Source organism: Oncorhynchus clarkii, chromosome 26, assembly GCF_045791955.1.
Source record: "Oncorhynchus clarkii lewisi isolate Uvic-CL-2024 chromosome 26, UVic_Ocla_1.0, whole genome shotgun sequence".
Taxonomy (NCBI): domain Eukaryota; kingdom Metazoa; phylum Chordata; class Actinopteri; order Salmoniformes; family Salmonidae; genus Oncorhynchus; species Oncorhynchus clarkii.
The window spans coordinates 15280555-15341720 of NC_092172.1; the positions used below are offsets into that span (position 1 = coordinate 15280555).

Genomic DNA, 61166 nt, shown 5'->3' on the forward strand with positions numbered 1-61166 from the left:
GGGTATCCTAATAGTCCTTTAGTTATTGGGGATATCCTAATAGTCCTATAGTTATTAGGGATATCCTACTAGTCCTTTAGTTATTGGGGATATCCTAATAGTCCTTTAGTTATTGGGGATATCCTACTAGTCCTTTGTTATTGGGGATATCCTACTAGTCCTTTGTTATTGGGGATATCCTACTAGTCCTTTAGTTATTGGGGATATCCTAATAGTGCTTTAGTTATTGGGGATATCCTACTAGTGCTTTAGTTATTGGGGATATCCTACTAGTGCTTTAGTTATTGGGGATATCCTACTAGTCCTTTAGTTATTGGGGATATCCTACTAGTCCGTTTACCTATTGGGGATATCCTACTAGTCCTTAGGTTATTGGGGATATCCTACTAGTCCTTTAGTTATTGGGGATATCCTACTAGTCCGTTTACCTATTGGGGATATCCTACTAGTCCTTAGGTTATTGGGGATATCCTACTAGTCCTTTAGTTATTGGGGATATCCTACTAGTCCGTTTACCTATTGGGGGTATCCTACTAGTCCTTTAGTTATTGGGGATATCCTACTAGTCCTTTGTTATTGGGGATATCCTACTAGTCCTTTAGTTATTGGGGAAATCCTACTAGTCCTTTGTTATTGGGGATATCCTACTAGTCTTTTACCTATTGGGGATATCCTACCAGTCCTTTACCTATTGGGGATATCCTACTAGTCCTTTAGTTATTGGGGATATCCTAATAGTGCTTTAGTTATTGGGGATATCCTACTAGTGCTTTAGTTATTGGGGATATCCTACTAGTGCTTTAGTTATTGGGGATATCCTACTAGTGCTTTAGTTATTGGGGATATCCTACTAGTGCTTTAGTTATTGGGGATATCCTACTAGTGCTTTAGTTATTGGGGGTATCCTACTGGTCGTTTACCTATTGGGGATATCCTACTAGTCCTTTAGTTATTGGGGGTATCCTAATAGTCCTTTAGTTATTGGGGATATCCTAATAGTCCTTTAGTTATTGGGGATATCCTAATAGTCCTTTAGTTATTGGGGATATCCTAATAGTCCTTTAGTTATTGGGGATATCCTACTAGTGCTTTAGACAATGGGGATATCCTACTAGTCCTTTAGACATTGGGGATATCCTACTAGTCCTTTAGACATTGGGGATATCCTACTAGTCCTTTAGACATTGGGGATATCCTACTAGTCCTTTGTTATTGGGGATATCCTACTAGTCCTTTAGTTATTGGGGATATCCTACTAGTCCTTTGTTATTGGGGATATCCTACTAGTCTTTTACCTATTGGGGATATCCTACCAGTCCTTTACCTATTGGGGATATCCTACTAGTCCTTTAGTTATTGGGGATATCCTAATAGTGCTTTAGTTATTGGGGATATCCTACTAGTGCTTTAGTTATTGGGGATATCCTACTAGTGCTTTAGTTATTGGGGATATCCTACTAGTGCTTTAGTTATTGGGGATATCCTAATAGTCCTTTAGTTATTGGGGATATCCTACTAGTGCTTTAGTTATTGGGGATATACTACTAGTCCTTTAGTTATTGGGGATATCCTACTAGTCCTTTAGTTATTGGGGATATCCTACTAGTGCTTTAGTTATTGGGGATATCCTACTAGTCCTTTAGTTATTGGGGATATCCTAATAGTCCTTTAGTTATTGGGGATATCCTACTAGTCCTTTAGTTATTGGGGATATCCTACTAGTCCTTAGGTTATTGGGGATATCCTACTAGTCCTTTAGTTATTGGGGATATCCTACTAGTCCTTTAGTTATTGGGGATATCCTACTAGTCCTTTAGTTATTGGGGATATCCTACTAGTCTTTTACCTATTGGGGATATCCTACCAGTCCTTTACCTATTGGGGATATCCTACTAGTCCTTTGTTATTGGGGATATCCTACTAGTCCTTTGTTATTGGGTATATCCTACTAGTCCTTTAGTTATTGGGGATATCCTACTAGTCCTTTGTTATTGGGGATATCCTACTAGTCTTTTACCTATTGGGGATATCCTACCAGTCCTTTACCTATTGGGGATATCCTACTAGTCCTTTGTTATTGGGGATATCCTACTAGTGCTTTAGTTATTGGGGATATCCTAATAGTGCTTTAGTTATTGGGGATATCCTACTAGTGCTTTAGTTATTGGGGATATCCTACTAGTGCTTTAGTTATTGGGGATATCCTACTAGTGCTTTAGTTATTGGGGATATCCTACTAGTGCTTTAGTTATTGGGGATATCCTACTAGTCGTTTACCTATTGGGGATATCCTACTAGTCCTTAGGTTATTGGGGATATCCTACTAGTCCTTTAGTTATTGGGGATATCCTACTAGTGCTTTAGTTATTGGGGATATCCTACTAGTCCTTTAGTTATTGGGGATATCCTACTAGTGCTTTAGTTATTGGGGATATCCTACTAGTCCTTTAGTTATTGGGGATATCCTACTAGTCCTTTAGTTATTGGGGATATCCTACTAGTCCTTTAGTTATTGGGGATATCCTACTAGTCCTTTAGTTATTGGGGATATCCTACTAGTGCTTTAGTTATTGGGGATATCCTACTAGTCCTTTAGTTATTGGGGATATCCTACTAGTCCTTTAGTTATTGGGGATATCCTACTAGTGCTTTAGTTATTGGGGATATCCTACTAGTCCTTTAGTTATTGGGGATATCCTACTAGTCCTTTAGTTATTGGGGATATCCTACTAGTGCTTTAGTTATTGGGGATATCCTACTAGTGCTTTAGTTATTGGGGATATCCTAATAGTGCTTTAGTTATTGGGGATATCCTACTAGTCCTTTAGTTATTGGGGATATCCTACTAGTGCTTTAGTTATTGGGGATATCCTACTAGTGCTTTAGTTATTGGGGATATCCTACTAGTGCTTTAGTTATTGGGGATATCCTACTAGTCCTTTAGTTATTGGGGGTATCCTAATAGTCCTTTAGTTATTGGGGATATCCTAATAGTCCTATAGTTATTAGGGATATCCTACTAGTCCTTTAGTTATTGGGGATATCCTAATAGTCCTTTAGTTATTGGGGATATCCTACTAGTCCTTTGTTATTGGGGATATCCTACTAGTCCTTTGTTATTGGGGATATCCTACTAGTCCTTTAGTTATTGGGGATATCCTAATAGTGCTTTAGTTATTGGGGATATCCTACTAGTGCTTTAGTTATTGGGGATATCCTACTAGTGCTTTAGTTATTGGGGATATCCTACTAGTGCTTTAGTTATTGGGGATATCCTACTAGTCCGTTTACCTATTGGGGATATCCTACTAGTCCTTAGGTTATTGGGGATATCCTACTAGTCCTTTAGTTATTGGGGATATCCTACTAGTCCGTTTACCTATTGGGGATATCCTACTAGTCCTTAGGTTATTGGGGATATCCTACTAGTCCTTTAGTTATTGGGGATATCCTACTAGTCCGTTTACCTATTGGGGGTATCCTACTAGTCCTTTAGTTATTGGGGATATCCTACTAGTCCTTTGTTATTGGGGATATCCTACTAGTCCTTTAGTTATTGGGGATATCCTACTAGTCCTTTGTTATTGGGGATATCCTACTAGTCTTTTACCTATTGGGGATATCCTACCAGTCCTTTACCTATTGGGGATATCCTACTAGTCCTTTAGTTATTGGGGATATCCTAATAGTGCTTTAGTTATTGGGGATATCCTACTAGTGCTTTAGTTATTGGGGATATCCTACTAGTGCTTTAGTTATTGGGGATATCCTACTAGTGCTTTAGTTATTGGGGATATCCTACTAGTGCTTTAGTTATTGGGGATATCCTACTAGTCGTTTACCTATTGGGGATATCCTACTAGTCCTTAGGTTATTGGGGATATCCTACTAGTCCTTTAGTTATTGGGGATATCCTACTAGTGCTTTAGTTATTGGGGATATCCTACTAGTCCTTTAGTTATTGGGGATATCCTACTAGTGCTTTAGTTATTGGGGATATCCTACTAGTCCTTTAGTTATTGGGGATATCCTACTAGTCCTTTAGTTATTGGGGATATCCTACTAGTCCTTTAGTTATTGGGGATATCCTACTAGTGCTTTAGTTATTGGGGATATCCTACTAGTCCTTTAGTTATTGGGGATATCCTACTAGTCCTTTAGTTATTGGGGATATCCTACTAGTGCTTTAGTTATTGGGGATATCCTACTAGTCCTTTAGTTATTGGGGATATCCTACTAGTCCTTTAGTTATTGGGGATATCCTACTAGTGCTTTAGTTATTGGGGATATCCTACTAGTGCTTTAGTTATTGGGGATATCCTAATAGTGCTTTAGTTATTGGGGATATCCTACTAGTCCTTTAGTTATTGGGGATATCCTACTAGTGCTTTAGTTATTGGGGATATCCTACTAGTGCTTTAGTTATTGGGGATATCCTACTAGTGCTTTAGTTATTGGGGATATCCTACTAGTCCTTTAGTTATTGGGGGTATCCTAATAGTCCTTTAGTTATTGGGGATATCCTAATAGTCCTATAGTTATTAGGGATATCCTACTAGTCCTTTAGTTATTGGGGATATCCTAATAGTCCTTTAGTTATTGGGGATATCCTACTAGTCCTTTGTTATTGGGGATATCCTACTAGTCCTTTGTTATTGGGGATATCCTACTAGTCCTTTAGTTATTGGGGATATCCTAATAGTGCTTTAGTTATTGGGGATATCCTACTAGTGCTTTAGTTATTGGGGATATCCTACTAGTGCTTTAGTTATTGGGGATATCCTACTAGTGCTTTAGTTATTGGGGATATCCTACTAGTCCGTTTACCTATTGGGGATATCCTACTAGTCCTTAGGTTATTGGGGATATCCTACTAGTCCTTTAGGTATTGGGGATATCCTACTAGTCCGTTTACCTATTGGGGGTATCCTACTAGTCCTTTAGTTATTGGGGATATCCTACTAGTCCTTTGTTATTGGGGATATCCTACTAGTCCTTTAGTTATTGGGGATATCCTACTAGTCCTTTGTTATTGGGGATATCCTACTAGTCTTTTACCTATTGGGGATATCCTACCAGTCCTTTACCTATTGGGGATATCCTACTAGTCCTTTAGTTATTGGGGATATCCTAATAGTGCTTTAGTTATTGGGGATATCCTACTAGTGCTTTAGTTATTGGGGATATCCTACTAGTGCTTTAGTTATTGGGGATATCCTACTAGTGCTTTAGTTATTGGGGGTATCCTACTAGTGCTTTAGTTATTGGGGGTATCCTACTAGTCGTTTACCTATTGGGGATATCCTACTAGTCCTTTAGTTATTGGGGGTATCCTAATAGTCCTTTAGTTATTGGGGATATCCTAATAGTCCTTTAGTTATTGGGGATATCCTAATAGTCCTTTAGTTATTGGGGATATCCTAATAGTCCTTTAGTTATTGGGGATATCCTACTAGTGCTTTAGACATTGGGGATATCCTACTAGTCCTTTAGACATTGGGGATATCCTACTAGTCCTTTGTTATTGGGGATATCCTACTAGTCCTTTAGTTATTGGGGATATCCTACTAGTCCTTTGTTATTGGGGATATCCTACTAGTCTTTTACCTATTGGGGATATCCTACCAGTCCTTTACCTATTGGGGATATCCTACTAGTCCTTTAGTTATTGGGGATATCCTAATAGTGCTTTAGTTATTGGGGATATCCTACTAGTGCTTTAGTTATTGGGGATATCCTAATAGTGCTTTAGTTATTGGGGGTATCCTACTAGTGCTTTAGTTATTGGGGATATCCTACTAGTGCTTTAGTTATTGGGGATATCCTACTAGTGCTTTAGTTATTGGGGATATCCTAATAGTCCTTTAGTTATTGGGGATATCCTACTAGTGCTTTAGTTATTGGGGATATACTACTAGTCCTTTAGTTATTGGGGATATCCTACTAGTCCTTTAGTTATTGGGGATATCCTACTAGTCCTTTAGTTATTGGGGATATCCTACTAGTCCTTTAGTTATTGGGGATATCCTACTAGTCCTTTAGTTATTGGGGATATCCTAATAGTCCTATAGTTATTGGGGATATCCTACTAGTCCTTTAGTTATTGGGGATATCCTACTAGTCCTTAGGTTATTGGGGATATCCTACTAGTCCTTTAGTTATTGGGGATATCCTACTAGTCCTTTAGTTATTGGGGATATCCTACTAGTCCTTTAGTTATTGGGGATATCCTACTAGTCTTTTACCTATTGGGGATATCCTACCAGTCCTTTACCTATTGGGGATATCCTACTAGTCCTTTGTTATTGGGGATATCCTACTAGTCCTTTGTTATTGGGTATATCCTACTAGTCCTTTAGTTATTGGGGATATCCTACTAGTCCTTTGTTATTGGGGATATCCTACTAGTCTTTTACCTATTGGGGATATCCTACCAGTCCTTTACCTATTGGGGATATCCTACTAGTCCTTTGTTATTGGGGATATCCTACTAGTGCTTTAGTTATTGGGGATATCCTAATAGTGCTTTAGTTATTGGGGATATCCTACTAGTGCTTTAGTTATTGGGGATATCCTACTAGTGCTTTAGTTATTGGGGATATCCTACTAGTGCTTTAGTTATTGGGGATATCCTACTAGTGCTTTAGTTATTGGGGATATCCTACTAGTCGTTTACCTATTGGGGATATCCTACTAGTCCTTAGGTTATTGGGGATATCCTACTAGTCCTTTAGTTATTGGGGATATCCTACTAGTGCTTTAGTTATTGGGGATATCCTACTAGTCCTTTAGTTATTGGGGATATCCTACTAGTGCTTTAGTTATTGGGGATATCCTACTAGTCCTTTAGTTATTGGGGATATCCTACTAGTCCTTTAGTTATTGGGGATATCCTACTAGTCTTTTACCTATTGGGGATATCCTACCAGTCCTTTACCTATTGGGGATATCCTACTAGTCCTTTGTTATTGGGGATATCCTACTAGTCCTTTGTTATTGGGGATATCCTACTAGTCCTTTAGTTATTGGGGATATCCTACTAGTCCTTTGTTATTGGGGATATCCTACCAGTCCTTTACCTATTGGGGATATCCTACTAGTCCTTTGTTATTGGGGATATCCTACTAGTGCTTTAGTTATTGGGGATATCCTAATAGTGCTTTAGTTATTGGGGATATCCTACTAGTGCTTTAGTTATTGGGGATATCCTACTAGTGCTTTAGTTATTGGGGATATCCTACTAGTGCTTTAGTTATTGGGGATATCCTACTAGTGCTTTAGTTATTGGGGATATCCTACTAGTCGTTTACCTATTGGGGATATCCTACTAGTCCTTGGGTTATTGGGGATATCCTACTAGTCCTTTAGTTATTGGGGATATCCTACTAGTCCTTTAGTTATTGGGGATATCCTACTAGTCCTTTAGTTATTGGGGATATCCTACTAGTGCTTTAGTTCTTGGGGATATCCTACTAGTCCTTTAGTTATTGGGGATATCCTACTAGTGCTTTAGTTATTGGGGATATCCTACTAGTCCTTTAGTTATTGGGGGTATCCTAATAGTCCTTTAGTTATTGGGGATATCCTAATAGTCCTATAGTTATTAGGGATATCCTACTAGTCCTTTAGTTATTGGGGATATCCTAATAGTCCTTTAGTTATTGGGGATATCCTACTAGTCCTTTGTTATTGGGGATATCCTACTAGTCCTTTGTTATTGGGGATATCCTACTAGTCCTTTAGTTATTGGGGATATCCTAATAGTGCTTTAGTTATTGGGGATATCCTACTAGTGCTTAAGTTATTGGGGATATCCTACTAGTGCTTTAGTTATTGGGGATATCCTACTAGTGCTTTAGTTATTGGGGATATCCTACTAGTCCGTTTACCTATTGGGGATATCCTACTAGTCCTTAGGTTATTGGGGATATCCTACTAGTCCTTTAGTTATTGGGGATATCCTACTAGTCCGTTTACCTATTGGGGATATCCTACTAGTCCTTAGGTTATTGGGGATATCCTACTAGTCCTTTAGTTATTGGGGATATCCTACTAGTCCTTTGTTATTGGGGATATCCTACTAGTCCTTTGTTATTGGGGATATCCTACTAGTCCTTTAGTTATTGGGGATATCCTAATAGTGCTTTAGTTATTGGGGGTATCCTAATAGTCCTTTAGTTATTGGGGATATCCTAATAGTCCTATAGTTATTAGGGATATCCTACTAGTCCTTTAGTTATTGGGGATATCCTAATAGTCCTTTAGTTATTGGGGATATCCTACTAGTCCTTTGTTATTGGGGATATCCTACTAGTCCTTTGTTATTGGGGATATCCTACTAGTCCTTTAGTTATTGGGGATATCCTAATAGTGCTTTAGTTATTGGGGATATCCTACTAGTGCTTTAGTTATTGGGGATATCCTACTAGTCCTTTAGTTATTGGGGATATCCTACTAGTCCTTTAGTTATTGGGGATATCCTACTAGTCCTTTAGTTATTGGGGATATCCTAATAGTCCTATAGTTATTGGGGATATCCTACTAGTCCTTTAGTTATTGGGGATATCCTACTAGTCCTTAGGTTATTGGGGATATCCTACTAGTCCTTTAGTTATTGGGGATATCCTACTAGTCCTTTAGTTATTGGGGATATCCTACTAGTCCTTTAGTTATTGGGGATATCCTACTAGTCTTTTACCTATTGGGGATATCCTACCAGTCCTTTACCTATTGGGGATATCCTACTAGTCCTTTGTTATTGGGGATATCCTACTAGTCCTTTGTTATTGGGTATATCCTACTAGTCCTTTAGTTATTGGGGATATCCTACTAGTCCTTTGTTATTGGGGATATCCTACTAGTCTTTTACCTATTGGGGATATCCTACCAGTCCTTTACCTATTGGGGATATCCTACTAGTCCTTTGTTATTGGGGATATCCTACTAGTGCTTTAGTTATTGGGGATATCCTAATAGTGCTTTAGTTATTGGGGATATCCTACTAGTGCTTTAGTTATTGGGGATATCCTACTAGTGCTTTAGTTATTGGGGATATCCTACTAGTGCTTTAGTTATTGGGGATATCCTACTAGTGCTTTAGTTATTGGGGATATCCTACTAGTCGTTTACCTATTGGGGATATCCTACTAGTCCTTAGGTTATTGGGGATATCCTACTAGTCCTTTAGTTATTGGGGATATCCTACTAGTGCTTTAGTTATTGGGGATATCCTACTAGTCCTTTAGTTATTGGGGATATCCTACTAGTGCTTTAGTTATTGGGGATATCCTACTAGTCCTTTAGTTATTGGGGATATCCTACTAGTCCTTTAGTTATTGGGGATATCCTACTAGTCTTTTACCTATTGGGGATATCCTACCAGTCCTTTACCTATTGGGGATATCCTACTAGTCCTTTGTTATTGGGGATATCCTACTAGTCCTTTGTTATTGGGGATATCCTACTAGTCCTTTAGTTATTGGGGATATCCTACTAGTCCTTTGTTATTGGGGATATCCTACCAGTCCTTTACCTATTGGGGATATCCTACTAGTCCTTTGTTATTGGGGATATCCTACTAGTGCTTTAGTTATTGGGGATATCCTAATAGTGCTTTAGTTATTGGGGATATCCTACTAGTGCTTTAGTTATTGGGGATATCCTACTAGTGCTTTAGTTATTGGGGATATCCTACTAGTGCTTTAGTTATTGGGGATATCCTACTAGTGCTTTAGTTATTGGGGATATCCTACTAGTCGTTTACCTATTGGGGATATCCTACTAGTCCTTGGGTTATTGGGGATATCCTACTAGTCCTTTAGTTATTGGGGATATCCTACTAGTCCTTTAGTTATTGGGGATATCCTACTAGTCCTTTAGTTATTGGGGATATCCTACTAGTGCTTTAGTTCTTGGGGATATCCTACTAGTCCTTTAGTTATTGGGGATATCCTACTAGTGCTTTAGTTATTGGGGATATCCTACTAGTCCTTTAGTTATTGGGGGTATCCTAATAGTCCTTTAGTTATTGGGGATATCCTAATAGTCCTATAGTTATTAGGGATATCCTACTAGTCCTTTAGTTATTGGGGATATCCTACTAGTCCTTTAGTTATTGGGGATATCCTAATAGTGCTTTAGTTATTGGGGATATCCTACTAGTGCTTTAGTTATTGGGGATATCCTACTAGTGCTTTAGTTATTGGGGATATCCTACTAGTGCTTTAGTTATTGGGGATATCCTACTAGTCCGTTTACCTATTGGGGATATCCTACTAGTCCTTAGGTTATTGGGGATATCCTACTAGTCCTTTAGTTATTGGGGATATCCTACTAGTCCGTTTACCTATTGGGGATATCCTACTAGTCCTTAGGTTATTGGGGATATCCTACTAGTCCTTTAGTTATTGGGGATATCCTACTAGTCCTTTGTTATTGGGGATATCCTACTAGTCCTTTGTTATTGGGGATATCCTACTAGTCCTTTAGTTATTGGGGATATCCTAATAGTGCTTTAGTTATTGGGGGTATCCTAATAGTCCTTTAGTTATTGGGGATATCCTAATAGTCCTATAGTTATTAGGGATATCCTACTAGTCCTTTAGTTATTGGGGATATCCTAATAGTCCTTTAGTTATTGGGGATATCCTACTAGTCCTTTGTTATTGGGGATATCCTACTAGTCCTTTAGTTATTGGGGATATCCTAATAGTCCTTTAGTTATTGGGGGTATCCTAATAGTCCTTTAGTTATTGGGGATATCCTAATAGTCCTATAGTTATTAGGGATATCCTACTAGTCCTTTAGTTATTGGGGATATCCTAATAGTCCTTTAGTTATTGGGGATATCCTACTAGTCCTTTGTTATTGGGGATATCCTACTAGTCCTTTGTTATTGGGGATATCCTACTAGTCCTTTAGTTATTGGGGATATCCTAATAGTGCTTTAGTTATTGGGGATATCCTACTAGTGCTTTAGTTATTGGGGATATCCTACTAGTGCTTTAGTTATTGGGGATATCCTACTAGTCCGTTTACCTATTGGGGATATCCTACTAGTCCGTTTACCTATTGGGGATATCCTACTAGTCCTTAGGTTATTGGGGATATCCTACTAGTCCTTTAGTTATTGGGGATATCCTACTAGTCCTTTAGTTATTGGGGATATCCTACTAGTCCGTTTACCTATTGGGGATATCCTACTAGTCCTTAGGTTATTGGGGATATCCTACTAGTCCTTTAGTTATTGGGGGTATCCTACTAGTCCTTTAGTTATTGGGGATATCCTACTAGTCCTTTAGTTATTGGGGGTATCCTACTAGTCCTTTAGTTATTGGGGATATCCTACTAGTCCTTTGTTATTGGGGATATCCTACTAGTCCTTTAGTTATTGGGGATATCCTACTAGTCCTTTGTTATTGGGGATATCCTACTAGTCTTTTACCTATTGGGGATATCCTACCAGTCCTTTACCTATTGGGGATATCCTACTAGTCCTTTAGTTATTGGGGATATCCTAATAGTGCTTTAGTTATTGGGGATATCCTACTAGTGCTTTAGTTATTGGGGATATCCTACTAGTGCTTTAGTTATTGGGGATATCCTACTAGTGCTTTAGTTATTGGGGATATCCTACTAGTGCTTTAGTTATTGGGGGTATCCTACTAGTCGTTTACCTATTGGGGATATCCTACTAGTCCTTTAGTTATTGGGGGTATCCTAATAGTCCTTTAGTTATTGGGGATATCCTAATAGTCCTTTAGTTATTGGGGATATCCTAATAGTCCTTTAGTTATTGGGGATATCCTAATAGTCCTTTAGTTATTGGGGATATCCTACTAGTGCTTTAGACATTGGGGATATCCTACTAGTCCTTTAGTTATTGGGGGTATCCTACTAGTCCTTTAGTTATTGGGGATATCCTACTAGTCCTTTAGTTATTGGGGGTATCCTACTAGTCCTTTAGTTATTGGGGATATCCTACTAGTCCTTTGTTATTGGGGATATCCTACTAGTCCTTTAGTTATTGGGGATATCCTACTAGTCCTTTGTTATTGGGGATATCCTACTAGTCTTTTACCTATTGGGGATATCCTACCAGTCCTTTACCTATTGGGGATATCCTACTAGTCCTTTAGTTATTGGGGATATCCTAATAGTGCTTTAGTTATTGGGGATATCCTACTAGTGCTTTAGTTATTAGGGATATCCTAATAGTGCTTTAGTTATTGGGGGTATCCTACTAGTGCTTTAGTTATTGGGGATATCCTACTAGTGCTTTAGTTATTGAGGATATCCTACTAGTGCTTTAGTTATTGGGGATATCCTAATAGTCCTTTAGTTATTGGGGATATCCTACTAGTGCTTTAGTTATTGGGGATATACTACTAGTCCTTTAGTTATTGGGGATATCCTACTAGTCCTTTAGTTATTGGGGATATCCTACTAGTCCTTTAGTTATTGGGGATATCCTACTAGTCCTTTAGTTATTGGGGATATCCTACTAGTCCTTTAGTTATTGGGGATATCCTAATAGTCCTATAGTTATTGGGGATATCCTACTAGTCCTTTAGTTATTGGGGATATCCTACTAGTCCTTAGGTTATTGGGGATATCCTACTAGTCCTTTAGTTATTGGGGATATCCTACTAGTCCTTTAGTTATTGGGGATATCCTACTAGTCCTTTAGTTATTGGGGATATCCTACTAGTCTTTTACCTATTGGGGATATCCTACCAGTCCTTTACCTATTGGGGATATCCTACTAGTCCTTTGTTATTGGGGATATCCTACTAGTCCTTTGTTATTGGGTATATCCTACTAGTCCTTTAGTTATTGGGGATATCCTACTAGTCCTTTGTTATTGGGGATATCCTACTAGTCTTTTACCTATTGGGGATATCCTACCAGTCCTTTACCTATTGGGGATATCCTACTAGTCCTTTGTTATTGGGGATATCCTACTAGTGCTTTAGTTATTGGGGATATCCTAATAGTGCTTTAGTTATTGGGGATATCCTACTAGTGCTTTAGTTATTGGGGATATCCTACTAGTGCTTTAGTTATTGGGGATATCCTACTAGTGCTTTAGTTATTGGGGATATCCTACTAGTGCTTTAGTTATTGGGGATATCCTACTAGTCGTTTACCTATTGGGGATATCCTACTAGTCCTTAGGTTATTGGGGATATCCTACTAGTCCTTTAGTTATTGGGGATATCCTACTAGTGCTTTAGTTATTGGGGATATCCTACTAGTCCTTTAGTTATTGGGGATATCCTACTAGTGCTTTAGTTATTGGGGATATCCTACTAGTCCTTTAGTTATTGGGGATATCCTACTAGTCCTTTAGTTATTGGGGATATCCTACTAGTCTTTTACCTATTGGGGATATCCTACCAGTCCTTTACCTATTGGGGATATCCTACTAGTCCTTTGTTATTGGGGATATCCTACTAGTCCTTTGTTATTGGGGATATCCTACTAGTCCTTTAGTTATTGGGGATATCCTACTAGTCCTTTGTTATTGGGGATATCCTACCAGTCCTTTACCTATTGGGGATATCCTACTAGTCCTTTGTTATTGGGGATATCCTACTAGTGCTTTAGTTATTGGGGATATCCTAATAGTGCTTTAGTTATTGGGGATATCCTACTAGTGCTTTAGTTATTGGGGATATCCTACTAGTGCTTTAGTTATTGGGGATATCCTACTAGTGCTTTAGTTATTGGGGATATCCTACTAGTGCTTTAGTTATTGGGGATATCCTACTAGTCGTTTACCTATTGGGGATATCCTACTAGTCCTTGGGTTATTGGGGATATCCTACTAGTCCTTTAGTTATTGGGGATATCCTACTAGTCCTTTAGTTATTGGGGATATCCTACTAGTCCTTTAGTTATTGGGGATATCCTACTAGTGCTTTAGTTCTTGGGGATATCCTACTAGTCCTTTAGTTATTGGGGATATCCTAATAGTGCTTTAGTTATTGGGGATATCCTACTAGTCCTTTAGTTATTGGGGATATCCTACTAGTCCTTTAGTTATTGGGGATATCCTACTAGTCTTTTACATATTGGGGATATCCTACCAGTCCTTTACCTATTGGGGATATCCTACCAGTCCTTTACCTATTGGGGACATCCTACTAGTCCTTTGTTATTGGGGATATCCTACTAGTGCTTTAGTTATTGGGGATATCCTAAAAGTCCTTTGTTATTGGGGATATCCTACTAGTCCTTTAGTTATTGGGGATATCCTACTAGTCCTTTAGTTATTGGGGATATCCTACCAGTCCTTTACCTATTGGGAATATCCTACTAGTCCTTTGTTATTGGGGATATCCTACTAGTCCTTTGTTATTGGGGATATCCTACTAGTCCTTTAGTTATTGGGGATATCCTAATAGTGCTTTAGTTATTGTGGATATCCTACTAGTCCTTTAGTTATTGGGGATATCCTACTAGTCCTTTAGTTATTGGGGATATCCTACTAGTGCTTTAGTTATTGGGGATATCCTACTAGTGCTTTAGTTATTGGGGATATCCTACTAGTGCTTTAGTTATTGGGGATATCCTACTAGTCCTTTAGTTATTGGGGGTATCCTAATAGTCCTTTAGTTATTGGGGATATCCTAATAGTCCTATAGTTATTAGGGATATCCTACTAGTCCTTTAGTTATTGGGGATATCCTAATAGTCCTTTAGTTATTGGGGATATCCTACTAGTCCTTTGTTATTGGGGATATCCTACTAGTCCTTTGTTATTGGGGATATCCTACTAGTCCTTTAGTTATTGGGGATATCCTAATAGTGCTTTAGTTATTGGGGATATCCTACTAGTGCTTTAGTTATTGGGGATATCCTACTAGTCCTTTAGTTATTGGGGATATCCTAATAGTGCTTTAGTTATTGGGGATATCCTACTAGTCCTTTAGTTATTGGGGATATCCTACTAGTCCTTTAGTTATTGGGGATATCCTACTAGTCCTTTAGTTATTGGGGATATCCTAGTAGTCCTTTAGTTATTGGGGATATCCTACCAGTCCTTTACCTATTGGGAATATCCTACTAGTCCTTTGTTATTGGGGATATCCTACTAGTCCTTTGTTATTGGGGATATCCTACTAGTCCTTTAGTTATTGGGGATATCCTACTAGTCCTTTAGTTATTGGGGATATCCTACTAGTGCTTTAGTTATTGGGGATATCCTACTAGTGCTTTAGTTATTGGGGATATCCTACTAGTGCTTTAGTTATTGGGGATATCCTACTAGTCCTTTAGTTATTGGGGGTATCCTAATAGTCCTTTAGTTATTGGGGATATCCTAATAGTCCTATAGTTATTAGGGATATCCTACTAGTCCTTTAGTTATTGGGGATATCCTAATAGTCCTTTAGTTATTGGGGATATCCTACTAGTCCTTTGTTATTGGGGATATCCTACTAGTCCTTTGTTATTGGGGATATCCTACTAGTCCTTTAGTTATTGGGGATATCCTAATAGTGCTTTAGTTATTGGGGATATCCTACTAGTGCTTTAGTTATTGGGGATATCCTACTAGTGCTTTAGTTATTGGGGATATCCTACTAGTGCTTTAGTTATTGGGGATATCCTACTAGTCCGTTTACCTATTGGGGATATCCTACTAGTCCTTAGGTTATTGGGGATATCCTACTAGTCCTTTAGTTATTGGGGATATCCTACTAGTCCGTTTACCTATTGGGGATATCCTACTAGTCCTTAGGTTATTGGGGATATCCTACTAGTCCTTTAGTTATTGGGGATATCCTACTAGTCCGTTTACCTATTGGGGGTATCCTACTAGTCCTTTAGTTATTGGGGATATCCTACTAGTCCTTTGTTATTGGGGATATCCTACTAGTCTTTTACCTATTGGGGATATCCTACCAGTCCTTTACCTATTGGGGATATCCTACTAGTCCTTTAGTTATTGGGGATATCCTAATAGTGCTTTAGTTATTGGGGATATCCTAATAGTGCTTTAGTTATTGGGGATATCCTACTAGTGCTTTAGTTATTGGGGATATCCTACTAGTGCTTTAGTTATTGGGGGTATCCTACTAGTCGTTTACCTATTGGGGATATCCTACTAGTCATTTAGTTATTGGGGGTATCCTAATAGTCCTTTAGTTATTGGGGATATCCTAATAGTCCTTTAGTTATTGGGGATATCCTAATAGTCCTTTAGTTATTGGGGATATCCTAATAGTCCTTTAGTTATTGGGGATATCCTACTAGTGCTTTAGACATTGGGGATATCCTACTAGTCCTTTAGACATTGGGGATATCCTACTAGTCCTTTAGACATTGGAGATATCCTACTAGTCCTTTAGACATTGGGGATATCCTACTAGTCCTTTGTTATTGGGGATATCCTACTAGTCCTTTAGTTATTGGGGATATCCTACTAGTCCTTTAGTTATTGGGGATATCCTACTAGTGCTTTAGTTATTGGGGATATACTACTAGTCCTTTAGTTATTGGGGATATCCTACTAGTCCTTTAGTTATTGGGGATATCCTACTAGTCCTTTAGTTATTGGGGATATCCTACTAGTCCTTTAGTTATTGGGGATATCCTACTAGTCCTTTAGTTATTGGGGATATCCTACTAGTCCTTTAGTTATTGGGGATATCCTAATAGTCCTTTAGTTATTGGGGATATCCTAATAGTCCTTTAGTTATTGGGGATATCCTACTAGTGCTTTAGTTATTGGGGATATCCTACTAGTCCTTTAGACATTGGGGATATCCTACTAGTCCTTTAGACATTGGGGATATCCTACTAGTCCTTTAGTTATTGGGGATATCCTAATAGTCCTTTAGTTATTGGGGATATCCTAATAGTCCTTTAGTTATTGGGGATATCCTACTAGTGCTTTAGTTATTGGGGATATCCTACTAGTCCTTTAGACATTGGGGATATCCTACTAGTCCTTTAGACATTGGGGATATCCTACTAGTCCTTTAGTTATTCTATTGTTTTTCCTTGGTCAATTATTCCCCATGTATGTGTGCAACATGGATTGCCTTTCAACTTGTTCCCCGCCTCCCCTAAATGTTGAAGCAGTTACAGACTCATGTCTTGTAAATTTATACTGAGTAAACAAGGTGGCAGCAAACCATCTGAAATGCCCGTGGCATGTCTCTCTGACATCCAGCTTCCTCAAGACTTTGTAATGTTTCCCGAGACTACTCCACAGACAAAACAAATCACTGAAAAAGTCAACAATGGGCCTTTTCATGAAATAATACAAATATTGGTGTGGAGAGAGAATATTTGTGAGATGATTTGCACACCACCCCAACATATCCATAGATGGAGCAGTCTCTATTGCACTCCACACTGCCCTTCCCCACCTGGACAAAAGGAACACTTGTGAGAATGCTGTTCATTGACTACAGCTCAGAGTTCAACACCATAGTACCATCCAAACTCATCACTAAGGTAAGGAGCTTGGGACTATACACCTCCCTCTGCAACTGCATCCTGGACTTCCCCCAGGAGGGTAGGTAACAACACATCCGCCACACTGTCCCATCCTATGTTCCCTGTTCACCCACGACTGCATGGCCGCGCACAACCCCATCATTAAGTTTGCCGGTGGCAGGCCTAATCCCTGACAACGATGAGCAGTGTGGTGCCAGGTCAACAACCTTTCCCTCAACGTGGGCAAGACAAAGGAGCTTATCTTGGACTACAGGAAACGGTGGGCCGGACACACCCCCATTCACATTGATGGGGCTCTTGTGGAGTGGGATGAGAGCTTCAAGTTCCTGTGTCCAAACACACCAACAATTGTGAACATGACAACACCTCTTCACCCTCAGAAGGCTGAAAAGATTTGGCATGGGCCCTCAGATCCACCATTGAGAGCATCTTAACTGGCTGTATCACTGCTTGGTATGGGAACTGCTCAGCCTTCAACTAAGGTGCTACAGAGGATACTGCTCACAGCACATTTAAGTGGCCCTTTGTCCCCAGCACAAGTTGCATCTGTATAGATCATGCCGTTTAATCAGTTTCTTGATATGCCACACCTGTCAGGTGGATGGATTATCATGGCAAAGGAGGAATGCAAACATATGTGCATGAGAGAAATAAGCTTTGTGTGTATGGACATTTTTCTGGGGTTTTACTTAAGCTCATGAAACCAAAACATTGAGTATATTTTCATTTAACAAATATTTTTTACTTTACATTGCTCAATAAAGTCTATACCGGTTGTATTCAGTGCATGTGACATTTTATGTGAGTGTACCTCAGAGGACAGTTGTACCTATCGAGGCAGAGCTTACATCAGAAGACATCTGCACTGATGGCGCTTGACAAACTGTTAGAACGACGTAGTCGGTCAGACGCAACCTCTGGCGATTCTCTTGTATGTGGCCTGAAGGAGAGCTCCAGGATATCCCAGGCAGACTCTGCTCTTGGCTGAGGTGATGGATGAGACACGCAGGCAGGTGGGGGTGGTTTACAGCCAGGACTGCCAGTGACCGAACGCTTTCTTACCTCTGCTCAAAATTACCCACTGAAATTGGCTTCAAGTACACTCATTAACTTCCCCTAATTTCTTGATATAATAGATTCTATGGAGTCCTTGAAGTATTAAGACCACATTAAGCAAATGAACTGAGGCACGTGGAGTGTAAATTCTATGTACTGTAGTGTTAACAGTTCGTCAGTGGTGAGTAGCGCTAACACAGCAAAAGAGGCAAGCCGTTCTGAGATGGCATGTACACAACAAATGGTCTGTCTGACCTTAAGAGGATAGCTGGGTTTAAGACTGCCATAATAACATGACAGGAACAAGACAGGTGCTCGTCTCTTTTAATGATTGGAATCCAGTCAGTCACGAAGGACAACTCATTACACCAGTTAACATTGTTAGACCTTACACCCTACCATCACAATCAAAGAAGCAGTTGGACATTTAGACACACACTAGATCACCGACAGGAACAAGAGAGCAGGTGCAGGAGGAATGAAGAGGTTGTGGGGGGGGGGGGCATGTCCAACTCATCCCTTTATCCACCCCCCAGTGCCCTCTGAAAGACCCTCAAAGTACTGAATTCATACAGCACTAATTTGAGAGAACCATGTAGCAGCCTACATACAGTGGTTCATAAGTGCCAACTTAGTTATATGACCAAAATACAAATAAATGTGAGGGCTTTAAGAATACTTCAACACACAAAACAAAAACTGTGGTCAAACTAACATGGACACCCAATACATTATAGGATTTCTCTATGTTAGACAAAATATATGTGGTATTGGATGCCCAGAATTTAAATTCACCTTTCACAAAAGTATAACACAGAATGTAACATCATCTACAGTAGATTGAGAGTGTAAAGAAAGCAAGTATACAGTGCAATGTAAATACAGACAACACTGCAATGAGCTGTTTGGGAGAAGAGTTTAACTGACAGGGTCATAAAAAGCTGTTCGCTTCGGGTCGCCGCCATTTTGTTCGCGTTATAGGAATGGGAGTGTGTGTTTTGTTTACAGTACAGCAGGTGTGCCCCGCCTCTCCCTCAAAACAGAAGCGCCCGGGACGCACAGATCAATAGCTCTGCAACCTAGCCTTTCAGTCTGGTTTGAATGTAAGAGTGATACATGGTTTTGTTTGTGTGAATAAATACAGCCGTTTATGGTGGGCGCATACAGATACCCTGGAGATTGGGGTACAGGGGGAGCACAGAACACACCTACATGAGGGGAACCCTGGAGAGGAGTGGATTGTCGTGGGGAGGAGATTTCCTATTGGTCAAGCCACCACCAGGTGTTTGTTTCAGTGAGTTTAAACTGTTGTGGGATGTACAAGTCAGCTCTGGTGTTGGGACAGGGGGTGGTGAGCAGAGGGACAAGGGGAAGACAGTGGAGGGGTGAGAAGGGGAAAGGAGGGTAGTCATAATTCAAGGAACCACAACCACACGCATGGTGTTAGTGTAGCCAGAGCCTGGGCGCCAACCGGTCAGGACGATCACCACATCTCCCTCCTTGAAGAACCCTCGCTCCTTTCCTGGGAAACAAAGAGCACAGTTGTCAACACCATACCAGGTCCAGCATCGGCAATACCAAAGCAAGAAATAAGAGATTATCCAGAGTCAGAGAATGGCACTTGGAGACAGAAACCAGGCTACAACACTGACCTGACAAATCTTTGGGCAGATTGAGTTCAATATTACATTTGAAATGTTTAAAAATGAACATTTGAGACAGCCATTAATGAAGCAATTATACAATCAATTTGACTTGGGTAAAAACAATCCAACTACATCAAGGTAATCATTTATGTGAATAGTAAATCTATTGACACTAAATCAAGACGTAACCTAGGAAACTCACTGGATGCTTTGAGTTGAGCTTCTTTTGGCTGATTTCAGTTTGTCTCCTGGGGCTACAGGTGACAGCTTCCCTTCGGGACTTTATTGTACTGATCAACATTTGCAACGTAACAGCATTCTCCTTTTAAATGTGCAAGCTAATTTCTAAGACCGTCATTCATGAGGCACATGCAGTTACTTCGGCGGGGGAGACGTGAGGGAAAGATGATTAACCCAGTGAACGTTTGGTGACAGTCAGCTTTGAAAAAGGCATATTTTGCATATGATCACAAACAAAGTTCTAGGGTAGTGAATTGATTTTAACTGAAGCTGTAAGCTAGCAAGGAAAGTTAGTATCGGTGTGCATCGTTCCCTTTCAAGACAATTCGATACACATCTAGCTAGATACACGGGCTCCGATACGTTTCGTTTCAAACTACTTCTGTATGATTCGAGGAATGAATTGATGCGGTGTGATACGACACACTAACATTTGTTGCATTACACACACATTTTCCATTGTAAATTACAATATGCTGCTAATGGAGCTGGGCTTCTGAACTGGGTCTGTCAGAGTTGACTCAAATGCATGCAGTAAAAAACAAAATAATCTAAAACCAAGAAATTAAATATAAAACAGAATTTGGAGAAGAAACTAAAAATATTTTATAGGGGCCCCCTTAGTGGTTTATTAAACATTAAACTAGGTGGTTCAAGCCCTGAATGCTGATTGGCTGACAGCCGTATACCACGGGTATGACAAATTGTATTTACTGCTCTAATTACATTGGAAACCAGTTTATAATAGCAAGGCATCTCAAGGGTTTGTGATAAATGACCAATATACCACGGCTAAGGGCCGTGTCCAGGCACTCCGCGTGCATAAGAACAGCCCTTAGCCGTGGAGTCTTGGCCATATAACACACCTCCTCAGGCCTTATTGCTTAATTATTTTACCAGGTATATTGACAGAACAGCACAATATTTTCTCTTGTACACTAATGACACGGAAGAGTTGCAGGGGTGAGGATTAGTGTGCCCATTTGAAACTAGAATTCATTTACAAAAGGTTGGAGACCCGTGGTTTAGACTGTTTGGAAGCTGACGGACTGACCGAGCTTCTCTTCTTCTGGTGAACACTAAATACCATAGATGTCCAGTTGATCTTACATCTCATGAAGAGAGAGATTTAATGGCTGCAGACTCTCACCCATTTCCATGGCGAAGTTGACCCTGAGGTCGACGTCCTCGGCCCAGACGTCGTGGGCAGGCTTGTTGTAGAAGACGGGGAAGATCCCGCGATACAGGTGGGCCTGGCGGGCGGTCTGGCCGTTACGGGTCACAGCAATGATGGGGGCGCGGGGCCTGTACCTGGAGATCAGGTGGGCTGACCTGCACACAGACAACACAGCTCAGACTCCTTCAGCCAAGGACACACCCATTTCAGATATGGGAATGGCAGCAGATATGGCTTGAACAAAGCCTACACAAAATCTAGAAAGGGGGTCGATTTGAAACTTAAAATGCATTTCTGAAATATTAGGAAAATAATGATTTGATTAGTGGAGGACCTACTATAGTAAAATAAATATGCATTGATGTCAATGGGAGACATCAAGGCATATGGCTACACTAAGTCTAAGGAGGTCTCAATGTGAACATTAAAAACAAGCCACAGTCAAAATTAAACATTTCATCCTGTCGGTTGTGTTGGGGGTTACAAAGACAGTCACTCTAGACTGGTCAAACAAAGTCATCACAATGGGAGTTAAAAATAGTTAGGAAAATGTCACGGTTGAGCAGTCAAAAAGGGTCAGCGGATGTGAGAGTGAACACAACTCAATGACTGCAGAACCTTGTACCCTGACAAACTGTATGGCTCTACCAATGCAGGTGTTCCTAATAATGTTGAGGACTCTTCATGAATAGTGTTCTACTTGTATTTATCTACAGATCTGTCTACAGAGTGGCCTCTGTTAGAACAACCCATAACACTTCCCCACCCTTCTACAGCTCATATTACTGTCTCCACCCACCCTGGAACACTCCACCCACAGAGGGGGGGGATGTCTATCTGGGACCAATCTAATGTAGGGGAACAGGATGTTAATGGTCAGAGTTGCATGTTCTGTAAGTCCCTGATCTGTTGATGCCCGTCCCTCTCCACCCAGGAGGTTTCCTCCCACCTGCCCGTCCCTCTCCTCCCGGCAGTCTTCCTCCCACCTGCCCGTCCCTCTCCTCCCGGCAGTCTTCCTCCCACCTGCCCGTCCCTCTCCTCCCGGCAGTCTTCCTCCCACCTGCCCGTCCCTCTCCTCCCGGCAGTCTTCCTCCCACCTGCCCGTCCCTCTCCTCCCGGCAGTCTTCCTCCCACCTGCCCGTCCCTCTCCTCCCGGCAGTCTTCCTCCCACCTGCCCGTCCCTCTCCTCCCGGCCTTCCTCCTACCTGCCCGTCCCTCTCCTCCCAGTCTTCCTCTTACCTGCCTGTCTTTGTGAGTACGACGAGGGCGCTAGCACAGCACTTGAATGAGGACTCTACTGCGCCACAGGCTACGGCCTCAGAGGGGTCCCGGGTCAGGTGGGTGGTGCGTCGCAGCTCCTCAAACAGCTGTCTGTGAAAGGTAGCTGCCTCAGCCTCCCGAGCAATCTGAGTGCGAGGGTGGGCCCGGGGAACGAGGGTTACACTCAGTCACACCACCACGAGGCGTGCCTTGCACCTGAGAGGCATGGCAAACGCCCATCTAGTCCTGGTCCAGTTCATTTACGGAGTTGTGGATATAACGACTAAAACATTGGCTGTCGATCAGAGGCACTACCAGATATATAGACCATTCTTATAATGAGTCAACTTTCAGTGGTCTCCAGTTTGTTGTGACCGTAAGGACCTGTAAACACGTGCCATACCCTTTCATTCAGTCCCTGTCTCTCCCTACTCTGGCTTCTCACAAACCTCCTGAGTCCCCCTCCCAAACAGCCGTGCTACATCCACCTGCCTACCTTCCAGAGTTAGTGAGCACAATGAACGCAGAGGACAAGATCTTAAAGGAGGCCTCCACGGCGCCGATGGCGATAGCCTCGGCAGGGTCGGTGGAGTGTGGTGCGGCGCGCCGCAGGTCCTCGAACACCTGCCGATGGAACATGGCTGCTTCTGCCTCGCGAGCGATCTGGCACAGGCGAGGGCAAGATGTAGCAGACAGACAGGGAGAACACCAGACAGACAGATATAAGGAAAGAGTGATAGGAGACGAGATGAGGGTAGGAAGTTAAGGTGAAAAGAATAGGAGATGGAGAGAGGAGGTAGGCAGAGGGAAAGGAGAGATGTGGGTTTAGTCAGAGTGCAGTTTAGTGAGACAAGAACAAAACACGTTAAAAACACATCCAATGGGCCACCGCAGCCAGTCCATGTAGCTATGGCATCTAACACCGCTACACATCACTAAACTGCTTTTATGATTCTATGGTAATTCTATAGTTAGAATTACATTCTGATACTGCATACCACCCAAACTGACTGCTCATTCAAACTAGTTAGCTGGTTAGAGGTTATGAGATGGGCAGATGACTATAGTCAACTGGTGTTATAACATGCATGCTTTGTACAGTCACATGTGAAGAGATCGTAGAACAGGAAATTAAACGAAGAAGAAAGCTTCTGAAGTCCAATAAACTGAGGGAAAACATTCAAAGACCGTAAAAGAGAAGCTGTTAAGAGGCAGAGTTAGTCTGAGCCTAATGTCAGTCCTTGTGTAGGACAGTGCTTTCAGTTAACTCAATGCATTCTTAGAGGCGAAAACAGGTTTAACAGTGTGAAGGACATGGTGCTGCAGTGAACTCATAGGCAGCTGCTCAAGGACTGCTGAGTCACTCCTGCTTGCATCCAGAGAGGAGTGCAGCAGCTGAACTAGAGTCAGCTGTTAAAGGCCTGAGTAGAAGGAAATGAGGGCAGCGTCAGCCAGATTCTCCACCCATGTCCTACACTCTGTACTATTAAAACCTAGTGAGCAAACCATTATGGATCATTACAACATTATGACTCAATATAACACCGTCTGAATCCAGATTGCTTTGCTGACCCTGACAAACATCACATAAGACATAAAACATGATAAATGTGTAAGTGGAAATGAATGGGACGTCATCAGCAACAGGACTTCCAGTAGCCCTGAACCTGCTGTTGATAGGTCTATACGGTGTAGGTCAGGACCAGAGGTAGTCCGGGGCTGATGACACCCAGACTGAAGGACAGTACTGGAGGGTAACTGTAGGGGGCAATGTCTCACCATGTGCTGTGTGCGGACAGCCTCCAGTGGGTAGTCTCCCTTGGCGGTCTCTCCACTCAGCATGATGCAGTCAGCTCCATCCAGCACGGCATTGGCCACATCACTGCCCTCAGCGCGGGTGGGCCTTGGCTTCTTGATCATGCTCTCTAACATCTGTGGGAAGCACAGGGGTTCACAATGTCAGGCTACAAACAGTGAAATAACAGACAACCTTTCACATCAACAATCTGTAGCATGCCTGTGGAAATAGAAATGTCTCCTGTTTAAAAAATATTTAAAAAGTATCACAACTAAACTGACCTGTGTGGCGCAGGTGATTGGCTTGCCGGCTCTGTTGCAGCGGCCAATCATCATCTTCTGGGCCAGGAACACCTTCTCTGTGGGGATCTCAATTCCCAGGTCTCCACGGGCAACCATGATGCCATCACTGGCTTCCATGATTTCGTCAAACCTGCACAGGGGACGGGAAACCGGATTCAGACGTCGGATTTAACATTCCTATCGTGTTTACAAACTATGATAAGACTACTAGATACTGTGTGCCATTTATTCTAATGTCAATTGAGTGACGGAACGTAAGGATTTTGGGCACAGGCCAGTCGAGCACAATTTCTACTAGTCAAGGATCAAAAATCAGCTTGTATTTCTGTGCATTTAATGCCATCACACAGACCTGCGAACTCCCTCGTGGTTCTCCAGCTTGCTGATGATCTTGATGTGTTTGCCCTTCTCTCCCAGCACCTTCCTGACAGCGTGCACGTCGGCTGCTTTACGGATGAAAGAGGCAAACACCATGTCCACTCCTTGTTCCACGCCGAAGGTCAGGTCAGAGATGTCCTTGTCAGAGACGGCAGGCAGGTCCACAGCAGCACCAGGCAGGTTCACACCCTTCTTACTGCCCAGGGTCCCTCCATTCTCAATCTCACACATCAGGTAGTCCTCACCTGGACACACACATAGAAGAGGAGACAGCGTTAACATCTCCAGGCTATAAAGAATTAAACTCCATCTGGCCATCCTCTAACCACCCAAAAGTTCAGTAAGTGAGGGGATTCTAGGGCTCATAGATCCGCAAAGGAATATTCTTTAGTCTATTCAGCTCTTCTTAAGTGGGAGCCAAACATGAACTCACCGATCTCCTTGACCTGGAGGGACACGAGTCCATCGTCGATGTAGATCTTGCTGCCCAGCTCCACCACCCTGGTGATGTTCTTGTAGTCCAGCCACAGATTGTCTTCATCACAGTTCTCCTGATAGGCATCATCCAGGGTCAACTTGATCATGTTGCCCTTCTTCAGCTCCACCTCAGACGTGCCACTCTGACACACAGGACCATGGATGAGTCTCAATAGGAATCACGACTATGGGGGTTTAACCACTCAATGAAGAAAAAGGAGTTTGAAATTGGTCAAGAATCTTTAACCCTTTTTAACCATACCAATCTCAAGCTTGAAGTAGTCCAAAATATGCAGTAAAATGTAAACCTTGTTGTATATTTGAGGTTGAAGGTGACTTATGAAATTTGCAATTCCACTAAAATTTCAGGCTTGATTTTGCCTTAAGAAAAAAAGGAACACCTACAAAATGTCTATTAACTACAATCCTAATTTCCTGTTGCTGCAGTATTATTTTCCTGCTGTAGCAAACTGGCTCAAATTAAGATCCTACATCTGTACTCAATATTTTGTACAACAAAATATGTAGTAAACATTGGATAGGGCTTCCAGTGCTGGGAACATGGTAGTTGGTTGGTTCTACTCACTCCCTTGATAAGTCCAGTCCTGATCTCAGGTCCCTTGGTGTCCAGAGCGATGGCCACGGGGCGGTAGTGGATGCTGCCGGCCTCAAAGCTCTCACAGGCCTCACGCACATTCTTAAAGGTCTCACCGTGGTACTGTGGAAGAGAATAGAATTTAAAAAATAAATCTATAAAAAAGGAAATTATTTTTTGAACAGGCTTTTAACAAATACTAAAGCAACAACGCATCAGCCAGACATTGACATTTCAGTGACGTGAGATGGCCCAGGCATGGGGAAACTCAAGAGGGTGGACACCTAGTGTAGGTGTAATGAGTCACACAACTGAGCATAATCAGCTGACAACATACTGTATCAGGGCAGAAACGTGAGAAATATGACCACAATCAAGGACATGGTCTAGACAACTGTTACCAGTAGGTTCAAACATCTAGCTACCCTCTGTATAGTTTAAAATAATAATAAAAACCACTGCCCACAAAAGTTCACAAATCAAACAAGGAAAACCACTTAACACCAACCAAATCTGGTGAATTTAAGCTCGTTCTAATGCTGTTAACTGCATGTCTCCACTCCCAATGAGAAAGATGTACCCATGTCAGTAGCGCAAGTCACAGATCAAGTTGCACTTGCAGTCGGTGGAGTGCTTGCAGATCAAGTGGCGCTTGCATTTAGGAAATCACCTCACAATTCAAATGTTTCAGTTTAGACAGAATATTCATTTGACTTTGCTGCCTAGTGTGCTAGCTAGGAAGTGGGTCTACAGTTTCATTAAATTTGCCATGACAAAAAGGCTTGTGGAAAAAGCAACTCCCTCACGAGCCTCATCATTGAAGGGATAGTTTGCCAAAAAGAACACTATCCACATGACTACTATAGAAAGTTGATAATCTACATCATGAATACCTCTTCTCAGCAAGTTAGAGAAAAGCAAGTTGTAGTTCTGTGATTTAAAATATTTGTTTATATTCAGCAGAACTTTAATTCACCAGACACTATGGCTGGTTCACCAAAAAGTTGATTTCATACCCCCATGTTGGAGTGAAAGAATTAAATTTACGGCATGTGCAAGTAAAACCAAATACATTTTGGACAAGTACCCATAATCTTCAGGCATGTGAAAACTGCTCCCAACTTGCCAGATGGGCAAGTACCCATGAGAGCTTAATGTCAACCCCTGATTTATGCCTAGTCCCCATTCAGATTAGGCACCACAGTGCAATACCCTTCAATTGTAAACACGTGGGGTTAACATGAAACCTTATTCACAGACAGTATGACCTGGACATTTATGCAAGAGAACACGGTTTACAAAGAGTTAAATATGCTACTACAATCTGCCTGTCCACATGTACATTACAACTACACTAATGGTATTGAGTGGCAGTGCTAGCATTGCCCTTGGAGACAGCTGCCCCAGATGGCTCATGCCGTTTCTCCATCTGGGTAACGTAACTTGAGCTTTACCTAAGCACTTAATTGGTAGGTAATCACACAGGGCTTCATTTCCATTCGCTCCTTCCCAGTTATACTGCACTTCTGTTACTGTATCACCACAAACAGCCTTGGCATCAAAGGGAGCCAATAGTGCAGTGCCAAATTACACCAAGATAACTACAGTCCAGCATATACTTAAGAGCAGCTAGTCAGACAAAGCCAGGTCTAGTTTCAGCAAGAGGAAATGTAATTTCATGAAGCTATAAAGATGTGGAAGTGCCCTTCCTAACATTTTGATAAGCCTCCATGACACAGTACAGCCAGTAGAGGGCCAGGAGACAGACAAGATGACAAGGTGAGTGGTTCAGGCCCCCTGCCTGAGTGTAGCAGGTTAAGACAGAGGAAGCGTCTTTGGCCTTGTAAGTGACCTCTACTGAACAAGGATATGAAGCAGGTGACAGTGTGACGAGTGGGAGTGACGCAACCGGTTGCTCCAGGCCTGCAACCTGGGTGGGGTGATAAAGCTACAAGAGGAAGGCACAGATTAAGAATTTAGTGGCACAAGCTACCTCAGGTAAGGTTTCCACTGCTCCATCTCACAGTTTAGGGCCTACCTTTGGAGTTGTCTGGTCAGGATCACCCTTGAACTGCACACCCTGGTTGGCACCTAGAACATCTCATATTCAAACGAGATCTTCTGAAGGTAGCTGATACTTTGCAAAGAAGCATGTCTGACAGACTATGACGACATTGGAGCAGGTAGGCAGTCAAGGTGGCAGCTTGAACAGACGTTTCAGTGAGCTGCGCGGCAATCATGTCCATGCCGTGACAAAACGAGAAGCTAGCCGTTCTATTGCTAAACAAGAGAGGAACGTTCTTAGACAACTGCCATAACTGCTTGCCCTACGGATAATCTCACGCTTTCAAAGTCTGTTGAAGATGACGAGTTCCCCTCTTTAACCGGTTACTCCGTGCAAACCTTCACCCTCCAAAAAACCCAACAGGGACTGACAGCTTGGCTACCCTCTCCCTACTCATCAACTCCAGGTCTGACGCCATTGAGAAAATGGTAGGCGCAAACACCATGGTAATCGAAGGCTGGAAAAAGACTGGAGTTTGCGTGTGGTAAAATCAAGGATGTGAAAATTAGTGGCTACAGTTAGAGTGTGGAAAAGGTGGAACAGAATAACAATGTCTACCATAAACGTCACTGATCAGCAACAATACACAAGATGGATCCTGAGACTACTTCATGCCCGAGGTGGAGAATGAGGATGTGTGGCGCTATCCGTATCTGCCAAGAAGTTACCTCAGAGAAGAACAAAGTACCCATTACATTAGGAAAAAAACTGATGTAATGAACAAGAGTACAGGGGGCTAAATTCTGCACTTTACTTCAATTATACTTAAGATCAATTGGATAAATCCATTCCTAAGACCCACTTCTATGTGGAACTTAATTCCTCGGCATGTCTTCTCTACTTTTGGTGGCCTTCACTTCATGTTGGTTTGCAATTATAATATTGACAAACTTCCAGTGAAACTGCTTTGTCAGATTTTAGTCATAATTTATCCATACAGATATGGAATAATCCGGACACATTGTATAAAAATACAGCTTTGTTTTTAGAATATTGGTTCTGAAATAATATCCTATTGGTGAACCAACTGGTAAAAGAAGAGGGTATTTTCCTTATAACTAAGTAATTCGTATCACTATATAAGATCCCTGTAACACCTAAAGACCTTGAAATTGTTTTAGATGCCATTCCCTCAGGTGTTGCTTTATTATTCAGGAACGTGTCAAGACCTGACCCTCAGAACCTACCTTCCATTAACCCTGTTGACTCAGTAGGAAAAATGTATTTTTCCCCCTTTTGAACCATTCAACAAACCTTGTTGTTTCATCTATACCTTATGTCATACCTTTTGGGAACAGTTTTATTGATAATATCTGTTGTAAAAAAGTTTGAATCATGCCACACACATATACACCTACTTAGGAACTTTGGTTATTTTATCAATATTACCCTGCCAACCACTATATGAAGAAGTTGAAGAAAAACACCTTTAGAAAAAGTCACAATTTGAATTAACCACCCAAAACAGTGTTGCATCTTTTTGGCATTGTCTCCATGTAAGCAATCTGTTAAGATATCAATAGATTTATAATTGAACATTTCACACTATTATGGAGAGATGTATTGCATGGATTCTTTACCTACAATAAAAATAAGTTGAAACAATGTAATTCATTTCATTATTCTTTTGGCCAAATTTCATATTCAAAATGTAAATTTACACACATTCTTACAAATAGAAATTGAACTATATTTTAAGACAATTAAATACTCTACCAACAAAAAAGCTGTTACAATTATAATTCTATGCATGTCCCTTAAGGTCCTTGTGTAATGTGATATTGTACCCCCTAGCCCAATTGTCATGTGTGTGAGAGATAGATATATCACACACACACACACACCCCCCATGTACTGATGTATTGATTTGTTGTTAACTTGGTGCAGCTAAACTTGACATAAAGCTCATCAAAACAGTCCCTGGAGGGGGTGCGTCACCTGAGTGGGTTGAGTCACTGATGTGGTCATCCTGTCTGGGTTGGCGCCCCCCCCCCCCCCTTGGGTTGTGCCGTGGCGGAGGTCTTTGTGGGCTATACTCAGCCTTGTCTCAGGATGGTAAGTTGGTGGTTGAAGATATCCCTCTAGTGGTGTGGGGGCTGTGCTTTGGCAAAGTGGGTGGGGTTATATCCTTCCTGTTTGGCCCTGTCCGGGGGTGTCCTCGGATGGGGCCACAGTGTCTCCTGACCCCTCCTGTCTCAGCCTCCAGTATTTATGCTGCAGTAGTTTATGTGTCGGGGGGCTAGGGTCAGTTTGTTATATCTGGAGTACTTCTCCTGTCCTATTCGGTGTCCTGTGTGAATCTAAGTGTGCGTTCTCTAATTCTCTCTTTCTCTCGGAGGACCTGAGCCCTAGGACCATGCCCCAGGACTACCTGACATGATGACTCCTTGCTGTCACCAGTCCACCTGGCCGTGCTGCTGCTCCAGTTTCTTTCAACTGTTCTGCATCATTATTATTATTATTATTATTATTATTATTATTATTATTATTATTATTATTATTATTATTATTATTATTATTATTATTATTATTATTCTTCGACCATGCTGGTCATTTATGAACATTTGAACATCTTGGCCATGTTCTGTTATAATCTCCACCCGGCACAGCCAGAAGAGGACTGGCCATCCCACATAGCCTGGTTCCTCTCTAGGTTTCTTCCTAGGTTTTGGCCTTTCTAGGGAGTTTTTCCTAGCCACCGTGCTTCTACACCTGCATTGCTTGCTGTTTGGGGTTTTAGGCTGGGTTTCTGTACAGCACTTTGAGATATCAGCTGATGTACGAAGGGCTATATAAATACATTTGATTTAATTTGATCAAAACAGACTGGGTTTGTGCTAGTCAGTAGAACTGGGAATTGCCAGGGCATCGCGATATGATCACAATACTTTGGTGCCGATACGATGTGCATCACAATTCATTACTGTGATTTTATTGCAATTCAATGTTTCAAACATATTGCTCACCATAGGTCTGCTGCAGAGGGACAAGTGGGCGCAATGAGAAACCTGTTTTGATCAGTCATGGAAATAAATACTGAAAAGAAATTTGCTCCCCATTTAAAAAAAGCTATGGATTAAATTTTTTTAAGGCAAATAGTGCAAAAATAGAGATAGTCAAACCAATACATAGTGAAAATAATATCCTGATATGTAACTATTGACTTCCCCCCCTCTCACTACTATTCAGATATATACAGTTTAGGTCTGGATCCAGTCTGATCATACTCCACTGCAGCAGTCTAGGCGTCTAGACATGCTAGGGAACCCACCTCGTGAGATCCATGAGAGAAGTTCATGCGAGCGATGTTCATCCCAGACTTGATCATCTCCTTCAGCATGTCCACAGAGCGGGAGGCTGGCCCTGTTATGACAGATAAGGGTTAGAGGTCGGGTTTAAACATCAGTACGCACACACACACACTAGTGTGATGTCATACATTAGGTATTTGGAAATAGCCACGGGATGGTTTTTCAATACTGTTGAAACCATTAAATATTTGTAGCTACTTTAAGTAAATACATGCAGTCAATTTTCAATGAAGAATTTCACCTGTACCTTAATTTTTTCATTATGAAACTCAGAAGTCCCCAGTCACATGGTGTTTACAAGCACACAACAAGACCGTAGCTTTGTGAGTCAGTCACTGTTGTGCAGCACACGCCAGGTGATCTAGTTACAGTATGGAACTACTAAAAGTTTGCCATCTAGATATCTCCTAACTATTAAGTTAATGTGCTAAAAGCTATGCAGTTGTGCATTTGGTTTACTAATTCAGTAGCTAGTTATCCCATCTTCAGCTAGATGGCTGTCCTCCAAATAGTTTAGGTCAGACATTTGGCAATGCAGTTGTTAGCATTTTCTATGGGATTTTACATATACCTGTTAGCATTGCTAACCTTCAAATTACAGAAGCTCAGTTGAGTTTGAAAATAGCAGCCCTTGTGTTCAGTGCCGGTATTACCGAATATCCCAGTATGAAGGTAAGACCATCTGGATACCGCCCTAGCCTAGCGTGTGTGTAGCCACTGACCAATAGTGCAGATGATGCCAGTGTTGCGGGCGGTGGTGGGCTCAGAGTCGATGTCCAGCAGGCACAGGTGCTCCAGGAATGTGTCGGCCATGGCAGCGCCGAGCTGCTGCGTCTGGACGAAGGCAGAGCCCATGTCTTGAGACTTTGAACCGGGCATGATGGCAGATTTTGAAGAAGTCCTGAAGGAGGAGAGAGATGAGGTAATATGAAGGGCATACTACTTAGACAGTAAGGTGCTAACGGTTCACTCAATTCAGTGTCGCCAATCTCGGGCATTATCAGGTTATGGACTGGACTGCCACATTAAACACAGAGGACCACACTGGTTCATGAAACCATCAACTTTAGATCCAGTCTACAACACTGTATAGCCTCAGGAATTAGCACGCAACAGCTTATTGGAGGCAGTGTGTGGCTTTGTATCAACTGACGTCTGTGCAAATAAGTTTGTGGAATGAGGAACCCATTCAAAAGAGGACTACATCTGAAAAAGGAAGTGATTGAAACCCTTCCCTGCTGGTTCTCAGGCTGCACCATAGACAATAAAGACATGGGCCTAAATACGATTGATCTATAATATAGCCTGGGCTACAGTAACATTCCACAGCGTTCTTTCACTGAGAAGCACATTGAGCTGTTTGCAAGTCATGGCAACCGCAGCCCTGACTGGCACAGTGCTTTCATTACTTCCTCCAACCCAGGACAGATCACTTTCAACATGGTTCTATACAGAGCTGTTGAAAACAAGGGGACATTTTGCAAAGGACTGCATGAAACCCAATAGGTTACTTCATAGCACCATAAAGTTCTCTTGCTCAAGAGTCAAAACACTTCCCTTTTCTAGTGTCCGTCTTGACAGTATAACAAAACAGGCTCTTTGTACAGGTACTGTAGGTCAGGCCAAATTCTCCATGGCTTTAGGGCAAGCTAAAAAAGTCAATGAGGTAGCTCTGTTTGTGTAAGGTGGAGCGTCGCTACTTTGAGAGAGTGTGGAGTCCCGAGGCAACTCTGCAAGCTGCGACAGGGGCTCTGTTGCCATGGTTGTGTTGTAACCCAGGAATGTGGCAATAGATAGCAAACATACCACAGACAGAAGGTATGTATGACAAGGGGGATCCCTGGAGGGCTGCCCTGGATACAAGACAGGGTTACCAAACTGGACAAGCCTAAACACTAACCAGTGTAGAGTTGACTTTCACCCAGTGTAAATTATAGAGTAACACTCACATGAACAGAGAACACGCTCACTGATTGCTTCAAGGTGGAGTTTCTAGGAAATACTAAGCTTTCTAATAGGCTACATCTGTTAGTCTACCTTGTTACGGAAAACAGTTTCACTAGTCTGGCAGACCTCTAAGACACTACTTAAAAACAGATGAGAATCTGCAGGATGCATAGGGACAGAGAGAGCATATTATCTTCCTCAGTAGCCCTGCTTACTGCAAAGCACAATCACATATTTCCCCTCAAAATTACGCACCTAGCTTGAATTAGCCGGGGCTAAATTTGTTAGCCTAACATTTGCATTACCCAATGTATTCTGCACCCCAAAACCTCCTTGTTCTCATGCATTTGGCTACAGATTCTCCTCTCTGCAAGAAGGCCATTTCAGCAGAGCTGGGAATTGCCTGGAACCTTAGGATATTATCACGGTACTTAGGTGCTGATACATATTGTATCATGATCCTATATGTATTATGAGTCGATACTGTGATTTTCTTGCGATTCGATGTTCGAAACATATTGCTCACCATATGCCAGCTGCAGAGGGACGAGAGAGCCATTAGAAAATAAGCACTCAGTCATGGGAAAAAAAGCTATGAAAAATTGGCTCCCTATTTAAAAAGGATGGAGAACAGGCTATGAATGAAAAATACTGGAGTTTCGGTGCAGGTACAGCAAACTAGCACAAAAATAATATTGCGATATAGTCTAAATGATACATTGTCAAAAATAATATCCTGATATGTAACTATACACCCCCCCACCCCACTACTATTTAGGGCATGCTACCCTCTAGAACCAGGCCTACACACAGCTCATCTCTTTCAGTGTGTAAATGAATCGTGACAGGAACCTGCCACACAGCAGCAGTAAAACCAATAGGCAGCAGCTCAGTGACGTCAGAGCCTCAAAGGCAGCAGCCTTGTGTTGTACGTGAGCACGGTCACATCCTGCTCTCTCCAGACTCCCAACTGCGTACACAGCATGACAGCAGGGGCTAGCCCCCAGACAGAGGCTGCTGAACAGAAATTATACAATGTCTCATCTCAAATGATGCCTAGATTCTTATCCCTGGAAAACACTATTTATAGCAGCCTGCAGGAAGCCTAACAGTGATTTTATTTGGGGGGGGTGAGACATGTGATGGGCTGGTTATGTAACCAGCAACAAACTCAAGAGGTTGCAGATATCAAGTTCAACATTTGCACATTGAAAACAGTTCCGTAGGCTACAAAATGCATACAGTGGCACTTTATAACACAATTGCTTTTTATATGGTCACTTTGGTTTTATTCCCATGAAATCAACAGGGACTAGTTTGGAACTATCCTACAGCCTCTGGTGGAGTCCTGACATGACCCAGCTATGCTTCCTCAGGAAACCCTCCCTACCCTGTGACTAACACAGCTAGGCTGATGGATTACCAAAAGATGCTCTACAGTCCAAGGCCATGCCAGGTCAATCTGAGCCACCATTCATATGCCTGTGACAAAGATGAAAAGTATGTAAAGGGTTGACCTGGGGCCAGTGACTCACACCAGTAATAGACATGCATCTGGGTAACTTAAGTTTAACTTTAGAGCTGCTCTGCTGCTACCAATCCTCTCCAAACCCTTCCAACAACACTGCTCACTGGAACCAAATATGCTTCCCCGCTCTCCATGCCTACGTACTGCCTCTCACCCTCACTCAAATTCACACACGCATGCCATGCACACACTGCGATGTCTCCACTGCGCATTGGCAACATGGCCAGAGGTTGCCTTACAGATGACAACCTAGGAGCAGCCATGATGACACTTACATAGCCTATAAACCTACACTGGTGACCTCGAGAAGCCTAGCTCTCCCCCTGCGCTACATTGAGTCAGTCTCGTCATTCAGCTATGTGACGTACCAGTAGACCTTTCTGTTCCTCCTGTGGACGTACAAGGACGTAGCTGCTACAGACCTCCAGAGGATGCCCAGCCTGTGTGACCCCCCCGGTCCCCACTGAGCGCGCAGCAGGAACAGCAGCAGAGCTAACCGGACAGGCAGGAAGTCCTGGTAGAGTGACTTGCCTGCCTACGCACGGCTCAGGAATAAATCCTCTTCTCTTCAGCGAGGATAACGTGCTGCAGTAGACACAGTCCAGGTTGCTGCATCCATGGAGCAGGCTGTGTGCCCTGATACTGCGGCTATACATGAGACAGTGTGCTGTGGTAAACGATGTTGGCAGCACTAGGTCATATCACCCCTAGGGCTCTAAAATGGTGGATGTATATTCTAATAATAAACACAGGGTAAGCCTGTGTAGAAAACAAAGTGCTAGCCTGGGATTAGTGCATTGCATCATGCTCCAATGGGGTGGCAGTAGTCATACGTCACTGGTCGGGTGACACCGTTGCATTCTGTGCTGCATTGCACAGGAGAAAGTATCCATGTTCTACTGTGCTGCAGCCTAGCGTTACTCAGCACCTGCAGCCACTATGCTAGTCTCACATTGCTAGACATAGCCAAGAGCAGGAGGCAAGGCTACCACTATGCATGACAGGCTGCATGGAAGTAGCACCAGCTACATCAGGACTATGCAGAAAAACAGATGCAGTCACTGTAGGCCTACACCCCAAAACACTATATTTCTTCTTACTCAACTCTCAATAGCAGTTGAGTAGGGGACCGGGAGTATGCTATGCAAAATAGTGAGTCAGTTGGAGTTTTCAACCTGGGGATTCTGAGTAGTTATTCACCTCATTGAGAACAAACTTCAGAGGAAGAGGTGCCTAGTCAGTCATTCTCCCTGTGCACCGTTAGGGGCTATTGCATGATATTTAACACTCTGGAAAGTTACAGCAGGAAATGACTAAAAGGTGACACCATAGTGGGAGTATTTTAGACATTTACTGTGGGGCCTGCAGCCTACGTGCTCCCACCCCAGTACTCTGGCTATGCAGACTGCCAGATAATGTATACTTCAGTACCCTATAACCTAGGCCTCTCACACCCCTACGAGATACACTATGTTGGGACATACCATAGTATAGCCCAGCCCCTCCGGCCCCCACTGTTAACAAGATTCCTCACCTACTGAGAAGTGCTCCTATGCCCTAGCACACCAAAATAGAAACCGGCTCCCTCAAGTGACCTTTGCTGATGCTGTGTAAAGTATAGGGCCAGGGTGGCTTGTATTTCCTCCTACACAGGGCTCAGGGCCAGAAGAATCTATTACATAACAATGGCTGAGAATCTCAGGAATAGTCTGAACCAGACTTAAGAGGAGCACTAAACCTTAATGTGAAGCCTAAATTAGTTCTGAGACTGACTAAGCATACATTTCTGATATGAAATTTGCTAATTGTTCAAGTTAATCTAGACAGGCTTCATCAAAACAAAAAACAAAAATGGAAGGCCTACATGACCATTTGATTTGGGAGCTGGGAGAAATGGAACTGACCAAGTTCAGGAGTTTGATGGAGGCTAACTGATAGAAAGAGCTATAGTATTGATGCATGACTAGTCAATAGACAGGCACTGCAGGGGAGGTTTTCTAGAAGGTTGCACTGACTCCCCCCTCCTTCCAGTGTCAACAAAGCCAATCCATTGTGACATATTTAGGGCCATATAAAAAAATAGTTTTTTTGTCTGCGTTCACCGTATCGCGGATTTTATAGGGCCCTATAGTTTGACATGTCAGTGTGAGGCCACACTACTGCAGTAAAGGTGCTTGTTGTAGACTTATTTCTAACAAAAGGACACCAGACCACTGCAAGTCACAGTGCGAATAACCGTTTTGTTCAGGAGGCTGGGTGGACCGCACATATCTGATTAATTAACCGGTAGTTTTAATAATAAGTTGGTTACATGAGAATGGTCGCAGTCATCAGTTTGCAGTACAATCCATCCACTGATGCGCCACAGAGCACGTTTCTATCTCTGCGTCACATTTTCACGATTTTAAGATATTGCGAAGAGAAACTGGCCAATGGAATTCCAAGTTCATCGGTCAACCACACCCAAGACAAGACAAGACAAACGCACTTGTATTTTACAATTCTCCCCGCTTTAAAATACATGTTTTAGACTGATACCATGTTAGTTCGACAAATAACACCACTCAGAAAAAGTCATTAATAAGTAGTAAGTTCACCTGTATGAATAGTTAACAGTTAACTTGAGAAAGCTGCATCACACCGAGTTAGTCACTGACAAACGACACCATTCTTTGTATGACTACAACACCACATGGTTTGCGGTTTTAAGATGGTTCAAAGTGACCACTACTATTACCTCTTACTATCTAGACAGTTTTCTTTCGGGAATACATCCATTGCCTGGACTATGCCACTAAAGAAACCAGCTGGCAATACAGAATATGAGAGCGTCAAAAATGAATAAAATGGCCATTTGGTGACAGAAGTCCTGCAAAACAAACGTACATCATGTCATTAGCTAGCGATCTTGTGACGAGACTCACCTTACTTCGATGAACAACTGCTAGACTGACGTATTTCTCTTACACCCAGCTGCTCAAGGTGATCTCCCAAACTCAACCGGAACTATTTTTCTGTCCGATCCATCACGTATCCATCCGCGATAAATAAGTAAGTCGCTATTCAAATGATAGAATGCATTCAATCGAGATATATGGTTTCAATAATTCATACATATTTAGAATGTATTTATGTAGGATTTCTGATGTATTCTTTGAAGAAGAAAAAAACACCCGGTAACCTAGGGCTTGGAACTATAAACCAAGGGAAAGTTTACATAAAGGAACATAATGAAAGTGCGGTGATGCGATACCGCTGATGTCCAATCAGGAACCTGAGAAGTATCTCTGAAGCATGGGGCAGACATGTGACTCAGGGATGCGGTATAATTTCTTGAACATCGGAATGGGTACCATAGGGTCTTATATTCAATTACCTGTATTTCAGTGACACTATGCTCAATCTCACTGTATAGTCAATAATTGCATAAATGTATGCCCATCATGGTGGTTGGAGATGTGAAAATCCCAGGAAAGACACACCAAAAGATGCACGTACATCCTGAAGCCGCAGTGCCTCATGGGATGCACCATGACTGAAAGGTTATATTATTGTGTAAGTAACAAATATGTAAGAAAATGATTGTATCTCACTCTCAAACAAATCAGTACTTCTCTCCTTTCCAGTCTCCACTCCTCTCACCCACACACATAGTATCTGATGATGATGACGACGATAATTTTACTTAATTGTAGTTACATCACAATATTATTTATCACGCAAGGCAAGTTCCACAACATGTCACTTTAACAGTTCACTTTTTCATTCAGGGAATTCAGAGGGGTCTGTCAGCAGCACCAGTATAACCACAGATAAAAGAAGGAGCCAGTATCTTTGGTATAACAGTTGAGAATGAGATCATTTATAACCAACAGCTCCCTCTAGTGTTCATTAGGAAGAAGAGCTTAGCTGAGGCTTAGCTTACTGTGGCTAAACTACAGTTGAATATTCCTTCTCCCAGCACAAACCTTTGATAGTTTCCCTCTAACATTTTCTCTTACTTTTATATCATGCAATATATTTTTGGTAAGGTAGTTATATAAACAAAAACCCTTTCACTCAATCTGAATGGTTGAATTCCTACTCAACTCAACCTCTTATCACAGATGGGAGAGAGACTACATGTCCCGTCTAACCCTTATCAAGCCAAGTTAGAGGCAAATTCCTACCTGCTGTCACTGTTGAAGTGTTCTAACTGTAGGGATTGTCTACATGTCATCATGTACAGCATTCAGTCCTGGCATGTAACCCCTCCCTCTCTGTCCCCTCCTACAGTAGTCCTCACCTGATCTCAACGGTAACGTTGCTGCAGCTGCTGCCACTGCCCATGTTGGCTTCTCCCTGGCCCCAGCCAGACTCTGGCTGTGTCCTGCACTCTGCTCTGCTCCCTCAGACCAATGGACACCTGCCCAGGTGAGGGACATTCCCTCCAACCCAATCACCTGGCCACACTGGCAAAGCCCCCACCTGTCACAGGGCATTATCGTCTCACACACCACAGCCATGAGGTACAGTGAGATAGCCCTCACCCTGGTGAAATCCTCAGTCAAATCCTATAGATGTATAGATATTAGATGAGAGCTGTTATGATATATTCGTATTTTGATTTGTGAAAATATATGTTGTCTGACTATGATGATAGTTTATTTTCATATAATGTCAAATCTTCAAGTTTTTATAATTTTTGAATTAAGTGATTATATATATTTTTTAAAGACCTAGAACAGCAGTATTCACTGCAAAACTATCTATTCTATGTCTATGGCAAGTCTCCCCTGTATGCATGGAGCTAGAGCCATCCTCTGAGAAGGTATGTACACTTGTCCTGTCTAATTTTCTCTATTGAAATGGTCATGCACTGTGCACTGTGCAGTAGAACTTAGTAGATCAAATGATTATGGCATGCTCCCCCACCATAGGCTCCATAGGCTCTTGAAGTAGTGCATTCGTGCATTTGTGAAGTATTCAGACCCTTTCCCTCTTTCCATATTTTGTTACGTTACTGCCTTGGATTAAATAAAAAATGTCTTCATCAATCTACACACAATATACCATGATAAAAATGTTTGCAAATGTGTTAAAAAAAAAAAAAAACAGCAATACCTTATTTACATAAGTATTCAGACTCTTTGCTATGATACTTGAAATTGAGCTCCGGTGCATCTTGTTTCCATTGATTATCCTTGAGATGTTTCTACAACTTGATTGGAGTCCACCTGTGGAAAATTAAATTGATTGGACATGATTTTGAAAGGCACACACATGTCTATATAAGGTCCCACAGTTGACAGTGTATGTCAGAGCAAAAAACCAAGCCATGAGGTCGAAGGAATTGTCCATAGAGCGCCGTGACAGGATTGTGTCGAGGTACAGATCTGGGGTAGGGTGCCCAAAATTGTCTGCAGAATTGAAGTTCCCCAAGAACACAGTGGCCTCAATCATTCTTAAATGAAAGAAGTTCGGAACCACCGAGACTCTTCCTAGAGCTGGGTTCCAGGCCAAACTGAGCAATTGGAGGAGAAGGGCCTTGGTCAGGGAGGTGAGCAAAAACTCTGACAGAGCACCAGAGTTCCTCTGTGGAGATGGGAGAACCTTCCAGAAGGACAACCATCTCTGCAGCACTCCACCAATCAGGCCTTTATTGTAGAGTGGCCAGACGGAAGCCACTGACTCCTCAGTAAAAGGCACATGACAGCCCACTTCAAGTTTGTCAAAAGGCACCTAAAGGAATCTCAGACCATGGGAAACAAGATTCTCTGGTCTGAGGAAACCAAGATTGAACTCTTTGACCTGAATGCCAAGCATCACGTCTGGAGGACGGTGTTGGCAACATGGTGGTGGCAACATCATGCTGTGGAGATGTTTTTCAGCAGCAGGGACTGGGAGACTAGTCAGGATCGAGGGAAAGATGAACAGAGCAAAGTACAGAGAGATCCTTGATGAAAACCTGCTCCAGAGCGCTCAGGACCTCAGACTGGGACGAAGGTTCACCTTCCAACAGGACAACGACACTAAGCACACAGCCAAGACAACGGAGGAGTGGCTTCGGAACAAGTCTCTGAATGTCCTATAGTGGCCCAGCCAGAGCCCAGACTTGAACCCGATCTAACATCTCTGGAGAGACCTGAAAATAGCTGAACAGCAACGCTCCCCATCAAACCTGTTAGAGGTTGAGAGAAAAAAATTAAAATTAAAGGGTCTGAATACTTATGTTGAATACTTAAACTTGCAAACATTTCTGAAACCTGTTTTTGCTTAGTCATTATGGGGTGTTGTGTGTAGATTAGTGAGATTATTTTGTTTAATCCATTTTAGAATAAGGCTGTAATGTAACAAAATGTGGAAAAAGTCAAGGGGCCTGAATACTTTCCGAATGCACTGTATGTCCTATATTTGTCTTCAGGCAGAAAATCTTAACAAGGGTCACTGCACTTTGGAATTCCTGCCATAACACATCAGCAAAGAGACAGCACTCCTTACTAAGAGTGGACACACAGCAGAGCCAGAGCCTAATCTGTCCGTTATATTGGTCAGTACTTACCACGATGCAGGGAGCTAACCAGGCTAAACACTGATTAAGACCGTTGCACAGAGGCTAATTACCATTGTCTCAGACGCTGACTCAGCCACTGTACAATTTCCTAAACAATATGCAGCTCTATAATTGTAATACACACTGCAATACATAAAATACTGTTCCGTTGCTTCTACATTTCATGAGTTAATTAGAATGTGTTTTGTTCCTGAGAATTCACTTTATATATTTTTTTCATTTCATCTTTTAGAACAGGCGATTTGTGAGCGTAACAGACAGAACGGTCCTAAAATAATATCAGACAATAGACATGCACTTCTTTCTCAAAAAGTGATTGCTCTGGCAGAGACACAGGCACAGACTTAGAAACAGACTCAGAAACACACAGTCATCACAGCACTAACAGGACTGCCATGTTCCTCCATTTTTCTCTCGCCCTTCTCCCCCTTAGCAGAAACATAGTCAGCTGCAAGTCACATGACCAGCTGCTAGCTCCAACTGAGCATGCTCAGGCCCCTCAGTGTTGTCAGGCAAAAAAATAAGACGTCAGTATGAGTCGAGATCTGCAATAGATAAACACAGACATAGAGCAGCCACCGGGAAGCAGAGAGGCTGATGCTGACAGGGAGTGAGAGGGAGGCAGCCATTTTGGCATTTACAATTCTCACTGCTGTTTTTTAAATAATTTTATTTTCATTTTTCATTCAGGGGGGACATAGCAAGGATATAAAAGCAGGTGTTCCCTTTAAGAGGGAAAGGATCAGGACCAAGGACAGCATCCTCCATCTCCATCCTCCATCTCCAGCTCCTGTATAGGTAAGCGTGTCAGCCGGAGGAGAGGTGGGGGAGGGGGAAAGCTGCATGCCTCTGCGTGTGTTTAATTCTCATTGAGGGGATGAGGGGAGGGGGTCAGTTTGCATCTCTATCTGTATGTGAGATGACAGAGAGAGGCGAGAGGGGGTCGGTACATGGCAATGCAGGCGGGAGAGGACAGGAGGAGGAAGGGGGGGTGATAATGGTGAGTGGGTTTGAGAGAGACAGAGAGAGACAAAGTGTTTCTTCATTTTTATTGACTCATACGTATCTGGTAGAGGAGGCATCGTTGGATTGAACAGCCACAGGCTGTGTATGTGTTGTGATTTTATTAGTGGGTTCTGTGCCAACAACCTGTATTCAACTATGAGCATCGATACAGTAGACAGGAGTCCATTACCATTATGTATTGCCCTCAGTGCATGTTGTATTTAGCTTAGGGGACACAATGTCTGATGTGTTTACATCTGAATGTAAAGATATGGCAGCTGGAATATGTGGAGGGAAGTACGGTATAATCTGGAACACTATTATGTTTTTGTTAGGAGCTGTTAGGGATATATCATAGATTCAGTTTGTAAAAGTACACACCTGGTACCATCTAGCACAGTGATCTCATCCTCTGAGGTCATTGTGAGGTCTGAGAGCTTAATGACTGATTATGATTGCTCTGTTGAAATATCACAATTTTAGGATGCTGAGAAAATGTCAAAAATGCCCTGGGAGAAATATATCTCTCCCGGGCTTTAACTCTTAATTCGGCAAGGTAAATCTTTTGCACGACGATTCCTAAACTTGAGAGTGCAGGTAATACAATGAAGTGATTTCATCAAATGGACGGCCCTTTCCTTACCTTTTGTGCACAGATTGAAAAGGTTAGATGAAGATTCTGTTGAATATTCAGATTACCTAAACATAAAATTGTGCACAAAGCACAACACATAAAGCCTCTCTCTCCCACACACTCTGTTTTCACTGTGATTAATGGGAGGGTGACAGACGGCAGAAGTGGCTGTTGCTAGGATACATGGCACGGTGGAGTGCAGATGATTGAAAGAAAAAGGGGAAAAGGAGGCCACCATTAGGAAGTGGCAATGCGGAAAATGCCATTGCATCACTGTTTAGTAAGCTGTGTTTATTAAAGGTAGATGCTTCGTAAAAAAATGCTGAAATAAGAGACATTACTGTAAGATTATTGTTCGTGTTCCTCCTGTCTCTCATGCCAAATGATTAGGTACCACGGTTCGAGAGGAAGTCTGAGTGACCAGGCCAGACTTCAACCTCAGTCCCTCCACCTACATGGAGCTCAGCTGTTATGGATGGATGGGAGAAGCCTAACCCTGTCTGAGAAACCCCTATGAACAACAGACCCAATGGTGAGACAACTCTTATAACACCATATCCAATGGTAGTATCATAGACGTAGTACTGTAGTCTCTGTTTATCATCAGACTGCAGTTATCATAATAGATACAGTCGGAATGGCTGATGTATGTAGATATTTAATTAGATATATAAGGCGAGATGCCTTGCTGTCGATAACTACTAAGCCAAACAAAAACATAATAGGGAATCGTCTTACATGTTTTTGCAAATAATGTATTGAATATCTGTGACTTATTTCATGTCTAGTTGTACTTTGTTTATCCAAATGGATCTCCGTCCATCCCTTTGACGTGACATCAAAAGCTTTATTTGGAAGTCTTTGAAGAACTGGCAGCTAAATGGACAGAGAGAGAGAAAGGATGGGAGATGGAGCGATAATAACTAGAATGGCGTTTCACATCTGTCTGTATGCCTGCAGGACATCAAAGGCCAGTCCTGGACTGATGAGGAATCAGATGGGGAGAATGAGTCGGAGCAGTTCCTCTATGGGATCCAGGTACCCAAGCCGTTATGACAACCTCCCAGGCCTCCTATCCCTCCCAGAGGGCAAACCGGACAAAATGTCATAATGACATCATTTCAACCAGTTTTGCCCGCTAGGCTCTTTGGTCCAATACAATCAGAATCATCACTTGGGGTCTTCAGAACTCCCCGTAGTGGTCCTCAGAAACTGTTATCTTATTACATCAAATCCTATGTGACATACACAATATGTTCATCTTTCAATCAGCTTTTTACAAAAAGTTATCTCTAAAAGGCTCGGTTTGAAAGTACTGTAAATTCAGTCTGGTTTTAAAAGCCTATTCTCCATTGGATTCAGACCATCGACCAAGAGATGAGAGCCTGTTTGTCGGCACTGATATATGTGTGTGAAAACGAGACAGATAGAAGATGGAACTAGAGATAGAGAGACACACAGATACAGTCCTGTGAGACAGCAAAACTGGAGACTGGCCCTGTACCTTGTCTAATACTACAGTCATTTCATACATGAGTATCAGAGCTAGCTCATATTACTGTAAATGGAGGCTACAGCAGCATCTCCATGGATAATTCAGTGGTCTGACCTGTGCCCCTCCCGTCCTGTAGGGGAGCTGTGCTGCTGACCTGTACCGACATCCCCAACTGGATGCAGACATCGAGGCAGTGAAGGACATCTATACCGACAGTGCTGTCTCTGTCAGGTACTACAGTACACACAGAGTCGCCACAGCCAAGTCTGGAAACCAAGACCACTGACTGTTATTGTCATGATCAGCAAATACGTTGCTCCAGACAACACCAGATCCACTGAGATGTCAAGTTTCTTAGCATGGAAAAGCTGATCAGTTTATGTGATTATTAAATCTGTATGTTTGCTATTCTTCTTCTTTCAGAGAGTATGGAACCATTGATGATGTGGACATTGACCTTCAGATTAACATCAGTTTCTTGGATGTGAGTTTTCCTTTTATTTTCTATGGGCATTCCAGTATTACAATTCATCATAGTAGACAGTGTATGTGTATATCATATGTGTGTGTGTGTGTGTGTGTTTGTGTATGTGTTTGTTCCAGGAGGAGGTGGCAACAGCCTGGAAGGTCATCCGAACAGAGCCCATCATTCTGAGACTGCGCTTCTCTCTCTCGCAGTACCTAGATGGACCGGGTGAGCAGAGCCCCAGTGGCTGTGCGTGTGTGTGTGTGTGTGTGTGCATGCGTTTGCCTGCCTGTGTTTGTGTAATCAGAGCTGAGTTCTTCACTCCTATGTGTTGCATAATAATGAGTAATCTATTCTCAGAACCGTCAGTGGAGGTGTTCCAGCCCTCCAATAAAGAGGGCTTCAGCCTGGGCCTGCAGCTCAAGAAGTGAGTCCTATTCGAGTCACATGCCACTCAGCACGATTCCTCACATTCTGGTTCAGAGAGGCAATCCATGGGTCCTACGCTAATTTCACAATATTTCCACAATTTTCAATGACACCTATACAACTTCTACTATCTTTGCAAAAGTATGTGGACGCCCCTTCAGCCACACACATTGCTGACAGGTGTATAAAATCGAGCACACCGCCATGCAATCTCCATAGACAAACATTGGCAGTAGAATGGCCTTACTGAAGTGCTCAGTGACATTCAATTGTCTGCCCAGAGAGCTGCCCTGGTCAGCTGTAAGTGCTGTTATTGTGCAGTGGAAATGTCTACGAGCAACAGTGGCTCAGCCGCGAAGTGGTAGACCACAGAATGGGACCACAGAACGGAACCGCCGAGTGCTGAAGCGTGTAGCGTGTAAAAATGGTCTGTCCTCGTTTGCAAAACTCAGTATTTGAGTTCCAAACTGCCTCTGGAAGCAATGTCAGCACAAGAACTGTTCGTCAGGAGTTTCAGGAAATGGGTTTCCATGGCCAAGCAGACGCAAACAAGTCTAAGATCACCATGCGCAATTACAATTGTCAACTGGAGTGGTGTAAAGCTCGCCACCATTGGACTCTGGAGCAGTGGAAACGTGTTCTCTGGAGTGATGAATCACACTTCACCATCTGGCAGTCCGACGGACAAATCTGTGTTTGGCGGATGCCAAGAGAACGCTACCTACCCGAATGCACAGTGCCAACTGTAAAGTTTGAAGGAGGAGGAATAATGGTCTGGGGCTGTTTTTCAGGGTTCGGGTTAGGCCCCTTAGTTCCAATGAAGGGAAATCTTAACGCTACAGCATCCACAATTCTGTGCTTCCAATTTTGTGGCAACACTTTGGGGAAGGCCCTTTCCTGTTTCAGCATGGCAATGCCCCTGTGCCCAAAGCGGGGTCAATACAGAAATGGTTTGTCTAGATCGGCGTGGAAGAACTTGACTGACCTCAACCCCACCGAATATCTTTGGGATGAATTGGAGCACCGATTGCGAGCCAGGCATTATCGCCCAATATCAGTGCCCGATCTCACTAATTCTCAATGTGGTTGAATGGAAGCAAGTTTGGGGCGGCAGGGTAGCCTAGTGGTTAGAGCGTTGTACTAGTAACCAGAAGGTTGCAAGTTCAAACCCCCGAGCTGACAAGGTACAAATCTGTCGTTCTGCCCCTGAACAGGCAGTTAACCCACTGTTCCTAGGCCGTCATTGAAAATAAGAATTTGTTCTTAACTGACTTGCCTAGTTAAATAAAGGTAAAATAAATAAAATAAGTCCCCGCAGCAATGTTCCAACAAGACTGTAGGCTGTTATAGCAGAAAGGGAGGGACCAACTCCATATTACTGCCCATGATTTTGGAATGAGATGTTCGACGAGTAGGTGTCCACATACTTTTGGTGATTTAGTGTATATTATGTACCTACATTTCCAGTAGAGTCAATGACATCTGCTAATTTCGTCCGAATTCAGTGATTGTGACTGGTTGTGCTGTCTGCCCTGTAGGATCCTGAGTACGTTCACGTCCCAGCAGTGGAAGCACCTCAGTAATGAGTTCCTGAAGGCCCAGCAGGAGAAGAGACACAGCTGGTTCAAGGCCGGGGGAACCATTAAGAAGTTCCGCGCAGGACTCAGCATCTTCTCTCCCATCCCCAAGTATGGCTCCTATTACAGTTTCTAGTACTGACCCGGATACTATTATAGCTTCACATTCACTATCCTGGTCAGATTTCATCATCACTGTCATCTCAGTAGTCAATGGGTATGTTTATATCCATTCAATAAAACAGTTCTTGTGAATACTCTGATTTAATGTAATGTTTAGATTAAAACGTTTACATGGTTTGCAAGAAGAACAATTTCGCTTACAATCCTCTACACATGGACAGGCTTCCTGATGGAAAAATGTAGAAAATTGGCAATCAAAGTTAACATTCTATCACGGGGACCATGTTATTTTTGGGAAGCCTATTTGAGTTTGGACATATAAAGTTTGTGTGTGTAAACTATTTTAAAGACATTTTCCCGAACTCACTTCACTCGAGGGAGCTCACGCGCAGATCAAATACAACACAGGCACTCCAATAAAGGTGTTTACATGTCCTAGATTGCTAGAAAATGGAGGTGTTTTAACTGGGTTATGCTTTTACTTTGCTTGACCTTACGCAGATTAAGATAATCAGAGTAAGGTGTTTACATGACTAGTGCCAAACTAGTATTTGCCATAAATAGCTTAATATCAAATTATTAGTGTGCATGTAAACATACTCACCAATTAGTTGCTCTGAACTTTTGTGTTTGTATAATTTTCTTCCATAGGTGTCTGAATGACTGTCTGTATGTGTATGTGCTGTATACTTCCAGGTCTATCCATTGATGGTCTCTGGGTTGTGTGTCTGTGTGTTCCCAGGTCCCCCAGCTTCCCTCTGATCCAGGACACGGTTCTGAAGGGGAAGCTGAGTGTTCCAGAGCTGAGGGTGACCCGGCTCATGAATCGCTCCATCTCCTGCACCATGAAGAACCCCAAGGGGGAGCTGTTCAGCTACCCCCCCAACAGCCAGGTCGGAGGTCACCTCCCCTCACCACCACCATCACACACCCCTGTCCTGACTGGCCCTCTTACCCCTATACACATCAGCACAGACAACACAATGTTATTGTTGAACAGACAGAATGCTCTCAGTCAATCCAAAATGTTATTGAACCTCCAACCTGAACGTTTAACAAAGGAAAAGTGAGTTTTGTCTTTCTCAGGGAAATATATGTGTGCACAATTATTAGGCAACTATTAGCGTGCACAATTATTAGGCAACTAATTTATAAAAATAATTTATCCCAATTCACTTGTTTATTCTCAATTTTTAGAGTAATTGTAACAAATAAGTAACACAAAATGACAATTAAATAACATTTTGGGCCTTATTATTCAGTGACCAATATAGCCACCGTTCGATCCATGGAGTCTGTCAGATTCTTGATCTCCCAAATTCTGTTCAAAGAGGTGTATTGTCTTCCCTCACTGTAAATCTCAAGTTTGAGAAGTTCTCAATAGGATTTAAGTCAGGTGAGGAAGGGGACCAGATCATTATTCGGGCATCTATGAGGCCCTTGCTGGCTAGCCAAGCAGTGGAGTACTTGGATACAGGTGATGGAGCATTGTCCTGCATAAAGGTCATGGCCTTCTTGAATGCTGAGGACTTCTTCCTGTACCACTGCTTGAAGAAAGAATGTTCCAGAAACTGGCAGTAGGTTTAGGAGTTGAGTTTCAGTCCATCTTCAACCCAAAAAGGTCCAACTACCTCATCCTTAATGATAGCAGCCCATACCAGTACCCCTCCTCCACCTTGCTGGCACCTGACTCAAAGTGGTGGCCTGTGTCCATTACTGATCCAGCCACTGGCCCATCCATCTGGTCCATGAAGAGTCACTCTCATTTCATCTGTCCATAAAACCCGATAAAAATCTGTCTTCAGGTGTTTCTTTGCCCAATCTTGACGCTTCAACTTGTGAATCTTATTCAGTGGTGGTGGTGTTTCAGCCTTCTTGACCTTGGCCATGTCTCTGAACACTTGACACCTTGTACTTCTGGTAGGTTGCAGCTCTGGAATATGGTGGCACTGAAGGCTAATGGGTTCCTGGTAGCTTGACGTTTAATTCTTCTCAGTTCTGGAATATGATGGCACTGGAGGATAATGGGTTCCTGGTAGCTTGACGTTTAATTCTTCTCAGTTCTGGAATATGATGGCACTGAAGGCTAATGGGTTCCTGGTAGCTTGATGTTTAATTCTTCTCAGCTCTGGAACATGGTGGCACTGGAGGATAATGGGTTCCTAGTAGCTTGACGTTTAATTCTTCTCAGCTCTGGAACATGTTGGCACTGGAGGATAATGGGTTCCTGGTAGCTTGACGTTTAATTCTTCTCAGCTCTGGAACATGGTGGCACTGGAGGATAATGGGTTCCTGGTAGCTTGACGTTTAATTCTTCTCAGCTCTGGAACATGGTGGCACTGGAGGACAATGGGTTCCTGGTAGCTTGACGTTTAATTCTTCTCAGCTCTGGAACATGGTGGCACTGGAGGATAATGGGTTCCTGGTAGGTTTGACGTTTAATTCTTCTCAGCTCTGGAACATGGTGGCACTGGAGGATAATGGGTTCCTGGTAGCTTGACGTTTAATTCTTCTCAGTTCTGGAATATGGTGGCACTGAAGGCTAATGGGTTCCTGGTAGCTTGACGTTTAATTCTTCTCAGTTCTGGAATATGGTGGCACTGGAGGATAATGGGTTCCTGGTAGCTTGACGTTTAATTCTTCTCAGCTCTGGAATATGGTGGCACTGGAGGATAATGGGTTCCTGGTAGCTTGACATTTAATTCTTCTCAGTTCTGGAATATGGTGGCACTGGAGGATAATGGGTTCCTGGTAGCTTGACGTTTAATTCTTCTCAGCTCTGGAATATGGTGGCACTGAAGGATAATGGGTTCCTGGTAGCTTGACGTTTAATTCTTCTCTGCTCTGGAATATGGTGGCACTGGAGGATAATGGATTCCTGGTAGCTTGACGTTTAATTCTTCTTAGTTCTGGAACATGGTGGCACTGGAGGATAATGGGTTCCTGGTAGCTTGACGTTTAATTCTTCTCAGCTCTGGAACATGGTGGCACTGGAGGATAATGGGTTCCTGGTAGCTTGACGTATAATTCTTCTCAGTTCTGGAATATGGTGGCACTGGAGGATAATGGGTTCCTGGTAGCTTGACGTTTAATTCTTCTCAGCTCTGGAATATGGTGGCACTGGAGGATAATGGGTTCCTGGTAGCTTGACGTTTAATTCTTCTCAGCTCTGGAACATGGTGGCACTGGAGGATAATGGGTTCCTGGTAGCTTGACGTTTAATTCTTCTTAGTTCTGGAATATGGTGGCACTGGAGGATAATGGGTTCCTGGTAGCTTGACGTTTAATTCTTCTCAGCTCTGGAATATGGTGGCACTGGAGGATAATGGGTTCCTGGTAGCTTGACGTTTAATTCTTCTCAGTTCTGGAATATGGTGGCACTGGAGGATAATGGGTTCCTGGTAGCTTGACGTTTAATTCTTCTCAAGTCTTTTGCAGTTCATTCATGCCTTTTTCTTTCCACGCGTTCTTTACGCCCCCAGTTGACTATTCGCAAACAAAACGTTTAATTGTCCGGTGGTCACGCCTCAATAGTTGAGCTATTTCAAGAGTGTTGCTTCGTCTGAAAGCCATTTTACCATTTTTGACTTTTCAGTCTCAGTTACATCTCTTTTTTGGCCCATTTTACCTGAGGTAATGAAGCTGCCTAATAATTATACCTTGATATAAGGTGTTATTCACATTTCGCCACACCCTCCCTCATTACGCAAATACATATCACCTGAAAATGATTCAATCCAATAAGCATTCAAGTTTATATGGTTCGGAGCTGGAAAATGTGCTTAGAAATAATGATAAGATAAGAATACTCACTTGCCTAATAATTGTGCAGTGTATTGCACAGAGCCCAATTATTGCACCTCATGAAATTGCACATGTGTGTTTTGATGGGTATTCTATTGCATTAAAAACGTCACTGTGACCGTACAGCTAACAGTCAAACACAATACATCATCCATATCAGAAAGGGCATGAATTAAGAGCATTACTCGTAACAAACAACTAGTTCCCCATTCTATTATCCATACTATCTAATTGTTTTCTCACTTTGAACTACCTGAGAACTTTGACTGTTCCCCTCCCCCAACCAACACACCTACAGTACTGTACCTTACCTTCCTTCCTGAGCCTCTCCCTACCCATACCTGACCATGGCTGGCGCCGTGTCCCATAATGCTTTGTCTTCACTGTACCCATCAGACTGTGGCTGTCCCGGCGGCCAGGGCCCCAGCGCAGATTACCACGAGGCAGCTGATTGAATTGTTTTTCTCATCCCAGGCGGGCGGACACTGCAAGAACATCCCTACCTTGGAGTATGGCTTCTTAGTACAGGTAGATAAGACCTCAAGGACAAAGCTAGGGCCCTAAATAGGCTTTTAGTTCACTCTGAACGTCCTTCCAAAACAACTCCAAAGCACAAACACTGATAGGACTATCAAGGGTCAATCACACGTACAGGAGTTAGAGGACATAGTGTGTGCTTAAAGAAGGTCTCCACCTCTGTTTGTTTGATTCATGAAAGTTGAAATGAGGAAGTGTTTTATCTTTATATTTAATGTGCCCGTGTATGATGGGTTTGTTTCAACCCTGGGTAAAGTGACAGACTAAAGCGTTGATAAGAGGCCAAGTCAGCTGATGATGTCATCATAGGATAGTGATATATGGTGCTGGAGGAGAGGAGGGAGTGATTGGCAGGAAAACCATGTTTTGTCTCCCGACAGATAATGAAATACTCGGAGCAGAGGATCCCCACTCTCAATGAGTACTGTGTGGTCTGTGACGAGCAGCACGTCTTTCAGAACGGATCCATGTTGAAGGTAGACCACATTACAGAAAACATACAGTGTGAAGTGAACGTTAAAATGTAAACGTTTCAATTCAGTTATGAGCAAGTTTCTCTGTTTCACTCAGATTGATGTTTGTTTGTGTACGTGTGTGTACCACTTGCCCTGTGTGTGGGTGTTTGTGTGTGTGTGGGTGTGTGTGTGTGTGTGTGTGTGTGTGTGTGTGTGTGTGTGTGTGTGTGTGTGTGTGTGTGTGTGTGTGTGTGTGTGTGTGTGTGTGTGTGTGTGTGTGGGTGCGCAGCCAGCTGTGTGCACTAGAGAGCTGTGTGTGTTCTCCTTCTACACTCTGGGTGTGATGTCAGGAGCAGCAGAGGAGGTGGCCACTGGAGCAGAGGTGACTGCCTGACTAACAACACACACACTTTCTCTATCCCCCTGTCTGGTCTGTCTGTCCCTGTCTATGTGGTGATAACTGATGGGCTTTCATGTTGATCCCTAGGTGGTGGATCTGCTGGTGGCTATGTGTCGGGCTGCTCTGGAGTCTCCTCGTAAAAGCATCATCTTTGAACCCTACCCGTCTGTGGTCGACCCCAACGACCCCAAGACTCTGGCCTTCAACCCAAAGGTTACTACTGTTGCTGTGGTTACACACCACGATACATGTTGTCTGGTATATGTGTTAACATTCTAGAACATTACTTTGGGCTCATTGAATGGGTTGTAGGTATTAATCCAATGTTTGTCTCTCTCCCTGTCCTTCTGACGCCTGTCTCTGTGGCTCCATCTTGCTCCCTGGTCACAGAAGAAGAACTATGAGAGATTGCAAAAAGCACTGGACAGTGTCATGTCCATCCGCGAGATGACCCAGGTACTGAGGCTGGGGGAGGCTGGGATGAAGGAAGGGCAGTCCTGTGCTGGACTTGGGCTGTAAAAAAGAGACTATATATGTGTTGTTGCATTGAATCGTCTCCTTGTCATATTTAGATTTGGTAGTCTAGTGACGAAAGGATAGTGGGGTGTGAAATAATGAAAGCTGTCTTTTCCAGGGCTCATATCTGGAGATTAAGAAACAGATGGACAAACTGGACCCCCTGGCTCACCCTCTACTACAGTGGTAGGTAGAAGGTCTCTGCTTACACCTCCTGCAATCTAAACCTCCAACCTTGTTCTGCCTCTTTCACTAACCTGTTTTTCTTCTCCCCGCCCTATCCCATCCTCTCTCCTCCCTCTCTCTCTCCCTCTCTCCCTCTCTCTCCCTCTCTCCCTCTCTAGGATCATATCCAGTAACCGATCCCATATCGTCAAGCTGCCTCTGAGCAGGGTATGAATAACACAGATCTCTGGTGTCTGCTCTTCCTCGTAACTGTTGCCGTGTGTTCTCCAGTACATGATTCTCCATTCTCTCTCTCCTTCCCTCCGTCTCTCTCTCTGTCCTATAGCAACTGAAGTTCATGCACACATCCCACCAGTTCCTTTTACTCAGCAGCCCGCCTGCCAAGGAGGCACGCTTTCGCACGGCCAAGAAGCTCTACGGCAGCACCTTTGCCTTCCAGTGAGTCCCATATACAGTATATGGCAGCACCAACCTCCCCTTAATCATAGACTCCCACATACAGAATAGGTACTATGTTTTATTAAGTTTGAGATAACTTTATTCGTAAATTGTACACAAAGTCCAACCAAAATGTATCCCATCCCCTCCCAAAGACACTCAAACATACAGGTTGGAGAGGTTGGAGCAGGGGGCTGCCACACTGGGCGCCCATGGACCAGTTGTTGTGGGTGGTTAAGTGCCTTGCTCAAGGGTACAATGGCAGGCAACGCATTTAGGATTAGATACCCGCATCCTCCGGGTGCCAGCTCACTTCCACACCGATTTTCTTTTTCCCGTCAGACCCAGGATTCAAACTGGCAACCCTCCGGTTGCTGGGTCGCCTCTCTAACTGCTAGGCTACCTGCCGCCCGGTCTTATAGACAGAGACAACACATAATATAGTCCCACATAGCTGGTAGTTACAGCATCCACCAGCTGACGGCACAGTGAGCAGACACCACACCCTGTTTTCCCAGCAGTACTGGGTCCCTGATGTAGAGACATCAGTGTGAGCGACAGACAGAGTCAGACAGCCATGCCGAAAGGCACGAAGCAGAAGCATGCATGGGACCATCTCAACGCAATCACAACTGTCTCAGTCCCTCAGGGAGCTAGCTGAATTAAATTCAACGACCACTCCTCTTGAACTTTGTCTCTGCTAAGAATAACAGCATGGCTACCCTGTTTCACCCCTGGGGTTTATTTGAGGACAATAAGAGATGAGAGACGGTGCAGTTTGATGTATTCCCACTGAGACTTCTATTCTCGTAACATCCTGCTGTTGAAAAGAGAAGGAGGGGTGATGTAATATCAGGAGATTTCTGAGCTGTTCTTGTGCTGTAGGTCCTCAGCCATCCTGCTGTTTTTAGCAAACAAACATGGCAAGTTTAGAAAATGTGAGAAAATAGAATTACTATTACAATCAGCCAAAAACACAGTGGAAACAGACTTATTGCATTGCCAATAAGATGTAGATATCTCACGGGCATGAATGCTTTACTCTAGGTACAGTATAACAATATGTCCATAAATGGTTGGCATGCAAAAGTGGCAATAATTCCGTTTTGAACGATCTCTGCACAGCGTTGTTGGAGCCTTTAGAAAGCACTGGCCCTGTTTGAGGAAGAAGTGTTCAGTATTCACAGCTCTCCTTATCTCTCTCTCTCCCTGCACCTGCTCTAGTGGTTCCCATATAGAGAACTGGCACTCCGTTCTGAGAAATGGACTAGTCAATGCCTCTTATACCAAACTGCAGGTATGTAGATCCAGCAGTTGGCTGAACTAAGACGCATCCTCCCTTGGACAGCGCCTGTCTGTCCTCCTCACACACAGTGCAGGTTGGCTGTCCAGCTGATCCATTTTGACAGTAACGGATGCCAGGTTTCTCTCTCATTGTATTGCCAGGCCCACCGGTAATTTTCCCCTGGCATATGTCGAGCACTTCCTGTTTCCTGCTCTGACAGCAGTGGACGCCACGCCTCTTCCTGTCCTGATAGAGAGGCGGAGGGGCTGTGTTGTCTGCTGGGGGGCTGGGGGTTACCAGTCGGCCTGGCTGGAGGCGTGGCTGCCTGGGTAGACCACTAAGAGCACTGAGTAGACTAGGTCAGAGGTTGTGACTGCTGCCCCGCCCCATGTCTGTTTCGCTATGAGGATCCACAGAGTGGGTGAGTAGGTGAGTGGGTGAGGGATCCAAGGAAGGTTAGTAACGGTCATCACCTATACTGTCTCTCTTATTTACCTCTATGCTGATCCTAATGATGTTTAATATGTACGGTATATGGCTGAACCTCCTGGTAGTTCAAGACCCTGTACAAGACATTAAACCACATGCATGACAATCTATTTTTATGTCTTAAGGTTCATAATGTCTGCACCTTTGAAACACGCCATCTCGCTCCTTCCTGTTATTATATTATGCCGTATGCATGGGAGAAGTCAGCAGGGTGTTTGTTGTCAGTGAGTGGTTTATTATGAGCATATTACAGTATTAGAACCTTTGTTGTTAGATCTTTGAAGACTCGTCTTTCATCCCCTTGTTCTGCATCCCTCACGCTCTCTCTCCCTCCTCCTCACCTTGAGCGTTTGTTTGTTCATTCTCTCACCCCTTCAGCTTGCACAGCAAATCTCATTGTGTCTCCTAGCCCTCGTTCTGTTTTCCAAACTCAGGAGGGATTCTTCTTTCTCCATCCAGTTCACCCTCCACTCTCACAAAGTATTTCTGTGGGTGTCACCTCTCCACTCGAGCTGAAACCCCCTCTGCTCTGCCATGGATGTCCATCAAACATTCCCCGTCTTCTTCATCCTCTTCCTCCTCATCCTCACCTTGTTCTGTCGCCGTGTGTTCTGATGCAGCACCACGTCCTTATGGATGATTTACATGAATGTTCAACACAAGACTTCAACATGGACATTTGTTACCTCACCTAAACATCTTATGAGGTCTCAGTGGGTAGTGGAACAGGAGACTATGGGGTCCAACAATAGTCAATGTATTTCACTTTAGGCAGGTTTCTTTTTCTATTGCACTTCACCTGGTGGTGTCTCTCGTGTGTGTGTGTGTGTGTGTGTGTGTGTGTGTGTGTGTGTGTGTGTGTGTGTGTGTGTGTGTGTGTGTGTGTGTGTGTGTGTGTGTGTGTGTGTGTGTGTGTGAGTGTGAGCGTGTGTGTATGTTCCTCTGGCAGTGTGTCTTTGAGTGTGTGAGTGTGTGGTGCTGGTGGACTCTCAGTGATTCTTCCCCTTGCTCTTTTCAACGCAAGCTGCATGGTGCAGCCTATGGAAAGGGTATCTATCTCAGCCCCATCTCCAGCATTTCCTTTGGATACTCAGGTAGGAAGCCAAGGCCTGCTCTCTCTCTCTCTCTCTCTCTCTCTCTCTCTCTCTCTCTCTCTCTCTCTCTCTCTCTTTCTCTCTCTCTCTCTGTCTCTCTCTGTCTCTCTATCTCGCTGTCTTTCTCTCTCTGTCTCTCTCTCTGTCTCTCTTTGTCTCTCTGTCTCTTTGTCTCTCTCTGTCTATCTTTCTATCACTCTATCTCTCTCTGTCTGTCTGTCTGTCTGTCTCTCTGTCTCTCTGTCTGTCTGTCTCTCTCTCTCTCTCTCTCTTTCTTTCTCTCTCTCTCTCTGTCTCTCTGTCTCTCTCTCTGTCTCTCTATCTCGCTGTCTTTCTCTCTGTCTCTCTCTCTGTCTCTCTCTCTCTCTCTCTATTTGTCTCTCTGTCTCTTTGTCTCTCTCTGTCTCTGTCTCTGTCTTTGTCTCTCTCTCTGTCTCTCTATCTTTCTATCACTCTGTCTGTCTGTCTGTCTGTCTGTCTGTCTGTCTGTCTGTCTGTCTGTCTGTCTGTCTGTCTGTCTGTCTAACTCTCTCTCTGTATATCTCTGTCTCTCTCTCTCTGTCTCTCTCTCTCTGTCTCTCTCTCTCAGTCTCTGTCTTTTTCTCTGTCTCTCTCACCCCTCGTCCTTCAAACTTTTGGTTGTGTCTGCTCTGTTCAGCTGACTTGTCTCTGTCTCTGGTACAGTCCATCTTCATCTTTGGGTTGGGTTCACCTACCTGTGCTGTCCCTGCACTACATTGTCCTGTGTGTCCACTGTGGGGCTGCCGGTCTGGTCTGTATGTGCTCTGTGCATTGCATATCATGTAGTCATCTGATATCATCTAGTTTTGTGTGCATGTGTGTCTAGGTCTAACTGGGTAAGCAAGCAGCCATCTTTAAGTAATGTTGAGCAATACCCTGACCCTATGCCATCCTCACCTGTTGTTCCATCAACAGAACTCAACGTATGTTCAGCTGTTGACATGTTCTCAGCATCCTGTACAGCTCTGACCAGCTTTGCGTTTGTTCCCATCCGTGTGTGTGTGTTCAGGGATGGGCAAAGGACAGCACCGCATGCCCACCAAAGATGAGCTGGTGCAGCGTTACAACCGAATGAATACCGTTCCACAGGTGCAGTGTCTGATGGTGAGAGACTCATACACGTAGGACTTACAACCATTTGCCCTGTTGATACGTGTCCGAGCATGACATCATACTCTGTGTTGGCTGCCTCCACAGAGCCGTCCTATCCAGTCAAGGTTTCTCCAGAGCCGGAATCTAAACTGCATTGCCCTTTGTGAAGGTAAATACTGTACCACATGAAATGTACAGACGAGCGTGGTCAATTTGAGCCATTGTTCCTGGTCGTGTTGTGGTGTGTTTTGTTAACCCCTTCCATGTCTCGCTGTCTGCCTGTCTCAGTGATCACGTCCAAGGACCTGCAGAAGCACGGCAACATCTGGGTGTGTCCTGTGTCCGACCACGTTTGCACGCGCTTCTTCTTCGTGTGAGTAACACGACTCTTATCGTTCCCCTAGAACTCTACGTGACGCACAGCAAGACAGGCAGCTAACAGACACATTTGTAAACGGTCACCTCTGTGTTGCAGGTACGAGGACGGCCAGGTGGGAGATGCCAACATCAACACCCAGGAGCCCAAGGTGCAGAAGGAGATCATGCGTGTGATCGGCACTCAGATCTACTCCAGCTAATGGAGGCTCCCCGGGGGCCCTTGGAGGAACAGGTCTGTACTGCAGATAGACCGACAGACAGACATTTGGGAGACACAAACTCAGACCAGATGAGGGAGGTTGATGATCTTTACGCCTCATATCTACAGTCTCGTTCCCTTTCCTCACTTTTTATTCCACTGCTTTCCGTTCTCCCTGTGTAACAGTTCCTCCTTTGTGCTCCAGTGAGCCACACCCGTGGGCTAGATAGTGCTGGAGAACACAGGGATGAATGAAGGAAACCTTAGCTGGACTGGTTTGCCACACACACACGCACTCTGAGCTGAAGCGCACGAACACACTCACTTCCCTTTCAGCCCCCTGGTCTCTCATTTCCTCCTGAGCCACTGTCAAGTCTCATCCACTCTCTTTTATCAGCTGCAAATGTGAGAATCCTTTGGACTGTGTATCTATATTCATCAGTTCTCATTGTGGATATCTAGAAGAAGAAGAAGAACGAGTCATGTTTAGTTTATTACACCCCCCTGTTGGTGTTGAATGGTGGATCTACATGCATGTAGAAGTGTGTTCTTTTATTGTGTTTGTTGTAGGCATTATCTCAGTGATCCGTTTATTTCCTATTCTTTGACTAATGACATAAATTAACGGGCCAAGATGCAATTATCTCCCGAGTCAAAGCAGTGTTGTGGGTCAGTTTGTCTTCAGATAGCCCAGAGAGAGGGACCTGAAGCCCTCTGGTTGAGTAACATGATCGTATGTTGCACAGGAGAATCCATCACGGGCTAATGTTGTTACCAGTCTGTCAGGAGAGACTAGTCACAGACAGACACAGCCACAGCCTGCACCCTCTGTCGACTAAAGCCTTTTCTTGTCTTCTCCTGACGTTTCATTTAGGGAAATTAGACCGGAGAGTCAAAATGATGACACAGAGAATACTGGTGCCCCCTAGACTGCTGAATCTGAGCGAGCATGATGCATAACCCATAGCAACACTCTTCTTCAAAAATTCACACTGACAAGAGGAGCTGTTCTGCCATGGCCATAGACTTATCTTTGTGACTTGATCCATAAAGTACAGTCCATCCCACTCTGAGAGACTAGGACTGTGACCCCAGGTGAATCCATGCCCTACAGCACACTATCCCTCCCTACTCAGAGATATAATACATGGAGTTATTATATGGCTATGGCCCTACCAACAGGACACTGGATGTTGTTGTGCTTTACTTACATATTTACGCTTTACCTTGGGGAACGGCAACCCTGTGTATAGTTTACCCTGTTTATCAATTAGCTGTATGTATGTGTGGGTTATTCGTAATTTCTGTACAATCGTACATTATACTGGACATTGCACTTATTCAACATTTGCCTAGCCCAGATAAAATGTATGTTCTCTGTCTCTCTCTCTCTCTCTCTCTCTCTCTCTCTCTCTCTCTCTCTCTCTCTCCCTCTCTCTCTCTCTCTCTCAGCCTGTCTCAAGGTCTACCTGTCTAGTGTGTAGAAAGACAGAGAACCACCGAAAGATTTATATTTGGAGTAAAAGTAAACTAAACTACTAAATGTCCCTTATGGTGAAATGTCTTCACTAGGACATGCATACTGAACATGACTTGGCAATAGGTGCTGGGGACAAATGCAGAGCATCGTTGGTGTTGAACAACAACAACAAGAGTGTATTGTAAATGTAAATGTGGACCAGAGAAGGAGAAATGTACTGTTGGGAGAGAAATGACTCTATCTGCACAAGTCAAGTATTGTTTGTAGAGATGAAAAGACTGGGGGAAACACCTTACCCAGCCTTCAGTATCCAGTGCTCCTTCTGGCTGCGGTATGTAGGGCCCGTTGACAGCTGATACCTATTGTCCCCACATTAAGAGTGACTGTATTCAGATCCCTATCTGTTCTTGTCCCTCTCTGTCAGTGGTGTGTTCATGATGGTGACGACGATGGAAAGATATGATGAAAGGAATGAATAAAGATTTTGCACAATTTTAATAATTGCCTCCTTTTCTTTCCGTAGTGTTTAGAGAGTCGTTGATTGCGTTGTGGAGCGGAAAGGGTGTTGTTACCGTACGACGTTACATGAAAATATGCACTGGTGTCTCGCAGACTGCAGGGGGCGTCCTCGCTCCATGTGACTACCCAGACGTGATTACTGTCCACCATGCCAACTGTTGTAGCAGTGTGTCTCACGACCGTGACGATCAATGGCAGTTTTATTAAACATCTAACTTCATCAATGAAAAATGACATTTATAGGCTGAAGCCACTCTGGTGTTCAGGTGCATCGTGGTGATGCCAGTAATTGTGGGATTTGGTCAGGAGGATGCATTAACAGGAGACCTGTTTGTTGTGCTTGGTGTTGGTAGGTAGGTGCTCATATGGTGTCAGCAGGGAGCACGTTTCCCTCAGAGAGGGGTTGTTAAGACCTGTTCTCCAGCCAAATTCCCACTCTGACTCTCTAAATCTGACCGTAGAAACCGACTGAGCCCAGCGCTGCCACTCCACTGCAAAACTCTAAAATGATGGGGTTTTTGGCACCAAAATGGCTACTGCGTCTCACAAGTGGTGAATGTGGAGAGAGAGAGAGCATTGAAGTACTACAGTGAAGTACTTACAGACCCTTGAAAGGCACTTAATGTGTGTATTTGCGGGCACAGTAATTGAGCCCCTCCCTTTCATATTGACCCATTTGACAGGCGCTGTGTTCGGGGCCTTGTGTTTTAGTGAAATGTCTTCATTTCTGTGACTGGCA

The 61166-nt window shown here is 43.1% G+C and overlaps 2 protein-coding genes across 18 annotated transcripts; one reads left to right on the top strand and one right to left on the bottom strand.

The window, feature by feature from the left end:
• Positions 1 to 18838: 18838 nt before the first annotated feature.
• Positions 18839 to 39636, bottom strand: LOC139384302 (pyruvate kinase PKM-like). Of its 6 annotated transcripts, none has more exons than XM_071128975.1 (11): positions 39538 to 39636; positions 32500 to 32678; positions 31738 to 31829; positions 26393 to 26524; positions 25763 to 25949; positions 25304 to 25574; positions 24931 to 25081; positions 24631 to 24783; positions 23348 to 23514; positions 21565 to 21746; positions 18839 to 20050 (listed from the first exon to the last, which is right to left on the bottom strand). In XM_071128975.1, the coding sequence occupies exons 1-11, from the start codon at positions 39579 to 39581 to the stop codon at positions 19944 to 19946; spliced, it is 1665 nt and encodes a 554-aa protein (XP_070985076.1). In that variant the 5' UTR covers positions 39582 to 39636; the 3' UTR covers positions 18839 to 19943. The 6 variants fall into 6 exon arrangements, with proteins under 6 accessions (XP_070985076.1, XP_070985075.1, XP_070985079.1 ...); XM_071128974.1 differs by lacking the exon at positions 39538 to 39636 and adding an exon at positions 39422 to 39491; XM_071128978.1 differs by lacking the exons at positions 23348 to 23514; positions 39538 to 39636 and adding exons at positions 22831 to 22997; positions 38177 to 38272.
• A 241-nt stretch (positions 39637 to 39877) lies between these two features.
• Positions 39878 to 60029, top strand: LOC139384715 (protein mono-ADP-ribosyltransferase PARP6). 12 transcript variants are annotated; one of them, XM_071129548.1, is made up of 24 exons: positions 39878 to 40062; positions 42496 to 42603; positions 43835 to 43976; positions 44405 to 44482; positions 45076 to 45170; positions 45363 to 45423; positions 45543 to 45633; positions 45766 to 45832; positions 47373 to 47522; positions 48277 to 48427; positions 51735 to 51866; positions 52256 to 52351; positions 52620 to 52712; positions 52818 to 52943; positions 53121 to 53186; positions 53365 to 53432; positions 53591 to 53639; positions 53758 to 53870; positions 56669 to 56738; positions 57423 to 57510; positions 57769 to 57863; positions 57957 to 58020; positions 58140 to 58224; positions 58327 to 60029. In XM_071129548.1, exons 3-24 carry the CDS (start codon positions 43974 to 43976, stop codon positions 58427 to 58429), a joined length of 1944 nt encoding a protein of 647 aa, XP_070985649.1. In that variant the 5' UTR covers positions 39878 to 40062; positions 42496 to 42603; positions 43835 to 43973; the 3' UTR covers positions 58430 to 60029. The 12 variants fall into 12 exon arrangements, 8 of the variants coding, with proteins under 8 accessions (XP_070985649.1, XP_070985650.1, XP_070985653.1 ...); XM_071129549.1 differs by lacking the exon at positions 39878 to 40062 and having other exon boundaries at positions 42385 to 42603; positions 58327 to 58461; positions 58615 to 60029; XR_011628872.1 differs by lacking the exons at positions 39878 to 40062; positions 58327 to 60029 and adding an exon at positions 55095 to 55167 and having other exon boundaries at positions 42385 to 42603; positions 57423 to 57514; positions 58140 to 58205.
• The last annotated feature ends 1137 nt before the right edge of the window (positions 60030 to 61166 follow it).

Bases quoted from the DNA above. Each gene is read 5' to 3' on its own strand.
- LOC139384302 (XM_071128974.1), bottom strand. From the start codon at position 39,483: ATGCTGTACATGATGACATGTAGACAATCCCTACAGTTAGAACACTTC. The intron at 25,950-26,392 runs GTGAGTAGAACC...CCTGTGTGTCAG, and splicing joins GGACTGGACTTATCAAGGGA to AGTGGCACGTCTGAGGTGGA. The intron at 25,575-25,762 runs GTGAGTTCATGT...GTGTGTGTCCAG, and splicing joins CCTCCAGGTCAAGGAGATCG to GTGAGGACTACCTGATGTGT.
- LOC139384715 (XM_071129548.1), top strand. The intron at 44,483-45,075 runs GTACCCAAGCCG...CCCGTCCTGTAG, and splicing joins AGTTCCTCTATGGGATCCAG to GGGAGCTGTGCTGCTGACCT. The intron at 57,511-57,768 runs GTCTGTATGTGC...GTGTGTGTTCAG, and splicing joins ACTGTGGGGCTGCCGGTCTG to GGATGGGCAAAGGACAGCAC.